Source organism: Eucalyptus grandis, chromosome 8, assembly GCF_016545825.1.
Source record: "Eucalyptus grandis isolate ANBG69807.140 chromosome 8, ASM1654582v1, whole genome shotgun sequence".
NCBI classification, from domain to species: domain Eukaryota; kingdom Viridiplantae; phylum Streptophyta; class Magnoliopsida; order Myrtales; family Myrtaceae; genus Eucalyptus; species Eucalyptus grandis.
The window spans coordinates 50,752,744-50,824,832 of record NC_052619.1 but is presented as its reverse complement, the minus strand read 5'-3'; the positions used below and the strand labels follow the sequence as shown (position 1 = coordinate 50,824,832).

Sequence of the window (72,089 nt, the reverse complement as noted above, 5' to 3'; positions counted from 1 at the left end):
GAGAAGAGACACCACAAAAGAGTTCGACAGACCATCATCTAGCTTTGGAGAATATGATATTCAAGTTTCAGATTTTTAAGATGGACGGTGATCATGTGAGAATAAATATTGGTGATCATGAAATCTGGGAGCAGAGAAGGGCCAGATTGAATGGAACACAACTTCGAGCAAAATTCAAATATCGCGTATCTGCTGCTCTGCGCCGCTGTTAAAGTAGGCGACGTTGACAAGTTCATTGAGGCAATGGAAAAGTATTTTGCCAAAGAGAGGGTCTCTTTGTCCGACATTATTAACATACGGAGTCCTTCTGGGAACTCATTGCTTCGCATCGCAACGGGTATCGAGATTGCTGGCATCTTCCAAGCCCTTCTCGAGGTCATCCATGACAAGTGACTCGCAGCTGAGGCGAACTACCAGGGGACACCGCACTCCATGTCGCAGCAAGAGCTACCAGGATCCGCTCAGCTGAGCTCCTCCTTGGCTGCGGCAGCATTGCGCACGTGGTGAACGACATGGGAAACACCGTGTTGCATGAGGCTGTGAAGAACGGTTACTCCAGGTTGACCTGTATGAGTCGAGGCTCAAGAGTGGTGTATTCGAGAACAAGGAGAGCAAATACCCACTGTACTTGGCAGGGGAGACTGGAAACTCGGAGATTCTCAAGCTTCTGATGGAGGAAAATGAAGTCCCTTGGTCCAGGATGCAAGGCATGTCGCCGGTTCACGGAGCTGTGGTGCACCAAAGGTTAGGTCAGTGATTGTACTTATGGCTCTAACTACGGTACATTCATCATTTCCAACCATACAAATTTATGGGTGTGCCTATTTTAGGTCCATCCCAGCTACTGAACTTGTAGGTCTCATGCACATTTTTTTGTTTTTCTATTAGAATGGTTTAACTTTATCTAGAACTTGGATCAATCATTGAAAGTTTCCCATAAATTTTGGTCCAAACGAAGGCTGGTACAATATTTTTGGACTTGGGTCATGGCAAAACTTAGCTCCCTGAAAAATGTCACCGAGTTAATACTTCAGTAGTGTTGGAGTTGTGTCTCAATGCTGCTGCTGATGTTCTATCGTTTTTTTTATTATTCAGTCAAGTTTATTTGTTAGGCAGTTGGTTTGTTAGCTATTTTCTAGGAAGTGGAACAAGTCTGTTTTGCATAGGTGGTTTTAACAAATTTTGACAAATTTAAAGCGGAAGTAAAGTAGTCAAGATCAAAGTCTAAACAATGACAGTAATATAATGATATTCACCAGTTTGTAAAGGCAAGAGTTTGAATATCAACCAGGGTTTAACATAATTTATTAGTGTGTAAAAGTATATAAAAAATAATCAACAAGAATTTAAGGATAAGAGAATTTGCACAAAAAATTTATAGTGGTTTGGTTTAGATAAATTTTACATCTACTCTTCCATACTAACAACCTACTAGCTATATTTCACTATATAATTAATGAGAGATTACAATTATGAGAGATAATCCTCAATGTATAATAGGTCTCACTATCTCACTCAATCACTCTTTTTAGTCTCTCAAAGATTACACTTTGAAGTTCATAAAAGACAAGTATGCAATATCGAAGTTCTTTCAGACTTTGGAACTTTTTTACTTTGGACCTCTCTATTCTCTTCAACACTTTGGTCTCTTCTTATATTCCTTCACTCTCGTTGGACAGTCTTCAGAGCATCGCTCTCCAATCAACCAGTTGGACAAGATCGCATGATGAAAATTGAGTAGCCGTTGAGAAATAAGATTTGAATCCTCATTAATTCGGTCGCCTATATAAGCAAATCTCCAATTTTCATAAGTGGAATTTTTCGAAATTAACTTGTCTATGAAGTGATTGTCAATCAATCAAAGATGACTAGCTTTAAAGATCTTGTTGTAAAATAATCTTTAAGATTGCAGATCAATACTTTCTATGATGGAAATTCAAGCCAGAGCACTAGATATAACGGTTGAAATTTTGCGTCTGAATATATTTCCATGTGTCTAAAGATATCTAGCTTTAGCGTAGACACTCTGAAGTAATCAGATGCATTCGCGAATAAAATTAGCCGATATCCATATTGTTGCCCTGATGATATCCAAGCAATAATTATCTATATCCACATCATCTGAATAGCAAAAAGTAGGGTCTTGATAATATTAAGATGAACATAGATTTTTCTTCATAGCCATGATATTTAGACAACAGTATTATGAATTTAAATGAACTTCTCTTCATAAATAGTTCCCATAACAAAAACACTACAATATTTATAGATCGATGATGAGGAGATTTTCTGTGTTTGAAGTGCAAATGCAAAGGAATAATTCATAGGGATAAGCCCACAAAAAATATTCAATTTTTTTCTGTAGAACATCAATGTCCCAAACTCTTTTCCGTCTCACAAACGGCCCAAGGCTTATATCAATAACCAATAAATACCTACTGTTAGGCCATAAACATGTCAAAATCTTCTCCTACAGCAAAAACTCACCGCATCTCTTGCATCTGGGAAAAAAGAGCAGTTTTCATCCAAATAATCAAGGTCTTCCCCTACAGATACAAAGAAACAAAACCCTAGCCATATCACATAATAGAAAGGTTGGACTGCAACTAGCCAATAGTGAATCTCCTCTCTATAGCAAGCCAGCATTGTAGTCTCATAAGATTAGTGGAGTAGCTGCTTCGCTCTCATGGCCTTGCATTGTCATCCTATATGCAACCTTAGTTTCTTTGTTACGGGATAGGATCTGAAAATTTAGCAAATTTTGTTGGGGTCACATTACACACTACTTTCACCAACCATTCACATGGCAATCAATTTGTTCCGCTGTATCCGCTGGCTTCCTTGGATTAAGAAGGATGAAGTATATTGCACTGTTTTCTAAACTTAGTTTGATGATGTCAACTGACCACACCAAGCTCTGGGTTCAGATTTTTAAGGCTGAACATCGCAGACTCTCTTCCATGGAAAGATATATGTCAAGGAAGAGAGATCATCTTCAAATTTCGTTGTCCATAGAATGGACAAGGTCGTGAAATTAACATCTGGATTGAACCTTGCATACCTTTTGATGATGCTAGTAAGTGATAATGCTAGTACTAACACCTAGAGGGAGTGAATATGTGTTTAAAAGAAACTTTGATAAATAAAATAAATTTTGAACAAAGTCTAATAAATAAGTCACCAAACTTCTGATTTTCGCAAGATTTAACTAAAGAGAGTTAAGGGAAGAGAAGATTGCACACGAAATTTATAATGGTTCAGCTTAAATCAAGCTTACATCCACTCTTTCACACTGACAACCTTCTGACTGAGTGTCAACATTAAGTGGAAAATCTCTTCTCACTCACTAAGTCACTTTCTTTTTTTCTTTTTCTTTTTTGTGATTTTCTCTCTTGAATATAATTTATAAGGACCGCCGATGAAGAACAAGTAGTTGGAAAAACTTCAGACTTTGGAATTTCAATTTTCACGTATCTACCTTAAATAGACTGAATGACCTCCTTAAATACTCCTTCACGCCTCACTAACCATTGGCATTTTCCAAAGAAATTTCTTCAAATCAATCCATTGGACAAAATTGATTAAGGGGATCTTATAACCATTTGAAGATTGAGATGAAAATCCATTGATTTTAGTTGCCCAAACAATCAAAATCTAAGTTTTTATAAGTAGATGCTTCCAAAAAAGAAACTTGTCTTCAAGATTGATTTCAATAATTTGTAATTGATTCCATCAACGTATTTATGGAAAGCAAGTGAGATTCTTCGCCAAAAAGCTAGATGTTGTAGAATAAATTCATAATGCGTTCATTTTGAATCCTTATTGCAAAGTCAATAAATCTGAGTCTGATTTCATCCTCGTTCTGGACATGTTTCACTCTAGATTGTGTCAGAGTGGGAAATACTTCTGGAATGAATCGACTTTGGCAAGAGTCGGCAATATAACTTCAGAAATATTATGTTCCTCAAAATAAGAATAAGATTAGAAAGTTTTATCAACTTCAAAACTTGGTAGAAGTTTTCTCAACAATCTCCCCACTTTTTATGGTGATAAAACTTTTATGCAAATTTAAGCACAATGTAAATGTTATCCTGCAAAACAATACTTTAGTAGTACAAGATAATTTATAGAGATGATAAATAGTAAGCATTATACGATTAACATTTTCTAAAGTCTGGTCTGCACAACAAAGTCTGTATAAAAACACACCACACTAGTAAAACAAGTCTGCATAAAAATACACCACACCTAGTAAAGCAAGTCTAGATAAAAACACATCACATTAGTATAGCATAGAAAACACAAATTGCAAACACAACTAGTAAGTCAAAGTTTCAAATCTACAAAATTCTCCCCCTTCTTGTCAACAGCAAAAAATGAGAAAAACAGACAAGCATAAAGAAAATAGAAAATAGATTAGGGGTTACTTGGAACACGGACAAGTCGGAAATCCTCCAAAGTCTACACGGTCTCTTTAAGCTTGGTCAGGCACTGATGGAAGATAGTCTCAACCTTAGCCAAATTCCAAGTGACCTGCTGATTCATGTTCTAAGCTTTATTATCAAGAGACTATACTTTTCTAGATAGAGATTCTGAGGTAGTATCGAGAGCAGCATGCAACTCTTGGATTCAACCTCCATCCCATACTGCCATGCCTTAATTTTCAAAAGGAGTTCCATTATCCGAGAATAGTTTGAATTTGGTTCAGTTTGGGCACTAACCTCTGCAAGTTGAATGGGAGGGGTATCCAAAATTGAAGGAATATTGACTTGAACATTTGAGGTATCTTGCTCCCCCTGAACATTATCCTCTTTGTCCTGATCTCCAGGTGATTCTTTAGGGAAATGAGATGCATAAATGTCCTATGCATCAGGAAGAGATCGATTGACACCATCACGTATAGCTGGTTCTGCAATCTAGTCATAAAGAGGCGTTTTCTCACCTACTCACTCTATCTCAGTGGCTTCAATTTGAGAAAGAACTCCTTCTCCTTCCCGCATTCCTTCTCTTCCAACATTGGTTTGTTGACCAGTTTCCTTGTTTTTCTCTCAAGCATCTCCTTCATTGAGTTCCCTTGTATCATCTCCTTCCTTATCATAATGCTCATGCTCCTTATTTAAAGTTGCATCTCCTTCATCTGAGTCATCCTCCTAACTTTTTTTCTCTCTAGTGTCTTATCCTTCACTTTCCTCTTCTGGATCTTTCTTGCTCTCGTCTTCTTCTTCTTCTTCAAAATAAGCTATACTAGCAACAGAATCTCTTATGGCAATATTTGCCACAATATCAAAGATAGTCTCGTTTTCATTATCTTCCTCTTCTTCATTTTGTAGAAGAAGAACAAATCTTTTTCATTTTGGATATGCGAGATGACACTCTTCCTTTTCTGTTTTTTTCAACCGTAGATCCTATCTAAGCTTTACTAGTAGATTCCTTCTTCATAAGTTTCAAAGCTTCAAACAGATCCTTTAATCTCATTTTTTTAGATAATTTTGAGTCTAATTTGCATTAGAATGATGATTCTAGAGCAAAAGCTAGAAGGTGGTTGAATCTGAAAGTGTTGGAAAAGTTTGTTAACCAAAGTTGCATAAGAAAGCTAACATTTCTCCTTCATTACGTTTTTGTACATGTGTAGTAGAACGGTATAAGGAAGTGAGAAAGCAACTTTATTGTAGATAGCCCACATCATTTTTGCTTCAAATTTCGAAACATTGATCTTGAAGGCAGCTTTGGGTCTAATGCAATTGATGACAATCTTGTGAAGCGAAATGTTAGAGGTAGACATCTTGGAATCCCTAGGGATTTTGTCCTTTACAAGAAACTTGATGACCTCTTCATTTGAGACATTTATGGACAAAAATCCACTTCATACCACTCCCATAATATCAGCCAACAAATCAATATCAACATCAAAAACTTTTTCACTCATAGTAAATTGAATATGAGTGGGATCCAGGACTAACATGTGTCACGCCCTGAACCTTGAGCACGTGCACATCTCTCGGTGGTCGATACATTTGCGACATCCCAAGACGCGTCGTCGACCCATTCATTTTATTGCACATGCAAAAGCGAAACAAAACCCTCGACAGCAAACAACATGGGATAGAAAAGTAGGATAACAAGTTCACAACCCAAGACACACTTTTATACATAACTAGGTTTATATACAAGACTAGTCTGTCTACCAAAAATATCGACCCTCAAAAAGGAAACTGTCCTACAACCCCCTAGTCGAACACGTTCACCGATCTTTCGGACTCCACAAGCTCCGAGGGCGCTAGGTCCACGATAGCACCATCAAGATGGTCAACTGTACCTTGGCGTCAACTATCACAACGGGAACCTCAAAACCCTGGAGGGTACCAACTCTGTATCCGTTGAGCCCACGACGAAACCACGCCCTAAATTGATGAGGTACCCTCTCATGTAGGCCCTCATCGACCCAGACAATAGTCACTACAAACTCATAGACCTAGACCCCGTGGCCTCTGGGAACAAGGTAGTCAATCACAAGCTCAGTAACCCTTCGAGGCTGACCATAACGAACTGGCAGGGCCATCATCTAGGGACTTGAAAAGATTGAGACCACAACGAGGTGAGACAATGTCTAGGCAAGTTCACCCACTAAACTCCGACTAGGAAGGAAATACGCCTATAGGCAGTCTATACACGCAAAACAGATGACTTACCTCGCCTCAGTTCCCTCTGGCAATATCAGTACAATTCACATACTCAATCAAACAATTAACCCATCAATTCAATCAATACAATCGATCCGTCAATCAATCAATCTATCAATTCAATCAATACTATCGATCCATCAATATATCAATACACTCGTAGGGGTCCTGATTATAATGTCAAATCATTATGACACGTCTCATACCCTTCCACACAATTTTGTCCCATAATTCGGCGCTTTAATTTCAATCAATCACATGTTCCACGTGACATCCCGATTTTCCAATTCTATTTTCAATAAATTGAGACGGGCATTTCGTTAGCACGCATATAGTTCTTTTCCCTGAACTGATCACTCATAGGATGACTAATCTATCAAGTGAAGCCGTCAAGAAATTCTAATGCATCGGACTCAAGAATTTGACTAGGAAACGACATTTCAACCGAGTTAATCTGCAATGGTCATTACGACACAGTTAAAAATCAATTATAGATCGGAGATAGGTCGACTCGACAGAGGCATGTGATCGAGTGTGGGTGATTCCACCAGATTGCACAATTCTTGTCGATTGGCACTAGACCGGCTTTTCTGTCGTTTTGGTACCATGTGTCCATATTTGAAACCTTGAGATTACCCTGACAACCGAGAATCGTCAATGTGTCAAAGATGTACATTGTGGCTTGAATTGATCAACCACAGGTCAAATGCATGAAAATTTCTAACAAGCTGCCCGGTAGATCAAGACGCGATAGTATCGTGCCAAAGTGAAATTAACCGTGAAATTGAGATCGAATTCAGAAATTGAAAGTCATGGTGTGTCACAAATCATTTTAGGATCATTGACTCATCTTCGAAAGATTTTTCATGCAATAAGAGTTTTTCAGCAAAATAACCAAAGCATGGCTAATTTGGTTCGGAAAATTGGTAGGCCTGCTTTTGGCTGTATTTTTTAGATCAAGATGGTTCTATGGTCAAATGATTATGTGAATTGAAGTGTGATGACACTGGATTAATTTTATGGACTTCAATTGGATTCAATTGGAAGGAAATTGAATGAATTGTGTTATACAAGATTTTGGAGAATTCATGCCCCTACGGAAAATGAAATTGGACCCATTGGAATAAGGTTGTGAGAAATTGGAGATAGTGGAGTGTGACATCATCAAGTGATGTCATGGTGGGGCTTGTGCGGCTAGGATCTTGACAAGTGAAGGGTGGAGATTAGCTCTTGAAAAGGTGGTCTTTCACTTTATCTTCTTCCTTGAATTAAGGGACTTGGTTGGATTTTGAAAAGAGGAGAGAGAGTGGAGAAATCAACCAGTTGAGCCTGCCCGACACCCCCTTCATCCGTCGCTCGGCCACCCGTTCGTCGTCGCCGTCCGCCGCCACCAATGTCATTCCTCCTCCGCCCGCGTGACCAGCTAGCTCACACTGTACTTCGCCCTAGTCAGCCCAATTGAGATGCCGTCTGTCGACCAGCAGCCAGCTCGCCGTCGCCAAGGTCGCCGGGAGACCCGCCAGTTTACCGCCGCTTCCTCACGCCGAGTTGCCGCCGCCCGTCTCCGCTGATCTCACGCCTAACCATTCACCGGCGCGCCTCCTTTGGCCCCAAAACAGTAGCTATAGAAATGGGTATGGCAACTCAGTCTTGGCCCATTTTCGCCGTCTTCCTGAGCCCGGATGCTCAGCCCGCCTTGAGGAAAGTCGATCCTCGCGTCAATCCCGTTGTTTTGGTTCGCTCGGCTCGTTAATCGAGTGAGTTTAAGTCACTAAATCTTGATTAGAGGGTTAATGATGCCCTAAATGTGCTTAGTCTAAGTTAAGTAAGCTTAGGTGATTAGTTTAGTTTATTTAATTGTGATTTAGATTAAGAGGTTTGTTTAATTTAAAGCATGTTTAATTAAGGCTAAGAGAGTTTATTTAATAATAAACCTTGATGGGACATAATAGGGTTTTATTTTTTATTTACTTAAGTGTTTCGAAATTCTGGAATTTTTAATAATATATTATATTACGAAATTATTAAAATATTATTATTTAAAAAAAACTTAAAATTATTTCTGACCTCAATTGCTCAGAATTTCGTGCTGATCACTGTTGTGTATTCGGATTTTGAAATTGATGGTTGGATATTATAAATTGAGTGTGGATTGTGAAAAATATGGATATTATTATTTAATTAATTTTCGGAATAAATTTAATTATTTAATAAATTCCGAAAATTATTTCGGGACCCTAAATTCTCAGAATTTCGCGCTGATCACTGCTATGTATTCAGATTATGAATGTGATGATTAGATATTGCAAATTGAGTGATGATATTTGCAATTGATTATTGAATTGTGAAACTGAGTGGTGATTGTGAAAAGTATATAATTTCTTCAAAAAATCCCGAGTGTCAGGTTTGACACCGAAAATGGATTTTAAGTATTATATCAAACAGTGGGGTTTGAAAAATGAAGGTATTGGTTTTTGGTTCGAAGTGATGTGTGCCCACGCACGACTACTTTCTCGAATGTTTTAATACGAAAGAGAGAGGCCATGACTACTATTTTAATCAAAGCATCGAGTGAAATGCAAAGTGTCCGAGGGCCAATATTGAATTGTCGTGTGTTGGTTGAAGACTTGGTCGCAGTAGTGGCTACGCCAACTGGACCTTTATTTTTTTAGAAATGCCGTCAATAGAGTGACGTGGCTCAAGTCGCAGTAAAGGCTAGGCCAACTGGACCCATGCTCCTTCGGAAATGCCGTCAACGTAATGACGAAGCCGCACTCCATGGGGGGAGGCAATGCCTGGCATTAATGTCAGTAGATAGCCAAACTGCGAGTAGGCTATGCCCTTGTATGGCAATGAATAACAATTGGAATGCATGTTGAGTGTTGTTGATGTGTCGGATTATGGGACGGAATCATGTGGCATGGAATGTGACATGTCATAATGATTTAGTCTTATAATCAGGACCCCCGTGGTTGTCGGTTATATGAAAGCGAATGCGTTCTGGTTGTTTAAGTTCGTATTACTGTATGTGGTTGAGTGATATGAATTGTGCTAACCTGCAGGAAGGAACTGAGGCGAGGTAAGTCCTCTATGTGATATGGCTAGGCCACCTTTAGGTATATTTTCTTTTTAATAGGGGTTTAGGGAGTTGAACTTGCTGAGACAATGTCTCACCCCGTTGTGGGCAAAAAATTTCAGGTTCATAGATGGTGGAACCCCCTGAGGCTAATCAATCAAAAGTGGGATCGAAGAGCAAGTCTGACTAGTGGTCATAGGACTGATCCCTTTTGTAGACTACCCCTTTTTGGTATATGTGTAAATCCTAGTGTGGTTACCTGTTTATGAATGAATTGGTTTCCTACTTTCCTATCCTGTGAGTTTTTGTCAGGGGTTTTATAATACATTCCGCTTGCACAATAATAAATGAATGGAGTCGGCGACACTACCTGAAAATGTCGCATTTACATGACCATGGCAGGATGTTGGCGCGCTTGAGGTTCGGGGCGTGACATTCCAACTCAGTTACTCCCGCACAAGCACAATGAACCGAAGCACATCAGTCTTCTAGCGTAGCCAGGCTTCGTCTCCCTCCTTTGGGCACAGCAACATCTATCGACACACATCGGGAACAACATTTCCAAAGGAGTATCGGTCCAAAATCTAGCTTCCGTTGTCCAAGGGCATCCTATATAAGGGCAACGTCCTACCGACACACAAGGACAGGTTCACTTAGCCATCACATGATTAATCAATATCGGCCAAAAACATCATACTTTGCACTCAAATGCCCCAATTAAAATAATGACTTTGCATATTTTCTTCATATTAAAAACACCCGATAAAAAAAATTGTGTATGGGTACACAGTCAATTTGAACCAGAAAAATCGATATCATTCCCTTTAAAATCCTAGTATTTGATATAATCTTTAAAATCATTTTCGGTGTCAAAACCCGACACCTAAGGATTTTCTAATTAAATACTAAAATTTCATAATTTTAGAATAAATAACCAAAATTATAATCACTACTCAATTTGCACAAATTAACATTAAATTGCATAATCTAAACACATAATTACAATCGATGAAAATTCCAGTCACCAGCTATCTCGGTATAATTTCCAGAAAATATAAAATAATTAAATAAATATAAAAAATAATTAAATAATGCAAATTAAATACCATAAATACCAACTTAGGCTGGAAACACTAATCTAGCCACCTAAACGAGCCTAGAAAAATTCCAAACCTATCTAGATAAATGGCACAACTCATTAGCCCTTAATTAGTCTACTCTAACCACCTAAGATGCATAATTAAGCGATTAAATCACTAATCCAATCTAACTAACCACATAATCCCTAATTAGCCTAAACTAATCATCCCTTAAGCATCATTAACTCTCTAAGCAGAGTTTAGCAAGTAAACTCATCGGTTTTGAGATCCGATGAGTTCACGACGACAGGGACGTGGAGGCAGGCGACAACCAAGCCTGGAGCAACAACAACAAGGTCCAAACGGGCCTAAAAATGGGCCACAAGCTCCCAACTAGGGCTGAGCTTCAACCACAGCTTGCTGGGCCGAGAGGGCTGGTTGAGGCTGCTAGCTAGGCTGGAACAGCATGAGACGACTTATGCTTGACAAATATGTAGAGTGCCTTGCTATGCCCCCTACCTTCAACAAGGAACTCCTCATCCGAAAAAGCAATCAAGTCTTTAAGAAGGTTTGATCCCACAAAAACCTCTAGCTTGTCCGCCTTGATCGTTTATGGCACATAAATTTCACTTGGTACCTTTATCAACAACTTCTAATGCACATGGGATATTAGTAAGAATCCGAGCAAAGAGATCTGAGCGAGCATCTTTCGCAACCGGTCGACCATATTATACTCACTTGCTTTAATTACGGCCATAAATTCCTTAGCCTCTTCGTCAATGACAGGCTTTACAGGTTGGGCGCTAGCTTAAGCATAAGTTCGACTGAACCTTGTAACCAAGTCAACATCTAGGTCATAGGACCAAAGTACCGCCTTATTGTTGACATACTCATAAAGCTAAGACATCTCAATTACTATCTCCTCGTCGGATGCATCTTCTAGTGGGGGCAATGTCCATGAGTGAGAGATCTATTTCTTTATTATCAGCATCGAGCGTAGCCTACTCCTCCTCCTAATTGATAACGATATGGGAAATAGTGGAAACTATGCAATTATGGTCAGCATACACGATGATACCATCATCCACCATTTTTGCAACTCTTTCTTTCATCAATGATAGGGGAATATCCTCATGATCTAGATAATATCCAGCTCTCACCAGTCCATTGTAGGCATCCTTCACATGCACCTTCGAGTTCTTGATTCAACCAGCTTCAAATTCCAGGATAGCATTCAGCCTACCCTCATGCTCCGATAACGGATTTTTCTGGACATTTGGCTAAATAGTTTGAAATGAAAAAGCCTTCGTGTCCAAGAGGCTTTGGATTCGGTGCTTGAGGGTGAAACATTCATCAGTTGAATGTCCCAATTCACGGCTATGGTAGTCACACTTCTTTGTCGAGTCATAACCACGAATGCTTTCACAGTTAGGGCATTTTGGCTCGTTAGCAAGCAAGCATTTCTTTAGGAGGATTGCCAACACTTGGATGGAGATCCAGGGAGAGGGGAGAACTACCTTTTATTTTTTGCTTAAGCAAATAATTGACGGCCAGCAATTTGTTGGTGCCTTGCATTCATCTGGATAGCCGAGGTGCAACTAGAACTTTCTTAGCTATAAGCCACGTTCACATCTACAGCAGCCTCTTTCTCTTTCTTAGTAAAGAACCTTTTACTTGATGGCTCAATAAACCATCATTCCCTTATCCCCATCTCAATTTGTTCTCCAACGGGAATAAGTTGATTGAAGTTCTCGACGTACGTATTGGCCATTCGGTTACGAAACTCAGATGAGAGTCTTAACGAACAATTTCATCAACTCCTTGTCAGTAGGCTCAGGAGTAATTTGAGCTGCCAGATTTTTCCATCTCACCACATACTCCTTGAATGACTCGCTCCTTTTTTTCTCCACCCTTTCAAGATCTTCTCAAGAAGGCACAATGTCCATGTTGAACTTATATTGCTTGAGAAATGCGTCAGCCACCTCATTCTATGTGTCGAGAAGGTTCACATTCTTCATCACATACCAGTTCAGTGCGGGCCTCGTCAAACTCGCATGAAATGATTAGATCATGAGGGGCTCATTCTTGACATATTGTGCCATGCGTACATGGTATATCTGCAAATGAGCTTTTGGGTAGGAAGTACAATCGTATTTCTCGAACTCCAACATCTTAAACTTCTTCGGCATCTTGACCTTATCATAAACTGACAAGTCGAATGGAAGTGAACTCTGCGACTCTTGTAATTGCTTCAGTTTTCTCTTCAAGTTTTGCGATGCGTTCATCTTGCTCCGTCTTAGGGACATTGTCAAGCTTAGCCTTTTCAGCAGTGACCAATAGTGGGTCATCTTCCAGCTCAGGCATGTCGTCATCACCCATTTGGGCGTTGTTTGTCTGCTTCGGGACTACTATATCTGGGAGAACGGGTGCAGGAGTCGGATTTGCTTTGAGGGATTGAATTTGAGCTGTCATAAGTTGCATAGAGGTGAGCAACTATTGGAGTTGGTCTTCCATAGCGGACATACTATCATGCATTTCAGTTTAGTCGGTCATTTTTGCTCTCGATCGTGTAATAATGGGTGAACGTGGAGGATCCGTTATCACCTAATTTGAAGAAATTAACAAAAATAAGTATCTCATATGAAACACGCTGGTCCAAGGCAACGACCTAGAAGCTTTTATTCATTAATAGGCTTTTTGACACAGCCTAACAAAATAGAAACTTGAAATGCCCTAAACAAATAAACTAGAAAGGCAAATGACTCAACTTCTTAAATATTAATCTTCAAATGAAAATAACCAGATTGATTCAAGCCATTTCATCTAGCTTGATCAATATACACTCGGGACACCACTTGGCACAATCGTTTATTCTCCTCTTGAACTTTTTCAGCAACTCTTTTGAGATGTCTATTCTCAGCACAGTTGGCAATCTTCAATGGCACCTCCAGTATCTTCGGAAGTAGCTCATTTGGAACCTTGTGTTGTTGAATGTATTTAATTGAGGCATAGTACTTCATTTCTTTGTCGTTCAACTCCTCCTCAAGCCATTTGAGCTTTTGTGAATGACACATATCCCACATTGATTTGATCATGAGCATGGAATCCTCATGGTTTTGATCTCTATCAACGAAGCTTACTCTAAGCGAATCTACTTGCAACACCGGGGGAAGCTCTTGCATGACTTAATACTGATGGGTCACTCTAATCGGATAGTACTCCATTGCTCCAGTGAATCCCAGTAAATGAATTGGGCCAACACCTCAACATGAAAGTCTTGCCACACGAACTTGGAACCACTTAACATGCTATAGGAAACCCTTGGAAGTCCATTTTTTCATGAAAGCTAGCCATCTAAAATAATGGTAATTCGGTGCATATTTTTTGTTGTTCTAAAATCTCATAATAGGGTGATTAGAATTACTAATTTCATGTATAGTCATTAAACCATCAAACCTTTTTATATGAGAAAGAAACCAAATTTGCAAAAGATCATGAGAGAAATGGAAAGTCTTATCACTGCTTCCTTTAAATCGAGCGAGGGAAAGAAAAGTTTCAGCCAAAATAGTGTTTATGAAATTTTTTTCTTCGTACACTTGTTTAATTAATTGAATAATCAAGGGTTAATAGCATTCTTGCAGTAAGGAAAAACTATAAAACCCAAAGAAAGTTAAAAGAAAAACCCTACACATTTGAAATGAAGTGCAATTTGGACATGTATTGCGGTGAGCCTTTAAAAAATTTCTTATATTGTCCTCCTTAATTATGAAAAAATCAGATAATGCCACAACGGGATCTATTCCGATGGGTAGACTAATTAATTCAGCTTTCAAGGATTTTTCTATGGCAATGCTATACTCTTCCAAGGTGAGAGTGAGCTCATGCTTACCGCCGAAGATAAAAGTAGAAGTCTCAAGGCACCAACAATAGGCAAGTGCTTGGATGAAGCCGCCATGGATGTTGATATGTAGCAATGTAAGTAGTCAACTAATGTGTGACTCTACAAATTGATGGCCAACTTAGTCTAACTTGCCCCACCATGTGCTAAGCTCTTCCTTTGGAGAAAGAATAATTCAAATGTCCGGTATTCCCATTGTATATTGACTAAGACTCAGGACAATCCTAATGCAATAAACCGACAAAATGATATAATAAAGTAAATAGATTGCAAGGGTGCGAATTTAGAAAACTTACTTTACCAATAAACAATGGGCAATCACAGAGACATGCGCATGGTAAGTGGCTCGATTTCTAATTTATAAGGCTTAACAAAGTAGAGCCACAATGATGATCAGACTAGCCATAGGTGTGCGGACTATGTCGGGTCCTCATAACTCCGGCTTGGTCAAAGAGCCGACTTGATTCACGGGCATGCGAATCAAGGTGGGTACTCTTGACACCAAAAAAGAAATTTTGAGATTAAGATGGGCAACTCATATGCGGCTCAAGTCCAATGTGTGTGCCAAAGTGTAGTGTTAATACAAAACATGCACAATAGTTTATATTAAACAACACTTTATATATGAAAATAAACCATACATTCCTACATCTCATTGCAAAACAAAGGTTAACAAATACTTCCCATTATGCCTCCCATCTTACAAAAACATTTAACACCCTAAATGTTAAGGACGTACCTGAGATCTTTACTGTCAAACAAAAATATTTTTTCAAATAGAAGAGAAAATTAACCTAAGTCCATTAAGAGTTTTAACTCAAATCACTATTGGAGTCACCAAGCTATCGCGATCTAAATTTCGGATGCATCACCTACAATTAGGCTAATGGACTACTAAGTCTAAACTTAGTTCGGGCTCTCTTAAACCCACACCAATTCGCAACTTAGGTTCAAATATTTAGCATACAAAAACTAATCAGTTTACGGTAGGTCGATTAGACACCTAAGTAAAATAATCAAATAATTATTTTACTCCTATGAACAAAAAAATTTAGGTATAGAAACTTGGTTACACTAGATTTTTTTTTTTTTTTTGGTAACGGGTGGTTACACTAGATTTTTCTAACTTTCTCTTTTTATTTCGAAAAAATGTTTTGCAAGCAACTTGAATTAATTTTAATTCACTTCCCTAACATGTGAGAAATTAACTTCCCTAACATGTGAGGTGATCACCACCAATTTAACACTCATATAAAGTAGTGAATAAATTGCAAGACTTACCTCATTGCAACGAAAGTATCTACAATCAATCTAGATATAATTTCTAATCAACATGTAATTACTCAATTTTTTTAAAGAATTTTTCTCTTGCTTAATAAAATCTTATTTATATGCAATGCAATCTAAGCAAATGACCTAATTCTAATGACGGACAATTTTTAACTAAATGGACCTAGCAATAATAGTTAAATGACATGCATTTCATAAATCTAAAAAGCCATGCAATCTATCTAAAAGATTTATCTAAACTTAAAATTAAACATGCAATTTTATCTTAATATGTAATAACGTGCAAAGAATACCTCTAGTTTTTTTTTTCTTTCTTTTCTATGAAACTTGAAATTAAAATTGTCACATAATTAAACGTGCAACTTAAAGTTTAAAAAAACTAACATCCTAAATAAATACATTTTCGACTCAAACCACACAATGACAAATCACAGAGCAAGATAAAATTGATATCCAAAAATTGACGAACCATATTTCATGCGTGAGATCAGATTGGTCAATTTTAAATAAATTGCAAATCAAATTTTGAGGGATTAGCAATTTTCCAAGCGATTGAAAATCGGAGTTCGGGCTCGAAAATCGAATTGTCAGTCCTTTATCAATCTTACAAGGAATAACCACCCGCGAGGGTGGTTCCGCTGGTAGGCTCCAGGACTTCCACGATGGAGGCAGGAGTTCCGAAGCCCCTGCGACGCAAGTTGCAGGGAGGCAGGTGTAACACTTGGCGACTTACCCGAGGTGTGTGGGTGGTGGTTTTTTACGTGCCTCCTCAGGAGTTTACTCCCAGCTGTTAGCTGTGCGGGGTTTCTTGATCAAAAAAAAAAAAAACTTACAAGGAATATTTCAAGTAAATAAATAAAATGAAAAATAAAATAAAAAGAAAAAAGAAATCTACCTAATTGGGATTTTTCTAAATCTGGGTCAACCAACGGCGGCTCGACGTGGCCCAAAAAAGGAGGCTGTGATGGTGGTTCACCGAGGGTGATGGGTTGCCGTTTAGAGTGGGGGGTTGGTCGTCGGAGCTCCGGCGAGGGCGGACTGGCGGCGTTGGCCGTTTAGAGTGGGGGTTGGTCGTCGGAGCTCCGGCGAGGGGCACTCGGGCGGAATAGCAGCGACGCTCGGGCAGAGAGCTCGGGTCGCTGGTCGGATGCGCTGCAGGCGTCGGGTCGCTGGTCGGAGCGGCACGGGCGGAGGCCTGCAGACACAGACAAAGCAGGACAGCAACAGCGTCGCCAGGGCGGAAGGGAACAGCGACGCAGAAGCGTCGAGTCGATGCGGATCGGCACGACGGCAGCTTCGACAGGCTGCTGGTGTCACGGCTGGCGCGGGCGGCAGGGATAGGCGCGGCTTCAGCAAGCGTTGGCGAGGGGGCTGGGACCGAGGCGCGATGAAGCAGAATCGGAGACGTAGCGACCGGCTCAAGCTCTGTCGGCATCGGGAGTAGCGACGGCGAGGTGGAGCTTCGGACGGTTGCAAGGCAGTGGTGGCGCGGTGAGGCACGGCGACGCTGTGCAGGGATTCAGTCACGGCGGCAGAAGGGCACGAGAAGGAGAAGAGTAGCTCCTTTATTTATTTATTTTTCCTTTTTTTATCTGGTTTTTCTCTCTCTCCTGTCACTCTCACGTCTCCCTCACTGTTCACTTTCTGCCGCTCACGTCTATTCTCCCACTCTCCTTTTCCTTTTTTGACTTTTGTTGTTTTTTTCCTCGAACGAAGAGGAGCCCCCCATTTCTCATCGTACATGGTTCCGGCAAACAAAATGTGATCTTGTCAAATATTTCATCTCTTTTTCAATATACACAAAGATTACCTATAATCTCTCAATCACAAAAATCTTTTTTTTTTTTTTTTTTGGTGAAGATCACAGAAATCTTTTTACTTTCCTCATCTCCTTAATATTATTCACTGACTTCATTGCCTATTTGCTAAAGATAAGATTACAATGCGATTTTTTAAATTCCAAAAATTCACCGTAATATCATATCAAATCTCCATTTTTAGTCATTAGAAAAAAGGGCTCAAGCAAATTTACTCCTTTTGTGGGCTTAATCCAATTCGTCAAATTAAAGTTCAAAACTACTAATTCAAACTCACCTGTCACTAGCCCAATGCAAATACAATAATAACAAATAAATGTACCTAAAATTATATGATATGCATTCTATTATTATTATTATTATTATTATTATTATTATTATTATTATTATTATTATTATTATTTATTCCATAATTTTTATGCAATAAATAAATAATCGAGTCACCAAAATTTAGGTGTTAACAACCGTGACACTTGCGTTTGTGATTCTTCCTCCTTTGCATAAATATGTCTAGTGAACCTTTTTATGTTTCACCAAGGGTAAAATCTCTTGGAAAATTGGAACTAATCCCTACAAAACTCATATCAGAAATAAAAGTGTACCTAAATATGTAAAATCTCTTGCCTTTTATGTTCCACCAAATGTAGTTTATTTTACGGAAAATGAACTATTTGGAAATTTTTTTTTAAATGATTGCTTGAATTATTTACTACAATGAATGAATGAAAAATATTTTCCTTCTCCATGAAAATGTTTAGATATAAATTGTTATAGATAATGAAAATATTTTTCATTGATTAATTATTTTAAGAGATATGAGTATCATTTTTAAGAAAATATTTTTTAAATCATTCATTTGCTACGAAACAAATGGAGCTTTAGAAGAACAAGACATAAGAGAACCAATACATAGCAATGAGAAAAAAAGATGCCTTTTGTTGATCAGATATTAAGGTCCATCCCTTGTCTTTGCTGTCAATTTCCATCCGCATATCATGCATTAGATTACGCAGAATCAATTACCAAGAGTCAAGGATTATACTGATTTCTTTTTCTTTCATTGTCAAAGTGCCGACGCAAAGTTAATGTGAAAGCAGACTAATGATCAAATTGAAATCCAGTTTTTTTCATGTGGGTATGTGCTATTTTGAGGCATTTGCAAAAGTGTTAAACATAGTGCGGATGTTCAATGGTAGCACAGGGACATTTCCAGGAGGAGACTGAAAGGAAAGAACCCGGAAGATAAACAACTTTATCAAAGTAGACTGCTAAAACTTCTAAAAGATCAAGACTCTTCTCATTTTTAGAATTAAACAGACAGACTTAGCCCAACAACAGGCTTTTTAAAAATAATATTGAAAATAGTTGCTTATGCAGATTAGGTTGTCCATTAGGAAAAAAAGAATACCATGTTGCAAAAATAAAAAATAAAAGATAAAAACCACTGAAATAAGCATTCCGTCGTGGTTACCGTAATAGCGCTTGTCTTTTACTTTGGTTGTTAGTTCTTTTCGTTGATTCTGTTTTGCATTGAAATTTCCTGGAGCTCTTTCTTCCTGGGCAGGTGTCGCCTCATACAATTCAAAGCTACCCTAACGTTCGCAGACCGAGGAAAATAGGATAACGTTTGCATCTTATATAAAAAGCTCCAAATCCTAAATGGACCTTTCTCAATTTTTTATTTTTAATGATAACTACTAATTTTGAGTCAGACTATGAATTCCTCTCACTTTCAAAATTTTCATTTTACTTGCCACTCTAAAGTGAGACGAATTCATAGTCTGAATTTTCAAATAGCAATTTCAAAGGCCGAATCTTCCTCTATAGCATTTCTTTTAGAACCTTGGTCCCATCGCTCACATACATGCCACTCTAATAGCATAATGGAGTTCAGCTTTGAGGTAGAATTGGCCAAAAGAAAAAGGAAGAAAAATTAGGACAAAGGAGTTAATTACCCACTTTTCAAATTTTCTCTTAAAGGAGTCCTTATTTATCTTCTAATATTTAAATTATCAACTGATTGGTACTCTTACATTGAATATGCTGCATCAACATAAAAACAAAAAACTAATTAATTATCAAACACTCAATAATACCATACACTTAAATTAAAATAATCACACTATTGCAATACCCCTATTTACGTATTTTATACAAAAATCTCAAAATTTATAAAAACAAGAATAGGAACGCTAAATTAATTGAACCTATTTATTGTCTAATTATAAGAGAACTAATACAAGTTGTTTGTGGAAGTCAATTGATGCTTAGGCAAAATTTGTTTCTAACTATGCTAGTAATGAAAGTAGATCTTTAGGCATTCCAAGTTAGGGGTGTGTATGGTCCGGGTGGGCGGTTCCCTGCCTAGAACTGAGAATCGTCCGCTAAACACCGGTTCCAAAAAATTGGAATTGGGAACCACCCGTTATTGCATGGATCCACTCGAGAACCGGACCGCCGGTCCGGTCCGATTCCCGGGTGGATCCATGGAACCGGTCTCACCAATAATAATATCATTTTCCAAATCCCGCTGTGAGTATCTTTCATATCGAGTAATATTTTTCTTTAAATCGAACCGGCTTAATTAAGGGTACCATTTTTCTTAATTTTATTGGAAACACTACCAAATAAGAGAAATAGGTTTTTTTTTTTTCCTATTTTTGAATCATTTTAGTTGACATCTAAAATATTCTTTAAGTTCAAGATTTTTGATAATTGTCATATGTAGATCATCTTTTCTTTTATCCTCTAACAATGCTCAATCTCTTACAATATTTGCTTTACTGAATTTTTTTTGTATAAACAATTATACCAGTACTCCACATATTTTTGAACATAGCGTCATATGTGAGTCCCAAAAATATTCTTTGAATGAGCCATTTGTTGAATTGTTGAAAGACAGCTTACACACTTTACTAAATTCTTATTAAAACATGAAAACCATGAGAGGAGATGGAGTCTTAAAATTTAGATTTGCTAATTAGTAATTTCAAATTTTAGTTTAATATTAAAAATTAATATATTATTATAATATAATCGGTATGGTTCAGGTGGGTGGATCCGCCCATGGCACCAAGAACCGGACCAATACCCACCGGTTTTCATAAATTGAAACCGGGAACCGAATCAATTCCCTTAAGAACCACCGATTCCAGGCGGTTCCGGGCAATTTGGGCAAGTCCTGGTTCTTTTGCACACCTCTATTTCAAGTTCAATAAAAGCAATAAAAATCTTAATAAATTATGTTACTCAAATTAGATGGAATCAACGGAGGTGCTATATTGCACACCAATTTGACTAATTTTTTAGGATTGAATGTATTCGAAATAAGTTGCACTTACCTTCTTCTCCTTTTAAGATTGTTGTCAGAATGAAAGTGGATATAATAAAAGAAACGATTGTATGCCAATCTTTAATTTGCTGTGTAAATAATAGTCAATGCTAGATTACAAAGAATTAAATAAGAAATAATCATAAATTATTATAGAATCCATTAATTCAAGAATTTATGATTCACAATTTTTTTTTTTTTTTTGGAGGAATCAGAACTTGCACCGACACATCGCCAGAACCCTCAGGTGACACTTAAGCGGGATGACCCACTACCCCGAGTCACACTTAATATGTCTAGCGCTTCCTTGGGTTTGACCCTTCACTTCCTGGGGAGATCGCGTGGCGCTATCCAAATGCGGGCCGCCGCGGCCAGGTGGTGATTCACAACAAATTTTTATTCTCACAGTATCTCAAAAATTGGTATTCTAGTAAAGTCCCTATAATAATAGCAGTGTAGGATCTACATGATCATTTCTCATAAGTTTAGTTATTGAAGGAAAATTTCCTGAAGCGCGGGAAAAGAGAGGCCAAAACTGGAAGGTGTAATAGTTAATAATTTATTGCAACTAAATGCATCCTCGTGTATTTGTCCTTGAAGGCTTCTTTGGACAGGAATCTTGCCGACAACACGGGAACGCTTAAGCGATAGCTTCTTGTCAGATATCATTTCAATCGTCTGGCGTAATCGAAAGCCAAGATGGGTGCGTTCCAGTCCCGCATGTGATGATAAGCTACGCGATGATCTCCTCATGGGTCCCTGTCAAATCCTTCTGTCTGTTTCTTCCAGTGCCTTGCCTATATGCTTGAAAAAGAAGCGACCATCTTTTCATTGTTAATTTCACGGGTGGGTCTTCTTTGCCACTCTAAATGCGCTGCAGCTGTCTGAAGATTGCAAAACAGCACTGTCTTTTATGTTAGGTTTTATTTATTTTCATTGCTTCTACGTCGTAATTCCCCCAGATATTTTCTGACTCCGCGGCAGGTATCGCCTTAGGTTACTGTTCCCTGTCAATGAATCAAACCAATAAAGAAAGGTTTGGCATACAGAGCCGATGACCTTTCCTTACTAACAATCACCAGATTCTTTTTTTCCTTCGGCCCTAAGAAAAAGGTCCGCTTTCCTTGATTTAAGGGAAATAAAGTGGTGATGAGACTACGCTCGTACGATAACACTCACTATCGCTACTCATTTTATAAAATATAATAAGATGGAAGCCCAACTAAATCTCATAATATTAAATAAAAGTAAGTTCAAAATTATTGATCTCAAAATATTAATAAACTCAATTTATTTGAAATTTAAGTATTTTTAAGAGTCAGGGTAATATGACGATTGCACATATAGGAAAATAGCTTGTGCAAAACATTCTTAAACTTCTATGGTTTGAAAAGTTCTGTTGAAGTCCTAAACTTTATATATTTTCTCTAACAAAAAGCCAAAAACTTGAATTTGGTATACTCCTTAGAAATATTCATTTTAATATTTTCAAGGACAAGTGATGCTGATCGATGTGGTGTTGCATGTAGCATCGCATTAGAATAAGACCCAATTTATTGGGGGGGGGGAGGGGAGGGGAGGGGGAGGGAGGGGGGACGAGTGACGCTAACAAGTTGCTACATTAAAATGATCCATACCAAAAGAAAAAGAAAACCAAAGGTATGGAGACAGTAAAGATCGGGATAGAGTTGAGAAAACAACTACTAAGAACGTGAAGAGAATAGTGGGAAAAGGAGAAGATAGTCAACCGAGCTTCAATCTCTTTAAATACTTGAAACCGAGGATAACGATAACACACTCAGCTATCCACTTATCCTTTCGCTCTGTGTCCTACGAATACGATTTCCATGTTTTCGTAATTGCCCCCAGTCAAATTGCAGATATTTGAATTATTAGGATAAATATTTTAAGCATCGTTTAATTTGACCCCACTATTTTGACCTCAACAAATTAACTTATTTTAACAACAAAATGGCCTCACTAAAACCTTTGAAACCCAAGTTACAATGGAAAAATTCAAACTTAAAATCCACGAGATGTTCAAAATTTCAAATTACTTTTAAAATAAACATATGTAATAAATCTTGGCACTTTTGTACTTAAAAGTTTCACTTTTTCACGATGTGGTTTTGGATAGTATTGAATTTATGTAATGATACATTCAACTGAGGTAGATTTGAGGATATTTTAAAGTTATATTTTGTTAATGAGAGCCTCAAGATAATAATTAAATAGCCACACAGACAAAAAGTTTATGAATTTTATTTCACTTCTTCTCTTGTATTATGTGTAATTAATGTATTGAAAATTGAAATATTTCTTATCATGTATGTTTAATTAGTGTCTCGAAGACAATTCTTCACTAATAACAAAACTCTCTTTTAGTTAGCTTTGAGCGAATTTATGACAATAATGCAATTGTATTGCATGATCTAGCTCAATCACATATGACTAAATTGTTATGCCAAATTTTTCTTAGTGACATTTATGTGCATATAACTTGCTGCCACAATTCTTATATGTGTGCATGGATCTGAATGTAGTTAAAAGGATGTTCTTGAGTTGATTTTAGACTATTTGAACAATTCAGTAACTAGTTATGTTGTGACTCAATTCGATCATGAGAAAGAATTGGTAAGTTTAACAAAAATGAAGATTGTGGATCAAATTAACATTTAAGTTTAAAAACTAAAATATCAATGTTTAAAATTTTAATGATGATAAAAAATTTAGATTCATGTATCAAATTTCTTAATAAAAAACAATTTAGCATTTTACTTATTGACCTCACTGTAAAATAGTCTTATCCCTGCCGTTGCTAGTCGAGCAGTTTAGTTTTCTTTCAATTTTACGTACGTTTTTGCCAACCCATCTTAAATTGAGAAACGTGGACTTGATAAATTGATCAATGTCCGGACGAATCAGAATCGGATTTGTTTTTCCAAGTGGTCAGAAATTTAGAATTATGCCCTGTGCAATTTCGTGGGTCCCAGGTGTTTGGCACTAAATTGGGTGGCTGGTGTTTTCACGCGCGCTAGATATTTTCTTTTTGAAGAATTGCTCTCGTCCACAAGATGTGCATGGACAGCAAGAGAAGAAAAAAATCTCCAAAGTCCTGGCTGCGCTATAAATCTTGGAGAGAAGGGACGATATTCATATTTAAGAGCCTAAAGATGGATCGCCATCGCGTGAGTATAACTATCGAGGATAATGAAATCTGGGAGCAGAGAAGGGCCAGATTGAAAGCGCTGGAGTGGTTAAACAAACCACACCGCCCAGCAGAGCTCAAATGGCGTGTAAGTCCGCGGCTACAAGCCGCCGCGAAAGAAGGCAACGTTGACAACTTCATCGAAGCCCTCGAAAAGTATTCCGCGGAAGAGGGGGTCCCTTTGTCCGAGATCATAGACATACAGGGCCCTTCTGGGAACTCGTTGCTCCACGTCGCAGCAGGCATCGAGAATTGCGACATCCTTCGAGCCATCCTCGAGGTCATCCCCGACAAGCGGCGCACCACTGAGGCGAACTTCCGAGGGGACACCGCGCTCCATGTCGCGGCGAGAGCCGGGAGGATCCACGCAGCCAAACTCCTCCTTGACTGCGATGGGATCGTGGACATAGCGAACGACGCAGGCAACACGGCACTGCACGAGGCTGTGAGGAACGGTCACTACGAATTGACCCGTATGCTCCTGAATCTTGGGTCAAATTTGGTTTATAAGGAGAACAGAGAGCGTAAGTGCCCGCTGTACTTGGCAGTCGAGACAGGAGACTTGAGGAGTCTTGTGCTTTTGATGGAAGCAGTGGATGGAGAGAAAGTCTCTTCATTGGAAGGCATGTCGCCAGTCCACGGAGCCGTGATGCACCAAACGATAGGTCGGTGATCTTTCCTATGGCTCTCCTTCCAATAAATATTTCATTCGGACCATATGCATGTCTACTTTCGTTCCACATGAGCCGTTGAACTAAAAGTGTTTTATTTTTTTATGATACCAAACAAAGTTTGGGCCCCCAATTAAGATAAGAGCTAGAGTAATGAGACAAATAAGAAGATTGAGCCAAAATTAGGACTCTAAGTAAAAGTTGGTACTTTTATATGTTGAATCAAGATAAAGTTTGTACTTTCTAGTGCCTACACCAATTACTAAAAATTTCCTATAAATTTTGGCCTAGGAGGAGGCAGATTACAATATGTTTGGACTTGGGTAATAGCAAGACTTACCCCTAAAAAATATTATAAATTTAGTACTTCAATAGCAGGTACTCATAGTACAATCCATTGTAGATGCTAAACCGCTTTTATTTTTGTCCAAGGACCTTTTGTAAAACAGGAAGAGACTCATGTCATGGCTGCCCTTGATTACTCAAATGCGGCAAACTACTACTTGGAAATGAATGTTTCTATGCTTTGAAGCATTCTCCATTGTCTATACTGAAATTATCCCCCTAAAGTTTAGATTTTAATTATGGATTCCATGAAATATCGCATTTTTTTTTCTATTGTTTGAAGAAAATATAATAGCTAGAGTCACCAGACCCTTGGTTATGAGCATGGCACGTATTCATTTCTTTGCTGTTTTGTAATGAAATAGAAATGCTGAAAGAGATGTCAAAGCGGAAGAAAGAGTTATTTTATTTAAGTGATGCTGGAGGTGGTACTCCCCTCCATCTAGCAGCATATGTGAATTACGTCGTTGGAGTCAAATTCCTGGTTAATGAGTTCACTTCGAGCTTCGTTGAATACGATAAAGAGGGCTATCTTCCGATCCACGTCGCATGCAAGATGGGTCATCTTGAAACAATCAAGAATTTGCTTCAACATTGGCCAGATCCAGAAGAGTTGCTAAATTTTAAGGAAGGGCAAAATATACTCCATGTTGCGGCAAAGTATGGAAGGGCCTCCGTAGTGAAGTACATACTTAGCAATCCCGAGCTTGAGAAGCTCATAAATGTGAAAGACAAGTTAGGAAATACGCCTCTACATCTGGCCACATTGCAGTGGCAACCCGAAGTTCTACTATCTCTCACCCGAGACAATAGGGTTGATCTTAAGCTTGTAAACAACAGCAATTTGACGGCTCTCGACATTGTAGATGAGCAACTAAAAAAAGTCGATGCTCCACTTCACCAGGTATTAATCTCCACATATTGAATTAACAGGTTATCTACTTTTGTTCTCCACTATTGTTTTAGCCGCTTCCATTGTGGGAGAGATGGAAGTAATTAAAGTTTGAACTACCTAAGTAGTTACCGAGTGGAATTTAGTTTTTACCGTAAGCTTAGAAAATATTGCATTTGCAAGTTTGTGTATCGCTTGAGAAGGTTTCATTTTTCCAAACTCCAAATCTATCTTCATGGATAATTAATAGTCTTGTTTATATGCTTGACTAGAGCTTAACACGAACGATATTATTATCTGCTGGAGCACCTAGAAGCAAAGACAAAGCAATTTGCCAACCAAAAGGCTTAGGCCCGGGGAGTGATTTGGAGCCTCCAGATTTGGATAGACTTAAGGACGAGGCCAATTCCCGTATGGTCGTGGCAACGCTAGTTGCTGCTATGACCTTTGCTGCTGGATTTTCTGTTCCTGGAGGATATAAAGATACCGAACCAGATGCGGGAATTGCTACACTATTGAACAAACCCATGTATGACGTCTTTGTGATTTGCAACACTGTCGCCATGTTCAGCTCAATAATTTCAGTTGTGATCCTTCTGTGGAGACAGATCAATGATTCACACGCCGTGCTTCACGCCCTTGGAAAGGCAAGGCAACCACTGCTTGTAGCTCTTGCCACAATGTCCATGGCCTTCATGGCAGGGGTCTACGTGACCGTAAGTAAACGCACTTGGATCGCAGTTGTCACCTTGATCATCGGAATTAGTGCCCTCTTTGTTATCTTGAGTCTTTACATGGCCTTGTTTGTTCCACTTGGGTACAAATGCCGTCTTGTCCAGCTCTTGGGTGACTACATCCTTAGAGCTGGTATATCAATTTCAAGAAGTGTGAGCGTAGAAAGGGCTGCGTGGCAGCCTGAGTATCCTCTTGGGTCCCTCAAACTTCATGCTAGGTCTCTAGAAATTGATCCGGCACCATCAACAAATGCCACCTATGGAGAATCATGACATTGGGCATGTTAAATTATATTTCAAGTTTGAACCATTTACAAAACCTAATCCAATTGGACGAGAGGGATCAATTTATTAAACCGTCGGAAAGAAATTCAGTGAATATCTTGAAGGACATGTAAATATATTGTTGCGATTTGTTTTGATTGGGTTGTATAAATATCCAAGCCTGACCGCAGAAAGAAATTTAAGAAAGGGAGCTTCAGTTGTAGTTAAAAAAAAAAAAAAATTCTCTGGCACTACAAGATAAAATTAGGGGGCTCACATATTCTATTTATTAATATATACTTAATTTTATGGGTGGATCTTTGTGAGAGAGAGAAATAAAAAGCAGGGGTTTTGCTTTGATTCTTCTTGTCTGCCACAGCCGCACGAAGGGAAAAGAAAAGAAGTGTACAGAGATGCTTCATGGATAAGCCATAGTGAAGTTTTTGCTTTGGGCTAGAACACCTGATTTGTGCCGTATCTTTTACATTTGTTTATTTATAAATATTTTATGTTTGAGTTTAAGTTTGTTGTGAAATATTTGAGTGTATGAGCAATTGTAACTATAAATCTATGATTATAATAGATTATTTACGGCCGGCTTTCCATGAGTAGATACTGAACCAAATCAGGTAAATCTTTGACGTCATTGTCTCTCATTTATTTCTTTAGTGATTTCGCATTAATTTAATTATGTTAGTTTTGGTGTTATGTGATCACTTTACTTTCAAAGTGATTTTTGCCTCAATTATGGAGCTTCAAGGTTAAGCAATGTCATTTCTAGGATAAAACATTCCACTCGTACTTTTCTTTTCAGCTTCTCTTGAATTCCATAAAAGGTTCTAAATGAGCGAATTATACATTTAAGAGAGGTCAAAGAATATTGTAATTGCAATAATTTGTAAAACACTCTCCCCTATTCTCTATAATTATTACATCGTGCAAGATCTCTTGGATAAAAAAAAAATGTCTTTTCACTCAAAATGGTACATTTTCAAATGGAATTCCACCGTCTATAACGGCTCGAGTCAGACTTCGAAAGGATATTAGAAGATATAGACGCTACTCATCAGTCTATTGGTTCTCTGAAGGCTCTATAGCCCTAACTTTTGGAAACAAAGTTTCATTTTTAGGTAGCTATTTGCCAAAAACGGTTATGTTTTGCCTTGATAGGGATGTAATGAACCAATTGATGATTCTCGTGCCAGTAATAATGTTAATCTCTCTCTGATGTACATGCGTGTGTATAATACTCTAGATATCAAATGTTAAACCATAAAAACAGGGAAAATATTCAATGATTTGCAAGTGTCACGTCGCTAGCTAATGTGGCGAGAATTTTTTTTATCACATCCACTCAGTTCGCAGTGCTGCCCATCATGGCGGCTTGTCCATGGTATCTTGACCTCGCCGCAAGACATGCGACCATTGACGAGCCGCTGTCATATCTGAACGCATGGCCAGATTTATGAGTTTGGCTCTGTTTGTTATTTACAATGTAGATTTTGTAGTCGGCTTCATCAAGGTTCTTCGCCAAATCTAGCAGTTTTTGGCTCTGTCTTCTATTGCAGTCTCTATGGCTGGCTCCATCAAGGGCCATGGTCGTCGCGGCGACCTTGGTCAAGCAGAGCCATTCCCTTTATTTTTTCCGTCAAGCTTGCGGTCTCCATCGGGATTGTCGCGGCTAGATTTGGAGGCATAAGGGAGGTGAGGCAACAAAGGTATAGGGAGAAAAATCGTGCTGGGTGCAGTGGCCACGGCAGGACGTCAAGGATGGAGGTTGCGATAGCTTGGGCAGTGCAGATGACCAAAACAAATTCTCATTTGGCTGGGCAAATAGTGGTTGTGTTGGGAGTACGCATTAGCATTCCGATACTTTCATTGTGGAGATCGCCAAGGGGGAGCACAGATCTAAGGCAGTCAATATTTAAATGGATTCACTTTCACTCAAAAACTTAAGTAAATAAGTTAATAGATCAATTATGATTTATTAATTGCTTCACACCACACCAATTTTTTGATGTAAGACTTCTGTAATATAACTCATATATGCATCCTAACAAGGTGGATGGACGAACAGATAGTGGCTGGATGGAGGGGGAAGACAAATAAAAACAAGATTACTATTTTTTATTTTATTTTAGTTTATTTGAGACGTATGTTAATTTGTAAGTGGCTCTATTCACAAAAATGATCAGCAAATCAACTAACCATGTGGTACTCGTACTCATGATATGATATACATACCAAATCAAGCATAAGTTATTTCATTTCAATAAAGTTTTACACATATTAAAAATACTTAGTTGATCAAGAACATCAAATCAAACACCAACAATCCATCCCATTGATCAATCTTAATGAAATCACCCATCAATGGTCTATTCCGTTGACTAATCTAATTCCCAAAATCCAATTGCGGTCACCCCTAATTCCCCATGACAAAGTTGACCAAGATTCCCCTTGGCTATTCTCCACTTATATCGTTGGTGGCTTGGCACACAAAGATCTTAAACAATTCGTATACCCATAAACCCCTTAGTGGGTTTAGAAAACATCAACAATGAAAATCAAACCCAAACCCACCATTCAATAATCCACAAATCAAATAAAATTTTTATATCATTACCCTAAAGGCATTTCACAAACCAGATTCATAAATCAGTTCATATAACCCTTCGCAATTCATTTCATAAACCATTTCTCAAACTAATCACAAATATTTTTATCAAACTACATACTTTCTTTTTTCTTTGCTTCTTCTTTCCTTTTGCTTCTATTCCCGTTATAAATATGCAAGTTCATCCCCTTATTGATTGGTCATTTTTTTTTTATTGCGAGTGCCTACCCTTTTGACCAAGTCAAAAGCCAATTATTCATTTTTTTTTGTCAAAAGTAATAATATATTGAGTTTTGAGCCAAACATTTACACAAGATTCGGTGCCATAAAACTTGCACTCATGAAGACAATAAGTCTAAACGAGTGGATGGGAGCCGGATGCAAAAGAACTCCGCATGAGCGGCCAAAGTGAATAACAGCCTAAACAACAGGCAAACGAGGAAAGATGAGGCCACGCATGGCCAAAAGAAACCCAACCTCGACAAAACAACCAAAACAAAGGACAGACAATAAAGAAATAAAACAATCACAAAATACCAAGGAGGGGTCACTGCCTTAGACGAACAACAGCCAAACCAGTCAAGGTGAACACGGCCCCAGCTGAAGGAAGAAGGCGGAAGGCCTTCATACAGCAAGTGCCTGAGAAGGCAACGAATGTGATCCAACCACAAGCTGTCTCTGAACCACTCCAAAGAACACTAAGGATCCGCCGGATGAGGAGAGAAGATGCAAGGATCTATCCCCCAGTTACGCTGGAGTCTTCTGCTTCTTGGATTATCCTCAACGTTTCTGAAAGTTAAGGCCTTGTCCTTCATCACTTTGATGAGATGATTTTTAATCGCCGCAACTGCGACCGTGTGATCTTTGAAGAGTATGTTGTTCCTGAACCTCCAAATAAGGTGGCAAAGAGCACCAAAATTTCAAGCTAGTGGATTACACTACCAAATTTCAAGCACTACCACAACACTTGTATATTTCTCAAAAGAGAATACAATTAGTTACACAGAGCTAGTAGATCACACTATTTGTATACTTCTCAATAGAGATTACAATTAGTGACAAACACTCTTATTAAATGAACTTTCTCACGCCTCAAGAGTATGAGTGAATCAAAAGTAAAGCTTTCTTTGGTAGTAGTTGTTCTCATGACTTGTGATTTCTCTATCATGCATTGATCTTATAGAGTATTTCTTTACAATGAACCTAGCAGTGTTGTAGCTTCCACAAATAGAGTTCCCCATATTAGGAAATAGTCCTTTTCACCAAAGTGATTGAGGATTGATTGGGTTCTCCCTTGTTTATGTGTTTTGGAGTTCCAGGCCTATAGCTTGCCATTAACAATCCTTGAGACTTGGATCGAATGTCAAAGGAACATTTAGGTCTTCAAATGTGTCATCACGTGACACAAATTCATAGGAGGTAATATAGCCAGTTACTCATTGTAGTGATTTGTGAGTTTATCTAAGCTTCTCGTTGGTGGTCAAGTTACATAAACCTTTCCATTTGATCTTCCGGTGGAAATTAGTGACCAAAAGCTCTATAGATCTATTCCCCTTATGATTTTTTCAAGACTCCATGAACTTACCATTCCTCCAACTTGTTCACCCTTTATTAAGGTACTTCTACACAAGCCTTTCCACTTGCAATTTAGAACTCATTGATGGTGATAGAGGGTCCTTTATATCATTGCAACTTGAAATAAAACAACATATGCATTTACCAAGTAATAACAAGAATTAGATGGTTTGGTCAACTTTAAAAGATCATAGAAGGCTTTCTCAAAAAGAAAGTCGTGACTTGGAGCATGACTTTGAGGCTAAAAGAGCAATATTCACTAGAGGAAGAGTAGAATGCGGGGATTGAAAAATTGAGAAGATGTGTGAAAATTTATGGGATAAAAACATCAAAGTGCCATAGTTCTTGTATGATATTTACTTGAGTGCTATAATTTATTTTTTGATCACTTGAGTGTTATGACTTTTAATCAAGGTTCACTTGATAAGGCCATATTTGGCATATCTATGGTGAGATTTCATGCTAACTTTGGAAATCAAGTTTTATTTTAAGTAGCTTTGCCAAAAGTGGACATAGGTTTTGCCTGAATAGGGATCTAATCAGACCCTAATGATTATTCTCTTGTTACTATTTTATTGGATGTCCTTTTGTTAGTAAATATTAATGTTAATTTCTCTAGATATTTTTTTTGAAAATAAACTTTGGATATCACATGCTAGACAGTAAAAACATGAGTCATGTGAATAGTTTTGGGTATAACAACAAATTGTAATTCAATTTCAATTTAACTTCTCCTTTTGTATCAAATAAATTATTCTAAGAAGATGAACATTCAATAAAAACATGACACTTTCCTTTATGTTCCTTTCGATTTAATTAATTAGGTGCCTCCTGTTTTCATAGGCGTGAAATCTGACTCTATAATTTCTTCTGTTATTTTGTGTCAAGTATATATCTTAGAGCAACATAATTTACCAACGATGACATCTTTAAAAATGAGTAATACTATGCTATCAATAAAATCAATATAAAGTCGGTTTTATCCCTCCAAGAGTTACCCCCAAATTTTTTTTAATACATAGATGCCAATTAAAGGTGACATCCTAACTTCAACCGAAAAAAAAAAACAAGGTGACATCCTAACGAACTTGTTGTGTTTGTTGGATAAATTGCAGCATAAGATTGTTAAAAAATTACTGATATTTATGGTAAATATCATAAATTTGTCGGCCATGACAAAAATTATAGTCTGATTAAAGGAGACATTAAGATGATTAGAATCTCCAAATATATCACCAAAACACAAAATCTTCAAAAAGTAGTTGATTCAATTGCAAAGGAAGAAATAGGCAATTCAGATTTGAGAACTAAATAATACCTCCCAAAAGTAAAAGAAAAAAAAAAAGAAAAGAAAAGGAGATCAAGTAATTTGCACATGATAGGGTGGACGTACATACGCCAAAGGGCACTGGCTCTTATATCAACTTAGAAAGTTCAACTCAAATACTTAAATTATTAGGTGGAGAAATGCTACATGTATATAAGGCATATAAGACTATTGTTAAATGATAAAGGATAATATTTCAGCATCACAAATAACACTTCCTAGTTCTTGGATTTGGATTGATTGTGCACCCTATTTTGGTAAATAGTAGGTTTTGATGTCTTGAATAATGTAAAATTCGGCAATGCCATACTCATGCAATGATTTTTTTCATTAGAGGCATTTAAATACATAAGTTTTGTGATGATAATTTATATACTATTTATTCATTTGAAACATTTTGCAGTCGTTCTAATCACCAATTTATTATAAATTTGGTTTTGGAACTACAAAATAATTAAGAGAGACTAATGAACCCAAAAATAATTTTCTCACAATAAGTAGTATTTTTTTTAAGGGATAAGTGCATTGGAAATCCTAAAACTTATTATGAAAGTGCAATTGAATCATAAATCTTTCAAAAAGTGCAATTAAGTGCTAAAACTTATCAAATTGGTGCAATTAATTAATACAAAATATTGATGTGGCTTATTTATTTATTTATTATTCATTTTTCTATGTGCCATTGATGTGGTTGAAACGATGTTTTCATTCAAATCTAATTTTTAATACATATTTTACTTAAATTATATTTAAAAATAAGCTAACTCAATAAACCAAAAGAAGAAAAAAAAAAGGGAAAATCCAAATTGGATATTTAATTTATTAGATTTTTTAATTTTAGCTCATTTTAAAATAAAATTTGGATCTAAAACGATGTCATTTTAGCCTTATGATTTGCATCTACATTTAGCATTGCCTTCAACTTTCAATAAATTGGTTGCAGTAGCAATTCCCTCTTAAGAATTTTTTTTTTGGAAAAAACCACCAAAAACCCCAAACTTTCCCTCGAGTGACAGATTTACAATGAACTTTGTTTTGTAACGTGAAAAATCCCGAAGTTTGCTGACTGTGACACATTTACCCCATTAGGGTATTTTTGTCTTATTCTTTCTGTTTTTCTTTTATTTTTTATTTTTTCTTCTTCTCTCTTCCCTCCGCCGGCCGGCCATGGCGGAGGGAAGCCGGCGTCCGGCGAGGGACTGCCCTTGCCGGCGTCGGGCGAGGGAGGCCCTCGACCCAGGTCGGCCAAGGGCCTCCTCGCTGACGCCGGCAGGGGTGCCCTCGCCGGATCTGGCGAGGGTGCTCTTGCCGGCGTCGGGCGAGGGTGCCCTCGCCGGATCCGCGAGGGAGGCCCTCGCTTGACGCCGATGAGGGCCGCCCTCGCCGGCGTCAGGCGAGGGTGCGGCGTCGGGCGAGGGGTGCCCTCGCCGGCGTTGGGTGAGGGTGCCCTCGCCAGATCTGGCGAGGGAGGCCCTCATCCGACGTCGATGAGGGCCACCCTCGCCTACGTCGGGCGAGGGTGCCCTCGCCGGATCTGGCGAGGGAGGCCCTCGCCCGACACCGACGAGGACCGCCCTCGCTGCGTCGGGCGAGGGTGCCCTCACGGATCGGCGAGGGAGGCCCTCGCCGGACGCCGGCTTCCCTCCGCCGGCCATGGCGATGCTGGCGGAGGGAAGGAAGAAGAAGAAGAAAAAAAAGAAAAAAAAAGAAAAAAGTTTTTAAAAGTAAAAATACCAAAATGCCCTTATGATTTAGGGTAAATATGTCACACAAATGAAAATTCGGGATTTTTTGTGTCACAAATAAAAGTTTGGGGTAAATGTGTCACAGTTAGCAAACTTCGGGGTTTTTCACGTCACAAAATAAAGTTCGAGGTAAATCTGTCACTCGAGGCAAAATTGGGGGTTTTTGGTGGCTTTTTCCCTTTCTTTTTTAGCAAGCCTTCTTAAGAAGTTCGATCAATAGTCTTATGCCTCGTATCCTTCAAGTGTTCTCCGGCAGAAAAGGAAAAGGCTTTTAATACACCTTTCAAGGGTCAGTTTTAGTATGGATTTGACATCTTGTCTTGCGTGCGCCGTCTTGTTAATAGCAAATGAAGGGATGAGGATCCGCCCACACACATTCGTAGTAGGAGAGGCAGTCACTTAGGGTCTATCCATTCCATACCCAAACGCAACTCAGAATGGCTATGATTAGTATAGTTAACCGTCATTGCTACTTCCTTAGTGAAGTATCCTATTCCGACTTTTGTAAGGTATGTTTACCTATCATAGTTTAAGCATGGCAGGTCACTAGGACAGTTTTCTTTCTTCCCTTAGGATAGGTGTCATCATAGTAGTAGTAAGAGATATCCGAGTTTGAAAAGCTTAAGTCAACAAGTGCTAGGAAAAGTACACAAGGTATTTGAGTAAAAACCAAAAGGAAAAAAATACACCATATCAAGAGAGAGGAGAGAGATGAGCTCTGAAGAGAGTCTGATGGAAGGCATAAAGATAAGCTAGTAAAGCCAAGAACAAAGACAAAACAATCATGATAAGGAGTGCAGAAAAAGAAATGGATTTACTAGAGAGTGGTGGGGAGCTCCTAAAAGAAGCCGGATAAAAAGAAAGAATTAATATGGTTTAACAAGGCTACTTTGTTTAATTTTGATAAGATCGAACTCCTGCACCCAAATAATGAGCATTTATACTGAATCAAGGGGATCATAAATGGAAGGAATTTCTCGAGATAGGAGAGACACGATAATCATAATAATAATAATAATAATAATAAAAAACCATGGCAGCATTTACTATTAGCCAAGTTGGGTAAAGTTAATAGAAAGACTTGATTTGATCAATTTGACAAGTTTTAGAATTTGAATACACATTTTGAAAGTTTTAAGACTTAATTATACTTTTATAACAAGTTTTAGAATTTTTAGTGCACTTAGCCCACTTATATAATGAGGATTAGTAGAGTGAGCAATTCCAGGGTCAATTCAAGTTCCACCTAGAACTTGGAATCAATTCCTAAATTTTTGGAACATACCCTATATACTCTGCAACTTGAAACCTACCCCATCATAGGTTTCAAAATCTACTAAGTTTCCACCTATATTCTTAATTTAACGTTTACAGGTGAATCATCATCTCTAATAACCACAATTTGTTTCTACAATCTATTAGCCATGACTCATATCTAGACACATAAAGAATATGAAACATTAACAAAGTAAAAAATACCGGTCATGGATATCACTAGAAATGGAAACTCAGACTAGTGGTTTCAGATGCCATAAAACACCACAAGATTCCGCAAAGACATAGATAAGAAAAACACAAAGACTTGAATCCTGTAACCTACTTGTCCGAACCGGTTCTCCAATTTTTGGAACCTAGAAGTTATCTTGCATACCCTGTAGCATGCTCATTCCTAGGATTATGATATCAGAGTTTGGATCTGTATAAGTGCTATTGCCAGCCCAATGATGTTCTCTCTTTTTGTTCTTTCCTTTTCCTTTTTCGCCAGCCTTGCCCTCATTCCGTCCCTGCAAAATTGGAGCATATCATATATAATCGAAGTATGCAGATAGGAAATTTATAACATGCTTTCATTATCATTATAATTATTCTTTCTCATTGAGCATGTCCTGATTTTATAACCAGGTTGATTGCATAACCTACAAGCCCCTGGAAAACCTAATCTGGACATCTTCTCGGAATTCTTTGGCTCGTCCTGCTGTTTTCTTCTCTGTCTTTGGTCTCCCAGGCATACTCCTAAACTTTGGTGGGATCACCGGGGATAGATAGCTCTTCGCCCATTGCACTAGTCCTGCAAACGCACATAAACCTTACCACTTGCAGTCTCTAAGGTAAACAAATATGTTTCTGGTTAACTCTCCTTCTTGTACCAGTTAGACAAATACTTTTGAGGTTCCTCTTGCTTGTAAAAATATTGTAAATTGCATGAGGACATGGTATACCATAAATATCCCGTGATCTGCAAGAGCAAGTTTGCTTTTTCCATGTTAAGTTGTCAACCACAAACTTGTCTGGTTTGGGCTTCTCTTCATACCCTTTTTTGCCATTCCAATCCACATGGCAACAACGTTTTTCAGCCTTGCTTTCCTCTAATTTCAATCAGTAACTCGTGGGCAATACTCTTCATTGAATCTTGCAGCAACTGACATCTTTTCTCGAATTCTTCTCATCCCCTGGATTCTTATGTCCTCAAGCATGGATATAGGGACAATGTGCTTCCTTCAGAACATATCCATAAGCGCTTTTGTCAGGCCTTGCCTTTGTGATTCTTCCTCCAACTCGCATAAATATGTCTAATGCATATTCTGCGTTCCACTAAGGGTAAAAGCTCTTGGATAGCTGGAACAAGGTTCCCTGCAAAACATATCGAATTTAAAAGTGTATCTAGATATATAAAAAAGACATTTAGAAGAACAAGACACAAGAATAATTGCATAATAAAGAGAAAAAAACAGATAGCTTTTGTTGATTGGCTATTAAGGTCATCCCTTGTCTTAGCTTTCAATTCCCATCCCCATATTATGTATTATATTAGAAATCATGACCAAGAATCCTTTGTTTACCTGCAGTTTTGAGAAAAGGGATTATGCTGCTTGTTTTTTTTTTTTTTTTTTTTTTTGCTTTTCTTTTCATTGTCAAAGTTCTGAACAAAGGTAATGTCTTACATGAACGATTTATTCATGTTTGATTATCTAAACAACTAATGTTCCATTACTCAAAATGTAAATTGATTATTGTCATTAGATCTGATTACTTTTCTTTGGACTTTTGTGGAAGTTTATCTTCCACATAAAAGAAAACACTTGAGAATCTAAGTTTTATAAAAGTTCTTTCGATTTAAAATCGATATAAGGTGTACAACACTTTTATTTTTATTTTTATTTTTGAAATTGGTATATACCAGTTTTTTATGATAAAAGAATTGAATGAAAAATTACTAAAAAAAATCATAAACCTATGGCACTTGTGTTAATTCGGTTTTATACTTTTCAATTTGGCCAATTTGATCATAAACCTTTTGTCAATTAACTAATATAGTCTATTTGGTCAATTTTAACCGATGATCACTGATGTAAACGTTGTCAATCCTACATGGCACAACCAGCACTAAGGTGAACAATTTTTCAATTTTTTAAAAAAATTATTTTTTTTCTTTTTCTGTTATTTTCTTGGTGATGGCCAAGATGCTTTCTTGTCAGCCCTCACTAACCATTGAGCAAGGGGCCATAAGTCGGCAAGGGTTGCTAGCCCTCACCTGTGGTCCTCGATGGTCGCCGACCTCATTTAAAAAAAAAAGAAAATTAAAAAATATTTTTAAAAATTGTAAAAATTATTCACATCAGTGCGACTGTGTCAAGTCAGATAGTTGGTGTTCACATTAGTGTTTTATGTCCAAAATTGGCCAGATGAACTATATTAGCAAATTGTTAAAAGGTTTAGGATTAAATTGACCAAATTAAAAGATTTATGATTGAATTGAAACAATTGCAATAGGTTTGGGACATTTTTTGTAATTTTCCCATGAATTTAATGTGCTTTGATACTATAGCAGCAATGAAGAAAATGCAGTACGTTTATCAATTTTGATACTTAATCATTGATATTTCAACTTCAAATTTTGGCTAATTTCGGTTTTGCCACCATAGAAATAACTATGGTTAAGTCCACCCTACAATTATTACCCAAAAATAGTGCTTGTGCATAAATCCATACATTGCCTATGTACAGAAGATAATCACGGAAGAGTGCAATAAATTACATGCGTCAACTCCATCCATTTTGACCTTTGCAAAAATCTTACAAGTCATTTTTAAATAGAGTTGATACCACAAAAAATAGCAAACCAAAATACTATGCCAAATTTTTCCCAAACCAATCCTCGTGCCACAAAAAAAATAAAAAATCCCAGACTAGTATACCTATAAAAAAAATCTACCATTCATTTGCTTATGTCCAATATCTCATTAAGTTGTTGACATGGAAACATTTACATATCAAACAATTTGAATGATTGGTGAGTAACATGATTCTGACATGGAAATTCATCATGAATAGGTCACCTCACGGAGTCGTTTTGAGAAAGCTAGATATGAAGAAAATGAATTGACATTGAGAAATCTGCTAAAATCTACTAATTTAGCCCCAAAAGCTCCCTAATTTTTTGAAAATATTCTAAAATTCCTAACTTCTGCCTAAAGATTTTGGTAAATTTGTCACGGTTGGATGAGATTTTGTTTTACACTAAATTAATTTGGGGGGTAAACAAGGTATTAATACATCAATTTGAAATTTTTCGTGGTATTGATCATTTTTTATTACACTAGTGGTGTTGATGCAGTGCCACATTAGAAAAAGTCCCAATGTTTTTCGAGAACAAATGGTATTGAATATCAGAGTCACATAGCTCTAATAATACTCTCACAAGAGAAGCTCTTAAGGAAGGAGATGAATACACTACTTTACTCGCTGAAATTTCTTTTTACTCTCCATTATTTGAAACGATTACAAGACTCGCTTATATGTAGATTTAAAACACGACTCTTGACATACCTTAGATACACGAAAAGACATGTCTAGATACATAGTAATAAAGACACTTTATTATGTGCCCTGAAATGACTTCCATCGGGAACTAAATAGTCTTTCGACCAAAAACACAAATAGTCACGAGAGATAGGCGGTGATATCTTTAGTACTCCCCCTCACCGACTACTCTCTCTAAGGATAGTCCTCCCAACCATACCGAGTTGAGCTCGGAACTCTTCAAACTTTGCAGCTCCAAGACCCTTGGTGAAGATAACAACAACTTGATCACCTGTCTTAATGTACTTCATCTTAATCTCGCCCTCCAACACTTTCTCTCACAAAAAGTGATAATGGACTTCCACATGCTTAGTCCTAGCATTAAAAACTGGATTCTCTGCCAAGCTTGTAGCAGATAGATTATCACAATACAATATTGTTAAATAATCTATTGATTGATGAAGATCATCCAATAACTGCACTAACCACGTGCTCTCCTAAGTTGCCATTGCTATTGCTGTGTATTCTTCTGTTCTAGACAAAGACACAGTTGGCTGTCTTTTATTACACCAGGATACTATTGCTAATCCAAGATTAAATGAGTATCCAGTAGTTGACCGCCATGTGTGTTGATCTCCAGCATAGTCGACATCACAATGACCGACCAACTCACTCGATGATTCCTTTTTATACAAAAGCTCAAAATCAAAAGTCTTCTTTACATACCTCAGGACACGCTTGGCCGCATCTAAGTGAGGCTTCCTTGGCTTCTCCATGAATCGACTCACTACTCCCACTGCAAAAACGATGTCAGGCCGAGTTATGGTAAGGTAAATTAGACTACCTACCAATTGCCTATACATAGTCGAATCTTCTAGCTCTTGACCTTCTTCAGCACATAGCTTTGCTTTCCCATCCAATGGAGTAGATATAGGTTTGCAATCAAGTATTCCAAATTTTTTCAAGAGATCTCGTGCATACTTTTATTGACATAGGAATTATCATTCCTTAGTCCTATCAATCTCGAGCCCCAGAAAGTGTTTCAGTTCTCCAAGCTTCTTCATCTGGAACTGCATAGAGAGGTTAGCTCTAATTCAACATATCTCATCTTCATCATCTTCAGTAATGATGAGATCATCCACATAAAGTAGCATAGTTGCAACCTTTCCATCTTCTGCCTTCACGAATAGGCTCGAGTATGCTTGAGCTACATTATAATTGTTCTTCAACAAGAATTCTGCAATCTTTCCATATCACACTCTTGGGGCTTGCTTCAAGCCATACAACGCTTTATTTAGCTTGCAAACATATTCTGGATGAATTTTGCTCTTGAAACCATCCGATTGCTCCATGTATATCTCTGGCTCGTGTTCTCCATGCAGGAAAGCATTCTTCATATTCATCTATCACACATCCCATGACTTGCTTGCTGCAAGTGCTAATAGAACTCAAAATGTGGTAACCTTTGCCACCGGGCTAAAGGTCTCTTCACAAGCAACCCCATATTTTTGCGAAAATCCTCGAGCCATTAGACATGCTTTGTACCTCTCAATCAACCCGTCTGGTCAAGTTTTAAGTTTATAAACTTATTTGTAGGAAATAGGACATATCTCTTTAGGTTTCGGTATCAAGTCCCATGTCTCATTCTTCTTTAGTGCAAGGATTTCTTCTTCCATGACCTTCCTCCATTATGTACTCTTCAAGGCTTCTTCATATGTCGAAGGTTCGACCATGCCAACATCTTCAATCAATGCCGTATTGGCATACTTGGGGTTAGGCCTCCTTTGCCTCGTCGATCTCCGAAGTTGAGGCTCCTCCTCTTCAAGTTCTTCAACTTGACTTGGTTGAAGTTCTTCTGTCGACCTTAGACTCTCACTAGATGAACTTGTTGATCCTGGTGATTGTGCTTTGACATCTTTTTTGACATCTTTTTCTACAGGTTGATTCTCATAGAATTCTTTTAGCCTTTCTTTGACCTCTTCATCAAAATGCTGTGAATTTGGCAATTCAACAACTTGAGGTGACCACCAAGAAAACATTTTGTCGAACACCACATTCCTTGAAGTATAACATCTCCAAGGTTGCAGCACTTCCACCTCTTTTGTTGATCATCATATCCCACGAATATGCAGCGGACCACCTTCTTGTCGAATTTGTTGCGAAGATGATTAGGCACAAATGCATAACATACACATCCAAAAACTCTAAAATGATACCACAAGCTTGCGATTCCATGGCTTCTCATATGGTGACATAAAACCAAGCCTTGCTTGTGACGGCTTGTTAGTCATGTGAGCCGTTGTCTTCATACATTTGGCCCAAACCTTGGTGGAACATTCTTCGCGTGCAACATGCTCTTGCATGTCTTAGCTAGATGCCGATTCTTTCTTTCGGCAACACCGTTTGCTGTAACGTATACGGATAGGTATATTGTCGATGTATCTTGTACTCTTGCAAATACTTCGTAAACTCGTAGGAAGTGTACTCTCCCCCGTTATCGGTGCGTAGGCAATGAATTTTTCTACCTACGTCACTTTCAACCTTCTCCTTAAACACCTTAAATTTGATAAACGCCTCGGATTTTTTCTTCATGAAATCAACCCAAATTTACCTAGCGAAGTCATCGATGAAAGTGATCATATACTTGAATCCGCTAATAGATAGCTGCTTCACTGGACCAAATACATCCAAGTGAATGAGCTCAAGAGGCATCCAAGCTTTGAATGACGATTCCTCATACATAAGTTGATTAGCCTTCTTGTACCAGCACTCGGCACAAACCACATTTTATTGCACTTCCAACTGGGGAAGACCCCTCAGTATGTTCTTTTGCATCATCACCTTCAACTTGTGATAAATTACATGCCCAAGCCGCGCATGCCATAAATTAGGTGTATCATTCCTTTGGGTTTTGTTTATGTATGCCATTTGAGTAGACATCACGTAAACGGACTCCAGCCGACGTCCCTCCATGATAGGTCGACCAATGGGCTTCAAACTTGGGTACACCTTAACATCTCGTGGACCGAACACCACATAATTACTCGAGTCTGTGAGTTGGGACATAAACAATAAATTCTTCTTCATTCCTGGCACGTGATACACACTTTTCAATTCAAATTGCTGTGAATTAAACCAAGGAGTTATCATTGTCTCGCCAATATGAGTAATCGGCAACCTCAAGCCGTCTGTAGTAATAACAACATGCCCTCTGGTATAATTACGCATCTTCGACAGCTTGTCTTGATTTCCAGTCATATGACTCGAACACCTTGAATCAAAAATCTAGTCGAAATCATAATCAATTGACTTTTCACTTATAGAGATTAATGTCATCGCATCGTTTAACTTGATCATGGAAGAGGCATCGAACTCGTCTATCACCACCATTGCAACATACGTTTGGAAATCTCATTCCTTATCTTCATCGAAATCATTCCTCTTCGATGATACTGCAACATTTCCTTCAACTTTCTTTGCTCAATAATCTCTAGCAAAGTGGCCCTCCTTGCCGCAGACGTAACATCGTCCACTACGTCTTTTGCCATCGCACCGCTAGGCTCCCCTCGGTCGAAGGCTCGACTCTCCTGGACGCTTTTGTCATCCTTCACGAGCCAGTTGCTTTTGCCATTCGACATGGCTTTTCCCGGACTTGCCATCTTTATTGTCAGCATCGGTTCGCCTCTGGCCCTTAAACCCTCTTTTATCACTGAAGAAGGCACTTTCTTCTTCCTTAATTGAAACTTTAGACGTTTGACTATCTAAAGTCTCTTGGTTAGCCAAAATATTCTCTAGATCGATCAACATCGGTTGAGTTGCCCATCCATGAGTAGCAATAATAATACCGTTATACTCCGGCTTTAACTTGTGAATAATAATTATTATCATTCTTGTTTTTGAGATGGAATTAACAGGATCCAACTTTGAAATTTCGTCACAAATAAACTTAACTTTGGAGAAATACTGACTCACTGTCATATTTTATTGTGACATCGATAGCAACTTGTTCTCCAGCCTTTGTAGTTGGGCATCATCCTACCTTGTGAATAACGCTACCAAGTTATCCCATGCCTCCTTGGGAGTCTGCGCACTCTTAATGTGCGGCAATAAATCATCTTCGACAGTTACAGCAAGAGCGAAAAGAGCCTTACCCGCTTTGATCTTCCATCTCCTCTGTTCATCATCGTCTTTGGATGCCGTGGTGTTGCTGCCACCAACAATATCCCACAAATCATGACCCAGCAAATAAAACAGTATCCTGACACTCCAATTATTGTAGTTGGAATTGTTGAGCTTCTCAATGCCATTCATCGAATTTGAAACATCCACCATCTAACTTGAAATAATGCTCGGCACTACTTCAAGAAACCTTGATCCCTGACTAATCAATCACAGTCCCTAACTGTACATTAGCAGAACTTCGACATATTCCAATCCTCGACCGCTTGCACACGAACAATGGTCCTTGACCACCGTCTTCACAAACTACGCTCCATAAGACTTGACTCACGGTCCTTGACAACAATGCTCTCGATTCTAGATAACCTTGCTCTGATACCAATTATTAAATATCAGAGTCGCACGGCTCTAATAATACTCTCACAAGAGAAGCTCTTAAGGAAGGAGATGAATACACTACTTTACTCGCTAAAATTTCTTTTCACTCTCCATTATTTGAAATGATTACAAGACTCGCTTATATGTAGGCTTAATACACGACTCTTGACATACCTTCGATACATGAAAAGACATGTCTAGATACATAGTAATAAAGACACTTTATTATGTGTGCCGAAACGACTTCTATTGAGAACTAAATAGTCTTTCAACCAAAAACACAAAGAGTCACGAGAGATAGGCGATGATATCTTCAAATGGCACTGATATAGTGTTGAATAATATATACACCCAATATTAATAAAAGAAGAAGAAGACAAAAGTTGCACATCTCTCTCTCTCTCTCTCTCTCTCTCTCTCTCTGTGTGCCTTGCACGGGCACTCACACCAATATTGAATGATTAGGAGGACTACAAGTAAACACCTAAAGATCACGGGAAGTTACAATAAGGCATGTAGTAAGTCATGAGTAGTAAAGATCAAGATGAAGTCGAGAAAACAACTATTGAGAACGTGAAGAAATTAGTGGGAAAAGGAGAAATTAGTTGCAGAGCTTCGATATCTTTAATATATTTGAAATAGAGGAAAAAGATTGACACACTCAACTATCCAACTTTCCTTTCACTATGCGTCCTGTGAAATTGTGAATATGAATTCTATGTTTTCATGAGTATTGTGTGTAAGTCGCGAAAGTGCACCCTAAGATCTCTATAGCTAAAATCAATAAAACACATATAATTTTTTTTTGCTCGATAACACATATAATTAAGTAAAGAGATTTGTGCACCTAATTTGGAATCCATCATTCTTGATGCGGAATAGTAAGGATCCAAAATCAAGAGCTTCTCCTCTATTACCCTCTGTATCATTGGCTCAACGGGACTGGCCCTCACCCTTAGCACTTGGTAAATGTTCCTTATGTGAGTATATTTGTGCATTAGAGTTTAAAGAGAGACTTGAGCACCATTTATAAAGTTTTCAGCTAGGCCCTCTTATCAGGGACCGGGCTCAACTCAACATACACTAGCTAGCCTTATATTAGACTAATTAATAAATCTTATATCTCACTTTATTAGACCAATTTCGCAAAATGGTAAATTACAATATCAATTAATGTAGCCTACATAAAAGTTAAAAAAAAAAAATATTACATTCTCCCGCTTGATATATTAAGTGAAATTGTACTATATTTGCATACCTTTGGTCTAAAGATAATTTTTTTACAGTCAATTAGATTCCATAAAATCTCAAACATCGAATCATTGTGGCAACTACATGTATACACACAGAGCATTTTATGGTTATGAGAGTCTTTAACTCTACTGAGATGGATTCAAAATGGTAGCGTGGTAAATGGATAATACCTCATAAAGAGTAATACCATATGTGTCATCTTCTTTGTCAGTTACAATTCTTTTACCTTAAGTGTCACAAAAGGCTGATGTGTTATTATAGAATATCTTTATGGTTCCAATGAACCTACATTTATCTTATCCTTATGGTTAACTTTTCTTTAAGTGTAATAAGATGTATCCTTAATGCTAATAATTGGATGCCCCTAGTCTTTACTCAAAGTTTACACAATACTTTGATATTTTCATCAAATATATGTATTTAACTCGATAACAATGCATTCACAATCACTTTATTGAATGCAAAAGAGTTGACATATACAAAAATGTTACTAAATGTAACAAATACAAATATAAACTTTATTAGAGCAAAATCGAAACAGTTCCCAATAAACAATAGTTCCCTATGATGCTTCTAAGCCCATGCAAATGGCACGCCGTTTCAATATATATAGAGGCAAAGGCCTTTAGTTAGTGTATTTGCAACCATATTATCCGTGAAAATATGCTCTATTATAACGTCATAATTCTAAACTATTTACTTTATGGTCAAAAACTTTGACCACAATATGCTTAGACCCATTGAAACATCTGTTGTTGTTAATAAACAACGTTGTAGAGTTATTGTCATAATACAACCATATGAACCTATCCATAAAGTCTGACAAAGTCAACTCCTTAATTAGGTTCCAAAGCCAAATAGCCTAAATAGTAGTTGAAAAGCAAGATTAAACTCCTCTTATAGGGTAGAGGATGACATAGATTTTTGAATTTCACTTTTCAATGATATTGCACCTCTTGCTAACATAAAGATGTTTCATGTTGTTGACTTCATGCTCATCCTGATAGCCAGCAAAGTTTGCATCCAAATACTCTACTAGCTGCGTGACCTAAATGTCTGTAAATCAACATATAGTCTTTTATCCTCTTTAAGTACCTCAAGACCTTCTTGGCAACAACTCGATGATCACGTCTTGGATTTTATTGATATTTACCTAGAAGTCCTATCTCAAAAGCGATTTTTGGATTAGTGCAAATTTAAGTATATATGATATTTTCAAGCGTATTACCATAAGGTACATCATTCAATTAGGTTTTCTCAATGTCTAAATGAGAACTCTATGATGGATTTAGTTCATCACTTTTAATGGTAGGAGTAATACCTAGCTTGCAATGCTATATACTGAATCTTTCCAAAATACAATTAACATATGTCCTCTACGATAAACCCAATATATAACGAAGAATGATCTATATGGATCACAATGTCAAGGACAAAAGATGCCTCATCAAGTTCCATCATATAAAATTTGTTTTTGACAATATTTGTCTTGTCTCATGCAGTAATTCAAGATCGCTGCTCACAAGCAAGATTACATAAGTGTTGAAAAAAAAATCCTCTCATTGACCTTATAGTATATACACTCAACAAAATTCAATGAAGTGACAACATTATAAAACTTCAAGTGCCATTGGTTTATTTGAGGCCATAAATAGACCTTTCAGTCTACACACAAGCTTATATGAATCATTTGCTATAAAATCTTTGAGCTAAAGCATATAGATCTCGTCATCAATGTCTCCATTTTGAAATGAATTTTTAACATCCATTTAATATAACTCCATATTGAAATGAGCTACTAATGCCATTATTACTCTAAAAGAATATGTAGAAGAGACTAGAAAAAAAATGTATCTTTGCAATCTACTCCTTTTTAAGTGAAACCATTAACTACCAGTTTGGCTTTAAATGTTTCAATCTTTCTTTAGGGTCCATTTAGTCTTATAACTCATTTGCAGTTGATGAGCTTATAACCCTTAGGCAACTAAACAAGCTTCCAAATACCATTATTTGTCATAGACTGCATCTCGTCTTTCATCGCATCTAATCACAAATTTGATTGAGTACAAGAAAAAACATCTGTATAAGTCACTAGATAACTATGCAGCATATATCGTAGTTATACTGTCATAAATAGACTATATAGTTTAGTGGTATAGTTGATCACCTCTCCCTAAGAGATCTTCTAAGTAGAGCTACTACAACCTTATCTTGCACCCGAGAGAGGCTTAGGGAACTTCATCATAAACTATCTCAATGATAGTATCATGTACCTCAATAGGCTCAGTCTGTGGTATAGGCAAAGACAACGATATAGTGGTTTCCATTGTACTAAGATCCTTAATAGTCCAAGAGTAACCATCCTCTACGACAATGTCCAAATCTAGAAATTTTACTATTTATGATTCCACAATTATTATACCTCCATTGGGGTTATAAAATCGATTACCCTTTCGAATGATCTGGGTAAGATACGAAATAATACATAATACTAAGTGGTTCTGGATTCTAACTTACTTAATGTTAGATTATATAATCTCACTTTTGTAGGACACTCCCAAATCTTAAGATTATTCAAGTTATATTTACGCCTAGTCCATCACTCAAAGAGACTTAATGGAACAATTTTGGTAGAAACATAATTTTGTGGAGATAAGCGCTATGAAGCCTTGTTTTCCTCTAATTTCAATCAATGACTCGTGTGCATCTCACGGCAACTTACTTCTTTTCTCGAATTCTTCTCAGCCCCCAGACTCTTATGTCCTTAAGCAAGGATGTAGTGTTGCTTTAGATCACCACCGAAAGCATAGAGTGGCAATTTAAGTCAGTATAGAGTGGAATAAAATCTACTCTTTCCTATTCATTTTTGAGTTTGATAAATGCATTGCTTATGAAGTAAGGGTGATCCTTTGTGACCTATTGATTCATCATGTCATGGGCTTCTCCATGCTTAATAAAGGGCATGTCTTAGAACACAAATTAATGAAATTGTAAAGTTATGGGCTAGCCCGTCCACGTGAAACTTTGGCTAGAAAGCGTTGGATCCACGTTGTACCAAGAAAAAAAAAAGAAAGGAAAATAAAAGGTGAATTTAAAAAACTTGCCTAGAATTCTAAGACGAGTGGTGTGAACATCCGTCCACTATCTCTTGAAAAGGAAAATTCAACCCTTAATTTTTGTGCTTTCTTTGGTTAAGGTCTTTTCAACTTTCAATTTATCTAATCAAATCTAGCCCCTAGAGAATTGATTCTAATAAATTTGAATTGACATGTTTGTGGGACCGTTTTAGAGTACGAAGTGAGAAAGACAAACTTGTTTTTGTGGACTAGTGCCAAAAAGCATTTCCTCATATGAATATTTAGGTTGAGTATAATAATTCAGTCCACACCAAGCTTCTATGAAGTGCCAAAATGCGCGTCCTTATTTTCAACCTTCTAAAGGCACAAATTTTGATAAGTTCAAACATAGTTTTTTTTTTTTTTTTTTTTTTCAGTCAAGTCAATGTTCTTAGAATTTATCTAATCAAGTCTTTAAATTTGTATAATTTTTCTAATCAACCATGCCAAAGTTCGAGCACACAAGTCAATGCCAAAATATGAGTCCTTAAAGAATATTAAGTTTGAGTGTAATATTTAATCCACACGCGAAACTACATCAAATACCAAAACACGTTTCCTCCGCCTTGTTCAAAAGACACTTTAAAAAATCAAAAGAAAGTTTGTCTAGGAAGCTTTTTCTTCTCCCGTCGTACAAGGGGTAAAAAGAGATGGATAAAAAATAAAAAAACTTTTGACTAGAAAACTTGCTTGGACTTCCAGAATGAGCAGCGCAGGGTTGTTTTGGTCCACCATGTGCCAGCGGTAAAGTTTTACTTTTCCTCCCTTAATTTACACTTTTTTTTTTCAATGGAGTTCTTGAACTTTTAATTCAATTAATCAATTCCTTAAACTTGCATACATTTTTTAATTGAGTTTGATCTTTGGCACCAATTCTGATAAGCTCGATCTAATTCGGCAATCAAATCATTTTTGAGTATGACTTGGAAAAAAATTAACCTCCACAAACAAACCACCATGGAAAATAATGTAAATGTTTTCCTTTATGGAAATGCCATGGTTAAAATTTTTGCCTCCACATACAAGGTGTCGAGATAAAGAAAAGCTTATTATTTTAAGTCATCCTCCGGCCTTATCTGAGGGTTGTGTCAACGTGAACTGATGGCAACTGGTGTAATTTCCTGAAAAAATTATTCTCTTTGGGACACGAGGTAGCATACTAGTCTCTTGTGTTTTCCTTTTTGGTTTATTCCGGAAATACATTGGGGTAATCTCCTGGAACTATTATCTTTGGAGAAACCTTGGTTTCATGAATAAGTTTTTAGTTAGTAGATGTCATTTCTCAGGCTCATTTCCTAATACATCACAGGGTAATTTTTTCAGCTTTGCTTATTTGGAGACACAATGAATAAGTGAAGGTTCAATGGCGATGGCACAAAATTCTTCTTGACTTGGGTAAATGCCAGAAGGCTAAAATCCTCCTTTAAGACCTCCTTGGGTAAACGACGGGATGTAAAATTGATTTCATTGACTGAAGGTTCAAAGAACCTAAAAAAGAACCTGCGTCTTTGGGCAACTCAACACTTGATGGGGAAGCGTCATCCCAACCCTAGTGGTTAGGTTGGTACGACTAGTTTGTCATAAGGAAGAAAATTCTTTCTTGAGGTTTGTCAAGTTTGTTTTTTTCTTTTCTTTTCTATGTGAAAAAGAAATGGGAAGGGGACCGTACCAATAATACTGGCAATGAAAGGCAAGCACGGCACAACAAAATTTTCAGTTTCCACGTGAATTTTCAATTATAGCTTTTTTGACAAATGATGCCCCATCTATGCTTGGACTCTAGAGTCTCCCCGTCATTTCCAAGAAACTATCATCTGGCCTTTGCATCAGTAGATCAAAGTCATCCCCATCGTGGATCACATAAGCCCTACAGTAAAATTCACTTAATTAATGATGAAGATAATATTTATCGATATTTTTCGGTCAAGTTATTGTTAAGAACCAATAGTGCTATTATGCAAAATTATAAAAATTCTAAATGGATCTACATTTATTACCTAGCATTTACACAAATTGTGTTAGACACGTGTAAGCACACATGATATAATTAAGAGAGAAACGTCACTACTTAAAAATTAAAAATGAAACCATGACTGAAAAAATAAATGTTAAACTTGATGAATCCCAAAACAAAATCGTTTTTTTTTTTTTTTTTTGGTAAGTGTAGGGAGGGGACGGATGTACAAGTGAGTTTATCGATGAACGTCCATCCAAGCAAAGATAAAAGTTAGAGAGACATGAGTCCACAAATGGGCTTATAGATGGAAGTACGAACAGGCTATGGATGAACAAACAACTATGAACAACTTCTGTACTTGAAATTTACCCTTGAAGTTATGAGTCAAATCAAAGGACATGAAGATTTACATGGAAGCTTGTCGCCAATTTCCAATACGTCGCTGAAAGAAAAGAAAAGATACTTTTAATAAAGTATGAAATATAGATAAAAAAGAGAATGCCAAGCCCCTGCTGCTCTCGGACCCTATATAATGAAAGAAATGTTCATGCGCCTAACATCCTGCAGTCATCAAACCCATACATAAGGCATACCTAAAATCAGTTTAAAGTATTGGGGTCAAGCACTATGAATGGCCAAGTAGCAAGATAATTCCATTGCCAGAACCAATTAGAACATGAATTGTGGATAGAAGTTACCTCAAAATAAGAGAAATTATTTCACCCTCGGAAATTACGTGGACGCTTGCTTTTGAGTATTGTCCGGTCAAAGAAGAACTTAATGTACTGTTTTTACTGTGATTTCTTTCGCTGTTTAGTGTTGCAGTCTTGAATGAGGTGTACGACTTAAGATTTTTCCATGAAATCAATGTCTTCATGTTGCCCCCTTTAGAGCCGTATATGCTCTTTTTATAAATTTGAATCAAATAGAAAGATTTACGAAATGAAAATATGAACAAAGATAACACTAATGCAGCATAAAAATAAAACTAAGCCAACCTTTTTGCAGAAAAGTTAATTCAAAAACAGTATGGATTATAGATAGCAAAAATACATTAGGTTGTTAAGAAATTTAATCATGGCTCATATATATTTTGTTCACATGCATGCACACGCACATAACTCTCTCTGTTTCTGTTCATTCGTGCACATGCGCACATACGACTTTTTTTATTCTTCTATGCCCTGCTTTTATCTAATAAAGGTGCAGTACCCACTTATTTCAAAGTCTTTATTTGATTATTCTGAGTGCACATCCATCTATGTCAATAATATAATTTGATCTTTCATCTTTTTATGTTCTGATTGTGTTGATATTTTTTTCGATACTTTTATGTTAAATTGGGTGTTTCTCATTTCACACTTAAAACAGATGTATAGGTGAGTTTAAATTAGACAGACATGAGCCCACCTATAAATGGCTTATTGATGGGAGTCTGTACAAGCAACCCACGTGGTTGAACAATCAACTATGAACAACATCTGCACTTGAAATTTAGCCATGAAGCTATGAGTCAAGTCAAACGACATGAACAATTTACATGGGAGCTTGTTGCCAATTTCCAATATGTCACCAAAAGGAATGGATGGATTCTATATTAAAAGTATGACAGAGAAATATGGATAAAAGGAGAATGCCAAGCCATTGCACTTGTGCCCTATATAATAAAGGAGATTTTTATACATCTAAAAATCATTTAAAGTTCTGAGGTCAAGCACTATGAATGGCCAAGTAACAAGATAATTCCATTGCCAGAACCAATTGTTGCTGCCTATAAAAACCTTCTACGTCGCACTCTTCCTCGAAAACTCACTTTAGTAACCAAAAGAACATAAACAAAAGCAGAAAATATGGCAGCCTTATCATTATATCTGCTGCTTACTTGGATATTCTTGCTTTCTCTCTTTCGTACTAGGTTTGTTGAGCTACTTTGTCATGCGGACGAGAGCTCTGCCTTGATGGAATTCAAGAGAAGTTTCAGAACTGACACGACAGATTTGCGATGCGTTTATCCAAAAGTCCATTCCTGGTCACTAGATGGAAGTGGAGATTGTTGTTCATGGGACGGCGTCGAATGTGATGAAGTCACTGGCCGAGTGATCGCCCTCAACCTCAGTAGCAGTTGTCTCTCAGGCACCATGAGTCCTAACACCACTCTCTTTCGACTCGTTCACATGGAGTCGCTCAATCTCGCTTTCAACAGCTTCAACTTCTCCTCAATTCCATATGGCTTCGGCAATCTTTCGAAGTTACAATACCTTAATCTCTCCTCCTCTGACTTTTCCAATGAAATCCCTTGTGATATCTTGCAACTCTCAAAGTTAGTTTCTCTCGATTTGTCAGATCATTGGGCTGAGACACTTTATATGCCCAACATGAGCGACTTCGTTCATAACTTGACTGGGCTAAAAGAACTTGCTCTTTCTTCAGTAAGCTTGTTATCACCTTTCCCACCTATGCTAGCGAATTTCTCTTCCTTGACATTGCTCAGGCTAGATTCTTGTGGAGTGAGTGGAAACTTTCCAGTCAGCATTTTTTAGCTGCCAAACTTGAAAGTCTTTTCCGTTGCTGGCAATTCCAACCTTTCTGGGTTTTTTCCCAAACCGCATTGGGGTTCTCCATTAAAATCCTTATACCTTTACCAGACCAACTTCTCAGGAGAAATACCCACTTCAATTGGAAATCTTAGTCTCTTGAATGAGTTAACAGCCTGGGGTTGCTATTTTTCAGGATTGTTTCCCTCTTCAATGGGTAATCTTTCTCGTCTCACTGAACTATACCTTGATGAAAATAACTTGCAAGGTCAAATCCCTGTTTCCTTTGCTAATCTTACCCAGCTATCTGTGCTATGGCTCTCTTACAATTACTTGAGTGGTGATTCCTTGGAGTGGATGGTCAACTTGACAAAACTCACCGACTTGCGCATTTCAGGTAATAGTTTCTTTTTGGTTATATTAAGCGCAATTGTGACGTCACGTCATCTATGCACTAGCCCACTCAATGGACGACAAGTGGCATTATGGGGGCCACCATCATAAATCTCTCTTTACCGGTTCGAACAAAGATCTTTCCTCCTCCATCTACTACTCCATGGAACTCGAACTCTCAAGCTCCATCGTTGCTTGCTCCCACCCCAACCACGAGCAAAACTACCATTGCCGCCTCTAGAGCTTTGATTCCGGGCCTGAGCCAGAAGGCCTTCTAGCTCGGCAAGTTCAACTAGGCCCTGAACCACGAACAGCTTCTTCATTAACTTCTTCTCCCTTAACTTCCTCAATTTTTTGACCCAAAAAAAAAAAACTTACTCAATTAATCCCCTGGGACGTCGTGATCTTGATGGTCGAATCGACATGCATTTCTTCCTCCCACAACCTCCTCAAATCCCTCATTTTCATATTGACGCTCCCATTGTACTTGAAGAACTCAACCCATGCACTGATTGAACACATGAGTGGTGGCCATCAATGAAGCCCGATTTCACCAATCAGACAACTACTCGATGGCATAGTATGTCCCCTCCCCATCATAGGTGAAAAGGGAGAGGATTAGGTCCTGCCCAAAGTCGAGGGGTGAGGCCCAGAGAGCGTTCGCGTCCTCAACAACTAGCCTAGCCGAAAGGCCTTTTGGCTCAGGCCGATGCTGGACTCGAAGCTCCTGAGGCGGTGATTGAGGGGTAGGGTTTTGGGAAGGAGGGAGGGGGATAGGATGATCTTTGTGGCATACCTGGAGATCTTGAGAGTATTGTCGAGGTAGGCCTCGAGGCGGAGGAGGAAGTCCCCGTCTCTGGTTTTTCCCTTGGCCATTGCGACGGGGGTTTTGGCAGTGGTCCGGGACGGAGCGAGCAGCGGTGGAGCTCGCAAGCAACAGTGCAAAGTGGAGGAGAGGGAGAGAGACTTTCCAATTTTTGACAGTGGGCCCCTCCAGTGCCTATTTGTCTTAGTGGGCTAGTGCATAATGACTTGGACCTAATATTTTCAGGGGAGGAGATTATTTAGCCAAAGAGAAAAAGGAAATTAAAATTGATGGTGTGACTAACGCTCCTTTGTCTTGTATCTTTTTTTCTTTCTATTTGGTAGATAATCGGCTAAGCGGTGGATTTCCATCTTCATTTGAGAACATGAAGCAGTTGACTTATCTTAACCTTTCTTACAACAACTTGCACGGTGATATTTTGGGCGCAGTGCGAAATCTGAAGGATCTCAGTCACCTTTACCTGGAGTCGCTTAATCTCAATAGCGTTCTCGATGTAAATTATCTGTTCACACTCAAGAACTTGGAAGTCTTAGTTTTGTCCTACAACAATATATCTTTCACCAAGTCATTCATCAATTCCACTACATCGAAGCTTGCCTACCTAATGCTGGATTCATGCAGCTTGATAGAGTTCCCACAGTTTATAGGCTACTTAAGCAAATTGAAGTGGTTAGACCTACCACACAACAGAATTCAAGGGATCATTCCTAGATGGATATGGAATAATAGCAAAGAATCTCTCAGGTATATATGTCTTTCTCACAATCTTTTAACTGGCTTCGAAAACAACTGGAATGATCTTCCTTTGCCAAACTTGGTGTATTTTGACGTAGTTCTAACTTGCTAGAAACAACCCTACTTGTCCCACCTCCCTTGGTCACGGTATACAACATCTCTAACAATTTCCTATTTGGGGAAGTTCCAACATCCATTTGTGGAGTGAGCTCTCTTACCATGCTGGATTTGTCCAACAATACTTTGAATGGCACACTTCCTCCTTGTTTGGGAAGTATTGGTCCTATGATTTTATTGAACCTTGCAAGAAATGAATTCGATGGCATGATTCCTCACGTTTACCCAGATGTTTGTGCATTGAGGATGATAGACCTCAGAGAAAACCGACTAAATGGGATTGTTCCAAGATCTTTAGGAAATTGTGAAATGTTGGAGTATTTGAACCTTGGGGACAACCAAATTAATGATACGTTCCCCTTTTGGCTATCGGGATTGGCCTACCTAAAAGTAATTGGCTTATGGTCAAATAGTTTCCATGGTCCCATAGAATCTAATCTAAGCCAACTCAACTTCACTAGTTTACACATCCTGGACATTTCCAACAACAACTTCAATGGCGAATTTCCTTCCAACTTGTTGAAGAGTTGCCATGCCATGAATGTCATGGTTGGTCAAGATGAGTTGGCATATTTGGATATTATCAAATCGCTTCATTGGACTAATGCTTCACTTGGCATAAGTATGATTTATGCGATGAAATTGATGAATAAGGGCACGAAAAGGGAATATGCGAAGATTCCAGATGTCCTCATGGCAATTGACCTCTCCAACAACAAGTTTGAAGGGTTCATTCCTGAACTCACTGGAGATCTGAAATCACTTCGCATGCTTAACCTTTCAAACAACCTCCTCAATGGTAGCATCCCTCCTTCCTTGGCCAACCTGACAGTGCTCGAAACACTGGATCTTTACCAGAAAAATCTTGTGGGAGAGATTCCTCACCAACTAGCCCACCTCACATTTCTTTCGGTTTTCGATGTCTCTCACAATTGTCTATCAGGACTAATACCACATGGAACACAATTTGATACGTTCGGGAGCAGTTCATTTGTGATGAATAATGGTTTGTGTGGAAGTCCCTTGCCAAATAAATGCACAAATGGTGAGAACGCTCCATCACCACCATCATATTTCAAAGTGGATAATGAAGAAGAGTGTCTCTTCAACTTGGATTGGAGAATCGTGCTAGTCGGCGCTGGAGTTGGGTTTTTGGTCGGTATTGTGATAGAGAACTTGATCATTGATGAGAAGAAGATGTGGTTCTTGTGCTGCTCCAAGAAAATGGCGAAAGGATGGGAAAAGGTGAGGAAAGGTCTGGCAGACAAGAAAATATGCAGCTAGATGTATAATGCTTTGTCTTTAAGTAGCTTGTCGAGAATAGTTATACATGCATATGTGAAGATTCTAATCTATGTTTATTTGCTATTGTTATATGGAGATGTTTTTTGCTCGTAAAAGTTATAATTCTTCTAAAGATTCTAACTTGTGTTTGGCCATATATGTATCAGCAATGAATGAATGTTCTGTTATAATATAGAGACGTAATCGAGATGAGTAGATACTAGTGAAAAGCCAATTAATATACATGGTGGACAACGTTGTAAAAAATTTCTTTGTCCATGGAAACCAAGGAGATTGGAGTAAAGGTTCTCTTGGTTCATAGGTAGAAAGGGCCTTGCTTTTATTCATTTGAATGTATATTCGATCGAACTTTCGTAACAGAGCATTTGCAATCCGTGTCGTGTCCAGATATTCATGTCAGTTATTTATATCATTTTGTGTTGATAGATTAATGTTACAATGTGATTGATTACAAATTGTTTCTTTTTTAAAATGAACGAAAACATGTCAATTTTGAGTGTAGTCGTATCAAGTTCGTGCTTTTCTTGGAAAATTTGTATCCGTGTTTGAGTCACCAAGGAATTGCCACTTCCCATGCTCTTCTAGACATTAGCTTGCAATATAAGTGAGTTGTTTTTTTTTTTAATTGCCAAAGTGCAGACACAAAGGTAATGTCTTGCATGAACAATTCATTCATGTTTGATTACTAAACAACTAACGTTCCATGATTGAACATCTAACCTAATTATTGTCATAAAATCCCCATTATTTTTCTCTAGACTTTTGCGATTTATCTTCCAAATAAAAGAGAATACTTGCAAATCTAAATTTCAGAAGCACTTTGTGAATTAAAATCGAACTATTGTATTTGACCCTTTTTCTTAATTTCGAAATTGGAATGCACCACCGTTTTGTGATAAAAGAATTCAATAACAAGAGTATGTGCATGTCGTCACATATTACAGCAAGCAACATAAATGAAGAAAATGCAATAAAATCTTTCAATTTTATACTCAATACATAATATTTCAATTTTGAAATCTTCCTAATTGTGTGGTGGATGTATTTTTTTGAAGAATTACTCGCGGTGTGCACTGACAGTTAGAGAAGAAAAAATCTCCAAGTTGTGGTTGTGCAATTAATATTGGAGAGTAGACCTCGCAAAAGTCTTACTTATGGAGGAGACCATATTCAAATTTCAAAATCTACAGATGAATGGCGATACCGCAAGCATAGATGTAACGACCCAGACCCGGGGCAGTACGGAGGAATGGACTGAGATCGCCTTAGCAGTACGTGGGTGAGGCCAAGGACATGTCTCCCATCCCACATCGCTTAGGAGGAGTCCTGGGCTAATTTATAAAGGCTTGGGTCCCTTTAATCTGTATAACACGTTTTAAAGCCGTGAGGACTCAGTGTCCAAAGCGGACAATATTATACAGTGGGACCCGGGTTGTTACGATAGATATGGGCAATCCTGAATGGGAGCAGAATATAAACAAATTGAGAGCACTAGAGTCGGTAGAAAGACGACAACGCCAAGTAGAATTCATAAGTCTTGCACCTGTATACACCGCTGCAAAAGGAGGCGACTTGGACGAGTGTGACGAGCAGCTCGTCGCCCAGGCAAACAACAGAGGGGACACAGCCCTCCACGTCGCAGCAAGAGCCCGCAGGAACCACATGGCCAAGCGCCTCCTCATGTTCGACAGAGTTGTGGACCAATGGAACAATGCGGGGAACAGGCCTTTGCATGAGGGTGTGAAAAACGGTGACTATGAGTTAACCAATCGGCTCCTGCATCAAGGCTCAGAATCGGTGAATAAGAAGAACAACGAGGGAAAGTACCCCCTGTACTTGGCGATTGAGACACACAACTTGGAGATTCTCTCGCTTTTACTGCAAGCGGTGGATGGGAATGAAGTCCTTTCCTCCTGGATTGAAGGCATGTCGCCGGTTCACGGAGCTGTGGCGCATCGAAGGTTAGGTCAGTGATTGAACTTACGGTTCACACTTCGGTGAATTTATTAGCCAGTCCATTTATGTGTGTCTAGTTTGGATCCATCGTTGAACCTATAAATCTTTTTCATAAAACCGCTAACCTCACATTTTTTACTCTTCTTCTAGAATGGTTTGACCTTTTCCTAGACCCGGCATCAATTATAGAAGAGTTCCCATAAATTTTGGACTTGGACCCGGCAAGACTTACCTTGAAGATTGTCATCACTTTACTTCAGTAGTCGATAGTCATAGTGTAAGCCATTATAGATACTACACTACTCATAGTATTGTCCAAGGACCTTTTGTAAAACAGGAAGAGGCTCATGTCATGGTTGTTCTTGATTACTCCCATAAGGTAAATCACTACTTGGAGATGAATGTCTCCATGCTTTGAAGCAATCTCTAATGTTTATACTGAAATTATCCCCCAAAAGTTTAGAATTCAGTTATGTATTCCACGTAATATTAAGAAAAATATAATGGATAGAGGGCAAAATTACCAAAACCTTTGTCATGAGCATGACTTCATTTCCTACTTTCTAATGACGTAGATATGCTGAAAGAGATGTCAAAGAAGAAGAAAGAGCCATTTGATTTAAAAGATGCTAGAGAGGATACGCCCCTCCATCTAGCAGCACGCTAGAATTACGTTGATGGAGTCAAATTCTTGGTCAATGAGTTCACTTCAAGCGCCTTCAAGCACAATATAAAGGGCTATTTTCCGATTCACGTTGCGTGTAAGAAGGGTCATCTCGAAACAATTAAGGTGCTGCATCAACATTGGCAAGATTGGTTAGAACCAGAAGAGTTGCTTACTTTAAACAAAGAACAAAATATACTTCATATTGCAGCAAAAAAACCGAATGGCCTCCGTAGTGAAGTACATACTTGGTGATCCCAAGCTTGAGAAGCTTATAAATGCAAAAGACAAGTACGGAAATACACCTCTCCATGTAGCCACAATACAATGGCAACTCGAGGTTTGGCTCTCTCTCACCCGGGACAAAAGAGTCAATCTTGAGCTTGTAAACCACAACAACTTCACGGCTCTCAACATTGTAGATGAGGAACTGAGAGAAATCGATGCTCCACTTCACCTGGTAATGACATCGACAAATAAATTAACAAGTTATCTACTTTTGCCTTTCACTATTGTTTTGGTTACTTCCTTTTCGGAGAGATGAAAACTAAAGTTTATTTTGACCCGTTGAACTCCCCCTAAAGTTACCAAGTGGAATTAAGTTTCTAGCGAAAGCTTAGAAAGATTACAATTGCAAGTCTGTGTATCGTTTGATAAGGTTTTGTGTTTTTGAATACTAAACCTTTGATTGTGAGTACATCTTTATGGAAAATGACAGTCTTTTTTTTTATATCTTTTTTTCTGTTACTCCTAACCAGAGGTTAACACGGACAATCTTAATATCTGCCAAAGCACCCAGAAGCAAAGACAAAGCAATTTCACAGACAATAAGCTTAGGCCAGCAGAGAGAGCCTCCAGACATAGATACACTAAAGAGGCGTGCCGAAGTCCGTATCGTTATGGCAACGCTCATTGCTAGTGTGACATTCACCGCTGGCTTTTCTGTTCCCGGAGGATATAATAGCTCTGAACCAAATGCAGGAATCGCTACATTGTTGAACAAACCGATCTATGACGTCTTTGTGATCTGCAACTCCATCGCCTTGTACAACTCGATAATTGCAGCTGTGATCCTTCTTTGGATGCAGATGGATGATTCACATGCGACACCTCATACCCTTAGATATGCGAGGCTACCGCTGCTCATAGCTCTTGTCACAATGTCCGTGACCTACATGGTGGGGGTCTATATGACCATAAGCAAACGCACTTGGATCGCGGTTGTTGCCTTAATCGTTGGAATCACTGCCCTCTTCATTGTGTTGATTCTTTACATTGCCTTCTTCATAACACTTGGATCCAATTCTCGTATTTTACAGCTCTTCACCGACTACATCATTAGAGCTGCTATATTAATTTCAAGGAGCGGGACCAAAGGAGCTTCCCAGAAGTACTACTTTGCAGGAACCAAAACATTAAAAACTCATAGTGACACCAGACTACTGAAAGATGAAGGACGTGAACACGCTCCTCCCCGTTCTCCTGCTCCATTCTCTGCTCCCTATCCACCCTCTCCACCCCGTTCACCTGCTCCACCCCCTGCACTTTGTCCACCCTCTCCACCTAAACGACCCCGTAGACACCCTCCACCCCGTCAACCCTTTCCAGCCGGTCCACCACCGCTCCTTTCTACCGCTTCACCCTTAGACATACGTCTCCCGTAGAAGCCTATGATTTGAGGTGTGTGATCACTTTTCTTAAAGTGATATTTTCCTCCACTACATTGCTCGCAGGATAAGCAAAGTGGCTTTTAGCATACAATTAAACCACCAAATCACGAAGATCGTCATTCGTCATTCGCTAACTGGCTGATGACTCTTCCAACTTCTAGAATTTGGACTGATTGCACATCCTATTTTTAGCAAATACTAGATTTGGACGTCATGGATGATGAAAAAGTCGGTGATGTGATGCTAATTGTAATGATTTTATAATTAGAGTCATTTGACTATATTAAGTTCTGTGATGATAATAATATTTTAGTTATTTATATGAAACTTTTGGTGCCCATTCCAATCCCCGATTGATGAGAAAGTGAATTTAAGAATATTAAATAATTTAGAGAGATTGATTAACACGAAATTAATGTTCTCAAAATGAATAATCATTGTTTTTTTATAATCACCATATAGGAATTTCATGATTTACTAGTCCCAATACCTACTCATTTAATGAATCGAATAGTTGATATCAATTTACTACATAACTCTAAAGTTATCTTAAGATTCTCATTCCTATTTCAAACATATACCTAAGATATACGAAATACCTTAATTATTATTAACGTGATTAATATTGGAAAGTCCAAAATATGACAAATGCGGGGATGATATTTTTGCATCACCACCCATCTCATGCGCAAACAAAATACTAAAGAAACAGAGCCACGAGCTAAATAGACTTTCAAGGCATGAAAAAATTGCGCTAAGCTCTTAGACCAGATAAAAAATTTCAATTCGAACTCTTGGAGCAAACTATCGAACAGGCGGCGATCTTAATGAGCGAGGCGATTGACAAACAAAAACATCTAGTGATTGGTCAAAAACAAGGTCAGAGGAGCTAAGATAAGCCTTAACAAAGACGAATCAATGAATCCGAGGCCGGCCGAGAGACAATCGTGCACTGAAACATGCTCGATTCAAATCAAAACAAAGCATAGTAGACAAATACCTTGATGAGGAGTTGTTCTGGTCACGATCGGTTGTTAGGTTGGTAATAGAAGGTCTTGGAAAGCACAGCGTCGAAAATCGGAGTCGGAGATGGTAGAACAAACGAGTCCAAGGTACTTGGGGCACATCGACTCAAAAACAGGGCGAGCGAACAGAGGAGCTCCGGCACGGCTATGAGCGTAATGAACAGCCAGGGGGATGATTGTTATGAATGGACTGGAGGTGGAAGAGAGGAATGAAAGTAAAAATTCCCTGAACGGAGATCATATTGCTCAACTCTCTGTATCTCTTAGTATGCTCTGTTTTCTATGCGTATATATGTTGCGCCGCTGGGTCGGGGTCGGCGATGGAGAATGGACAGCAGCTGGCGGTGGTGATGAATGTCTGGGGCAATAAGATGTGCTGATGAATGCTCAATGAGCTTCTCTTTTTCTTTCTCATGTCCTGTGTGGGGATAAGAATTACAGACCACATTTTGATTTCATCAATATAAAGTTATGCAGTATCGGGATTTTCACCCGACTTCACTGCCTCATCTTTGTGCTCGCTCGAGGAGCACCTCGTGATTGACCTATCAAGATCTCCAACTGCTGCTATGACTTTGCCTTCTAGTGGTGCTCGCCTAGGTTCCACGTCCCCAATTTCATCTAAATTCAGGGTAACAAGGTTAAGCGAGTACAAATCTGACACCTGTGAAAGTGAAACCTTCACGAAATTTATTTGATATCTTTCGAAATTGGACTTGTACACCAATGAAATTTAAGGGAAGCAAAATCTCGAAATAATACATTAAAAAAAAAGCCACATTTAAACTAGATCGGGTTAGAAACCTTGCTGAAACAAGACAGGAGTTTCTAAATCCAGACTAGGTCAAAAAAGAAAAAGCTCTAGAAAACGGGAGAATATCACAAAAAAGAAAGCAGAGAACCAAATCAACCAATAAAAAAGAGAAAGGGAGGGGAGGGAGAGATCTAACTCAAATCCTCTTTTCCATTGAGATTGAAGAAGAGGGTTGTGGAAGATGAGAGAGAGAGAGGAGACAACCCTAGGGAAAAATAGAAAAGGTGGAAGGATTTAAATGAAAAGTCACGAGTTGTCATCAAGTCACCGTGACGGGTAGCAATATGGAGAAGGTCAACCATTCTAAACAATAATTGGAGCGTTCGCGCTCTAGCCATACTTTTTTGGCTGGGATTTTGAACGTCGTCAGAGTAGGCGACACCACACCTCTAAACAACGACGCCAAACTCGAACTGGAAATCACGTTTGTGGTTACAGCAATAGTTGATGATGAGTTCGTGCAACACATAAAGGATGCAAAGAGTCTCTCTTCGCAAAGGCGAATGACGCAAAGTTCGAAAAGCTGGAGGACGACCTTTTATCTATTGCTCAACAAGATCTGTATGTGAGCCAATTTTTAACAAAGGTAAGTAATCTTCGCAGCCAAATTATGAAACTAGGTCCTCAGAATCCTATCATGGAGGAGGATCATTATTCATGGCCTAAGACTAGAATACACTGATCTTTGTTTCTGCAGTGTGTGGTTTAACGGACATTAAAAGATAGTAAATTGTTACAAGTGTACCGATTTTGAGTTTTTGATAGTCAAAAAATTAGTTTTCAGTGAATTTATCAAAGATATATTAGTTTAAGATTTTTAGTGGTTAAAAAATTAGTTTTTGGTAAATTTGTTATATGTGTACCAATTTAAGATTTTTCATAGTGTTAACCCTTATTTTAGTTTTTTTTGTATGTTTATCTTTATAAAAAAAACTAGTATGCACAAATATAGATCTAACACATTCACAGAAGTGACATCACGCAGGACCGTGGTAACTGTCGAGGGGGACATGCAATTTACTGCAAAATGAAGATGAGAAGCTCTTGAACAAGTTTTTTAGGTTCCTAAACTCTTCAGGTCACAAGATTTGGAAATTCTCATTCAATTTTTCCCGGTTCATTCGTGTGGTGCTCCTTTTGCTCGTAGCTTATTTGTGACATTGGTTTAGACATGATGATGGCAAGTTCGCGTTTGAGAGGTTTTTCTGTTTGTTTGAATTGCAAATGTAAATGAATAACTGAGGATAATCCCACAAAAAGTCTTCGACTTTTTTTCGTAGAACATTAATATCATAAACTATTTTTCATCTCACAGACACCCGAAACTTTTATCAATGACCAAAAGATACCTACAATTACGCCATAAACATGTCCAGATCTTCTAATACAGCACTCACCCCATCGTTTCTTGCATGTGACAAAAAGGGGAGTTTTTGTCCATATACTAGAGGGCTTCCCCTACAAGTGGGTAGAAACAAAACCCAAGTCTTATCACATGATGGAGAGGCGGAACTGCAACAAGCCAATAGGAAATTTCCTGTCTCTATAGCAAGCTAGCATTGCAGTCTCATAAGATCGGTACAGTAGTTGCTTCACTCTCATACTTTTGCATTGTCACCCTATGTGCGGCCTCAATTTGTCTGTCACAGGATCGGATTCGAAAACTGCGACACGAATCCTTTCGCACCACTAAATCATGTGGTAATGAATTTGTTCCGCTTATCCACTCGGGGGCCTTGGATTCATAAGGATGAAGGATGTTGTGCTGTTTCCTAAACTTAGTCTGATGATGTTAACTGACCACACCAAGCTCTGCCTTTGGATTTTTAAGGCTAAACATAGCAAACTCTCTTGCAGAAAGATATATGTCAAGGTTGAGGAACCATCTTAAAGATTTTGTCCAAATGTTGGACAAAATCATAAACAAATTGTAATTATGTCAATTTAGTCCTAAACTTTTTTTGACCAATTTAGTCATAAACATTTTATAATTATGTCAATTCAATCCATCTGACCAAAATTAGTTGGTTGGCACTGACATGGATGTCGGCCATCTGGCGAATACTGATGTGGCAATTTTTTAATAATTTTTTTCCGAATTTTTAAATATTTTTTGAACTTTTTTAATTCTTTTTTTATTTTATTTTTCCCCACCTTCTCCTTCCCCTGGCCAGCCAATGCAGGCCAGAGGCAAGGGTCGATGAGGTCAAAACTTGCTCCCGCCAACCATTGGCGAGGTCGATCCTCGCCATTGCTTGGCGGGGCCTAGCCTCACTAGATCCGACAAGGTCTCGCCCAACCAAGGTGAGGGTCGACCTTGCCAATGGCTAATGAGGCTCCTCACCCAGGGACGGCAAGGCTCAACCTCGCCATGGCTAGGCGAGGCCAAGCCTCGCTAGATCTAGAGACAGAGCCTCGCTGACCACTGGCGAGGCTCGATCTCGCTAGATGTGGCGCGACAGCCTCACTGTCACTAGGCGAGACTCGCCTTCGCCAGTGGCTAGTGGGGGCGAGCCTCGCCAACCTTGCCTCTGGCCGGCACCAACCAGCTAGAGGAATGAGAAGGCAGGGAAAAAATGAAGAAAAAAAGAGTTCAAAAATTCAAAAAAAAAATATTGAAATATTAAAAAAAATTGTCACATCAGCGTTCGCTAGCCGGCTGTCCCCGGCCGGTGTCTACGTTAGCACCGGCAGGTCAATTTTGGTCGGATGAACTGAATTAGCATAATTGTAAAATGTTTATGACTAAATTGGTCAAAAAAAATTTATGACTGAATTTGCACAATTATAATAGGTTTAAGACTTTTTTGGTAATTCTCCCAACTATATAAAATCTAATGAAACACCGACTTGGCTATTTCTTCATATCACTCTATCAGTGTATAATATACTTGGAAAATGAAAATGCACCACGATCTGACTTAAGATCTCAATAAATGCTTGCTGAAGATCAATGATAGCTAAGGATGACAACTTCCTTGATGTTATGCTTGGGACAAATCCTCTGCTCTTGCTCTCCATGGCCCGTCACAATTAGCAACTCGAGCAATTTGAACAAAACAGAACGGATTAACGTTATATCCTGTCCTGTCCTCGTAATCACTATGATTTGGACTCCCATGATTTATCTTCCTTTCCCAAGACCGCTGCTATTATTTTGCAACAACCTGTGAATATTTGCAAATAATTATTCAAAATTCATATTCAAAACCGAATAGGTCCTATCTCGATTCGATCTCTACTCATTTTGAATAAATCATTTATTTTTTGAAAGAGTAGGCTAAAGAGGTCAGCAGAGACTTAAACAAGATCATGAAAAAGAATGGGCATATACAGAAGGCAAATGACATCACACCCTGCTCGATGGACCATAGTCAAAGCAAATTGTGCCGGATCAAATTTGCTCCTAGGGTTATGGAGGATGGCTGATAGCTGTGAGACTACAATACGGTTTCTGGATGTTCAATTCAGCCATTGAATAAGCATTCTCTTTGTTCAAATCCTTGAAATGTTTGGAGTTTCTCATCTGTTCTTTGTTTTTTTTTTTTTATTCATCACCTATAAAGGATCACATTTTATTTCAGTAGTATTCAAAAAATAAAGAGAAGGAATCTGTAAAATTCTAAATCTGGCAAATAAACCTTATATGTTGCCATTTTTCAATGACGTGACTCTAAGTACAGAACACAGAAAAAGCGTTTCATCTGGAAGTGTATGAAACGAATTTTATATTCCAATATATGAGAAATATGCCCATGAAATTTTTGAATTATTGATTGAACTGGGTATATTACATTTTGGAACATACCTTATTTCCATAGATTAAATGCCTTCATTGCAACCTTGAGAGAGAAAGTTCTTCTTTCTTTGTAAGGGAGAGATGTAGTGTGTTTCTACTTCTTCTTCTTTTTTTTATGTAACAGAACGTTTCATATTGAAAAAGAAGGTGCCAAAGGCATTTACATTTGTAGGTTATGGGCTGGGTTAGCCCAACATGGGCGGCCCACCCATAAAACCCATCAAGTATGCCCGAACGATAGGCATGCCAACGAGAATATCAAACCTACAAGTTGCTCTGGCTATGGAGAAAACGTTTCATTAGGAATTATACTTGATCGATGGGCACGCGAACCTAAATTCTCTGGCCTGTAATAAAAAAGATCTTACCTTACACAGTAATATTCGGCTTATGCGGCCCAAATAGCAGTCTAAGCCCATCCATTTGCAGTTTGAACCTACTAGGCTATGGGAACAGATGTCCATGACAGTCATCATAAGCTAAGTGACTCATGCAGCGGGCCACTGTCTAAACTTGTCTAATATGTAATGCTCACGCTGGCCACTTTGAGTTTCTCAGATATCAGTCTAAGATTAAGTCTATCATCGTTTCACTATTAGTTGTCGTGGCATATTGTGCCATAAAAATTTAGGTTCACCCAAAATCTTAAACTAGTAAGTTATAAACCTATTAGACATATTAATTGGTTCACATTATTTATCCGATATGAGACTACGTTTCTTTAACACCCTCAAAGTTAATGTATAACACTGTGTCGCAACTAATTGCAAATTCATTCTTAAACACATAATGATTTCTATTTTGACAAAAGAACACCTCAAGAGCCAAAATTTGACACAGGGGGATACTTAAGTACCACAATAAGATACTCAAATGTCTCATTTTTTAAAAAATGGGACACTTGAGTGCCACATCCGACAAACCCCATCAGAAATCCTACTTGACATTTTTTTTTTATTAATTTTGCTCTTTTACATGGCTTGCCGGAAGGCTAACTCGGTAAAGAAATGCAAAAACGACATCATTTTGGCACAATCCGAATTTTAATATAAAAATTAATTTAATTAAATTTAAAACAAAAAATAGAGAGAGAGAGAGAGGGGGAGATGAATAGAGAGAGAGAGAGAGGAAGATGAATAGTAACCGGTAGCCGAGGGCTCAACCCTCACCGTTGCCGCCACTCGCCATCACTAGAAAGGTGGGGGGAGGGTCTGTCGGGGTCACCCCAGATCTAAGCGAGGGCTCACAAGCCCTAGCCGCTAGTCGGCTAAGGTTGCCGGCCCTTGGCCAGGGCTCAGTGACCCCGATTGACCATCCCCTACCTTCCCAACAATGGTGAGGGGCAGCGGCGGAGGTGAGGGCTGAGCTTTCAGCCGCCGGCTACCGTTCATCTTCCTCTTTAAAAAAAATGATTTTAAATTGATTTAATTAATTTTTATATTAATTATTTATCCACATCAACAGCAAAATGACGTTGTTTTAGCACTTTTCTAGCCACATAAACATATAAAACGATATAATTTTACACTTGGCTCGTTAGAATATCGCTATGTCAATATTTTGGCTGAATTTTCTCGCCATTAGTACTTAACTAATTCATTTTGCTCCAATTTTGACACTTAAGTGTCCCCTCATACTAAGATTTGACATTCCAAGTGTCCCAAACTCTTTCTATTCTTATTGGAAACTTGTGGTGAAGCTTTTACATTCGATACTTCCACCATTCGAGAGTGGAGACCAAACATAGAAATACAACAATAGTTTAGAGATTGAGTATCAGCCACGGTGTTCCATATTCAGGAATCAAAACTCCCCATCTTTCATGCTTCGAAGGAGGAAGGGCAGAATCAGATGAAAGAGGAAATGCGTCATATTGTGTGGGGGCCTTCTTTAGTGGTATCTTTTGTCGGGCCGATACTTCTTCATGCTTTTCTCATATGTTCTTTACGATGCATTCTCCAGTGATAATTAATGAATAAACCGTTATCTTGATTAGGCTGAAAACCTTTTTTTACCATGCAATTCACAGTAACTTTAGCCAATATGAAGAACATGTCCTCACATATGGGATGGGTTTATACCGAGCACGAGTCTCCTGATTGCATCGAAGTTTCCTTAAGATTTTGAAAAACTTCAATGTACAAAGAAGGCAACGACCGCAAGCACATGTCCCGAGTGCTCTCGGTCCATTGGTGAACTAAATAAACACCTGCATTATTAGACTATTTAATAATGGATGAAAATTCTTATGTCATTTGTCCTACGCCTTCGGAAATGCATGCACTTTTGATTAAATTCTACGTGTGAAACAAAGAAAGTTCAATACTGAGTTTGTCGCAGGTGTGGACATCTCATTAAATAGTGTTGAAAGAAGATATGTTTTGAAGATATGAAATCGGATTGATAATTGATTGGGATTGTAATTATTTTAGGATTAGGAATATTTTCTGGTTGGGAATATTTTCTTTACTTTTTTTATTGAATCTTCTTGTATAATATATACATCCCTATAACAGTGTACAATTCAATGAAGAAAATACAATTCCTACACTTTTACTTGAGTTTTTTACATGGTATCAGAGCATGTCTTGATCTTGACATAGATTCCGCAATAGAATCAACCTTTGTTGCTGCAACCCTTCGCAGAATAGATTAGTCTTCTCTGTTTTTTGTTGCTGCAACTCTCGCAGAACAGAACAGCATCCGGCAGGAAGTTCTTCATCTAGCTTTCAATTCTTTGTTCAAAAATTAATCTACAAGACATAATTGTTGCAGAGTTCTTAGGAAATTGTCATCATGGCAAATCCATAAGCACTTACCTAAGGATCCGGTGATCAGTCCGCAGGAGAAACAATGCCACCACCTCCTCAGATCCATGAATCCTCGGTGATGATCACAGTGTCTCAGGAACAAATTCAGCCACAGAATATGGGGCAGCCCTATTCGGGGCCGCCTTACCAATGGGTACCATATCCTTGGTATTATGGGCCAAGTCCAAATACATCATTACCGGGTTATCGAGATGGTGTGCGAACTGATGGAGGCCCACCAACCGGCAACGGGGCAAGCGCAACCATCAATCCACAGCAGATAGGCGGGTCAACCGAACCGGGTATGGGAACGAATTCCTACCCGGGTCCTTTTTTTCCAATGCGGATTCTGCAACCGGATCTAGCGGATCGGGTTTTGGAGCAAATCCCTTCCCGAATCCGCCGCTAGGGTTTCTTCCATACCAGATCTTCGCTGCCAGCGGCCGGCCAGAGCCCGGCGACCCTCTTTTCACAACTAATGCCGACGGACTAGAACTGAAGCTTATCGCTCAACAGTTAACCGGATCGAATAATTACTAAAATTGGTCGCGCGAGTTCCGACGTGCACTGGTAACAAAATATAAAGAGGGGTTTATTGATGGAACGGTTCCGGTTCCATCCGACGAGTGAATGGCACAACTCTAGAAGAAATGCAATCAATTGGTCCGAATGTGGATTGGAAATTGCATCACTTCCGAGGTCGCGGCCAGTCTTCCCCCGACGGAGGACTCGAAACAGATGTGGGAAAATATCAAAGAGATGTTTGGAAAATTAGATCAAATGAAAATTTTCTCCTTGACGCAACAAATCTCTGATTTAAAGTAAGGAAATATGACTGTTGCTGCGATTTTTAACAAAATTTCAAGTCTGTGGAACGAATTGGAGGCAGCCGAGGAGAAATTCGATTGGCCAGTGTTGACGCCTTTAATTTTATTTAGGCTTATTTTATTAATTAATTTTTTATTTTATTTTATTTTTTTTCGGATAAATAAGATAATAAAAAAACAAAACAAAAACAAAAAAAGCAAACTAAAAGCCCAGCCCATTTTTCTTTTTCCCTTTCTCTTCCCCCTCCGCGTGGCCCCTACGGCCCATTTTCCTTCACCCCCGGCCCGGCCCCTTTCTCTCTTCTTCTTCTTCCTTCCCTCTCCTTCGCCGCTGCAACTCACGCACGCGAGGGAAGCTAACGTGCGAAGGACAGCCTACGGCCGAGGAGATTAGGCCGACGTCGGCCGGAGGGGATAAGATCTCAGGCGCCATTAATGCTGAGTGAGCTTCGCTGGAAAGCTCGATGGGACACCGATTCAGCTGAGCGGAATCGGTGGGCAAGCCGGAGGCTGGCGACCGAGCCCCTCTGTCGACTGGATTTCCTTCGCCTATAAATAGGTGGCCGCAAGCATCGTCAGAGGGTGTGGCGAGCTCGGAGATCCTTCACTGAGAGACATCGGGAAGGATCGAAGGGCGAGCGTAGGAGAGAACTCGAGTCGCGAGCTTAGCCCACCCTCCACCGAGAGACTTCGGGGAAGGCTGGCTATGGCATCCCAAAATTCAAAGCCAAGCCATAAGGTGTGTTAAAGTTCCTAATTAGGTGATAAAAATTTCCATGGCTTATGCTTTAGCCATTAGTCTTTTAATTAGATGATTTGTGCATATGATTGTGGAAATTTAAATTTGATAGATTAATAATTTATGCTTGGGCATGTACTTTATAAATTAAATTTCAATAACCAAGATGCCCCAAGACTTTGGCCAAGATGAAAATTGGAATTTGGGAATAATTATAGAAAGAATTTAAAAAAAAAAAGAAGAGGAAAAGGTTAATTTTTAGGATGGGCCTTAAGCCTATTTAGCCTAAGCTTTTAATGGGCCAAGTTGACCGGCCCAATAGTGGCCCAAGAGGAGTAGTCGACCGGCCCATTAGAGGCCCAAAAGAATGGTGGCCGGCCCATGCATGGATCTTGCCAAGTGGCAAGAAGAGTCCCCATGCATTGGTCCATTTAAGTGGCATGTAATGATTGACAATCATGAGAAGTTGGGGTATAAGAAGGGAAGAGAGAGAAGGTGGCCGGATTTCTTTTGGCCGAGAGAGAGGGTGAGAGAGAGAGAGAGAATTCGAGAAAGAGAGGGAGAGGCCGAGAGAGGAAGGAGGCGGAGCCGAGGGGTTGTCGCCGTCCGTCCGCCGTGTGCCGCCGTGTTCGCCGCCGTACGCCGTCAACTGACCGGTCTAGAGGCAAGTGGGAGTCCTCTAGCTTCTCTTGCATGCTTGTATGTTGTTTGTATGTTGAGTTTTTGGATGTTAGATGAGAAAAACCGAAGCATGGATGAGTTGTGTGTGAATGGTGTGACTGTTCTTGCTCGGATCGTGTGAGTCAGTAACTTTTTTGAGCTTTCATGTGTGTTTAGAGTCAGATTTTGGCTTCGATTTATTCATGAGAGTTGTAGCTAACATATTGAAATACAACATACTGAAATTTCGTGGAAAATGATGGATATTTGAGGGGTTAAAGTCTCATCATACGGAAACCTCAGATCTGGAAAGTTTTTACTGACCTCTTGCTGGATTCGTGGTTGCATGATGGTTTTTGTTGAGAATCTCACTTTGATTTCTTCATGAAAATTGTAGGATACATCTTAAACTACAACATACTCAAATTTGAAGTGAAATGAACAAGTATAGCCTATTAAATAAACTAGATCTTGAAGAGGGCGATTCTGGTGATGTATTCCGAGATACCCGAGACTTCAAGGACTTAAATGATGACTATATTCTGGTTATTTGACCTAGATCTCTTCATAAAACTTGTATAGGAAACCTTGATGTATAACATATCTAAATTTCAGAGGAAACTAAAGAGAAAAGGTAGGTGAAATCTCAATATTTCGGAGATGTGTACACTGGACGATGCGGTAATGGATCCAGAAGCTTCGTGAGGTTGTATAAAATAATATAAAAAGAATCTGGCTTGGAGTTCTTCATTAAAGTTGTACGAAAATGTCTTGGCTATCACTCTGTAAAATTTAGTAATTTTTGGAGGCCGTATGGATATTTTAATCGAATTTCTTCGGAAATTGTGCATTCTGGTTTTATCCGAATATTATGTGCTGTTTTGTGGAAATTGTGAAATTGTGTGAAATTCAATTTTGGCCATGAATTTTGCATGAAATTGTCATCCTATTGGTTTTTTTAATGATTGCCTGAATTTTTATA

At 38.4% G+C, this 72,089-nt stretch overlaps 4 protein-coding genes across 4 annotated transcripts; all 4 read left to right on the top strand.

The window, feature by feature from the left end:
- Positions 1–24,295: 24,295 nt before the first annotated feature.
- On the top strand, positions 24,296–27,475 carry LOC104414803 (protein ACCELERATED CELL DEATH 6). The gene is made up of 3 exons (XM_010025988.3): positions 24,296–25,044; positions 25,761–26,299; positions 26,560–27,475. The coding sequence occupies exons 1-3, from the start codon at positions 24,345–24,347 to the stop codon at positions 27,292–27,294; spliced, it is 1,974 nt and encodes a 657-aa protein (XP_010024290.2). The 5' UTR covers positions 24,296–24,344; the 3' UTR covers positions 27,295–27,475.
- Positions 27,476–54,350: 26,875 nt separating this feature from the next.
- Positions 54,351–56,122, top strand: LOC120287320 (receptor like protein 22-like). Its single transcript, XM_039300092.1, has 2 exons — positions 54,351–54,730; positions 54,820–56,122. Exons 1-2 carry the CDS (start codon positions 54,351–54,353, stop codon positions 56,120–56,122), a joined length of 1,683 nt encoding a protein of 560 aa, XP_039156026.1.
- A 1,467-nt stretch (positions 56,123–57,589) lies between these two features.
- Positions 57,590–58,117, top strand: LOC120287319 (putative ankyrin repeat protein RBE_0317). Its single transcript, XM_039300091.1, has one exon. The coding sequence runs from the start codon at positions 57,590–57,592 to the stop codon at positions 58,115–58,117; it is 528 nt and encodes a 175-aa protein (XP_039156025.1).
- An 869-nt stretch (positions 58,118–58,986) lies between these two features.
- Positions 58,987–60,427, top strand: LOC120287318 (protein ACCELERATED CELL DEATH 6-like). The gene is made up of 2 exons (XM_039300090.1): positions 58,987–59,223; positions 59,522–60,427. Exons 1-2 carry the CDS (start codon positions 58,987–58,989, stop codon positions 60,425–60,427), a joined length of 1,143 nt encoding a protein of 380 aa, XP_039156024.1.
- Positions 60,428–72,089: the final 11,662 nt, after the last annotated feature.

Bases quoted from the DNA above. Each gene is read 5' to 3' on its own strand.
- LOC104414803 (XM_010025988.3), top strand. From the start codon at position 24,345: ATGGATCGCCATCGCGTGAGTATAACTATCGAGGATAATGAAATCTGG. The intron at 25,045-25,760 runs GTCGGTGATCTT...GTAATGAAATAG, and splicing joins CGTGATGCACCAAACGATAG to AAATGCTGAAAGAGATGTCA. The intron at 26,300-26,559 runs GTATTAATCTCC...ATGCTTGACTAG, and splicing joins TCGATGCTCCACTTCACCAG to AGCTTAACACGAACGATATT.
- LOC120287320 (XM_039300092.1), top strand. From the start codon at position 54,351: ATGAAGCAGTTGACTTATCTTAACCTTTCTTACAACAACTTGCACGGT. The intron at 54,731-54,819 runs GTATATATGTCT...ATTTTGACGTAG, and splicing joins AATAGCAAAGAATCTCTCAG to TTCTAACTTGCTAGAAACAA.
- LOC120287319 (XM_039300091.1), top strand. From the start codon at position 57,590: ATGGGCAATCCTGAATGGGAGCAGAATATAAACAAATTGAGAGCACTA.
- LOC120287318 (XM_039300090.1), top strand. From the start codon at position 58,987: ATGGCCTCCGTAGTGAAGTACATACTTGGTGATCCCAAGCTTGAGAAG. The intron at 59,224-59,521 runs GTAATGACATCG...ACTCCTAACCAG, and splicing joins TCGATGCTCCACTTCACCTG to AGGTTAACACGGACAATCTT.